The sequence below is a fragment of the Xyrauchen texanus genome, chromosome 10, assembly GCF_025860055.1.
Source record: "Xyrauchen texanus isolate HMW12.3.18 chromosome 10, RBS_HiC_50CHRs, whole genome shotgun sequence".
Lineage (NCBI taxonomy): Eukaryota > Metazoa > Chordata > Actinopteri > Cypriniformes > Catostomidae > Xyrauchen > Xyrauchen texanus.
Window position 1 is genome coordinate 44,018,855 of NC_068285.1, and position 72,089 is coordinate 44,090,943.

At 40.7% G+C, this 72,089-nt stretch overlaps 1 protein-coding gene across 1 annotated transcript; it reads left to right on the forward strand.

The window, feature by feature from the left end:
- The first annotated feature begins 25,985 nt into the window (after window positions 1–25,985).
- LOC127650145 (cbp/p300-interacting transactivator 3-like) lies at window positions 25,986–31,458 on the forward strand. Its single transcript, XM_052135360.1, has 2 exons — window positions 25,986–26,101; window positions 27,876–31,458. The coding sequence occupies exon 2, from the start codon at window positions 27,886–27,888 to the stop codon at window positions 28,594–28,596; it is 711 nt and encodes a 236-aa protein (XP_051991320.1). The 5' UTR covers window positions 25,986–26,101; window positions 27,876–27,885; the 3' UTR covers window positions 28,597–31,458.
- The last annotated feature ends 40,631 nt before the right edge of the window (window positions 31,459–72,089 follow it).

Below are 72,089 nucleotides of genomic sequence, written 5' to 3' on the forward strand. Positions count from 1 at the left end.
TGACAAAAGCCATGAGCATCTTCAAGCACAAAGTACTTTCCTAAATGATAATATATTGACCAAAAAAAAAAAATAAGTTGAAAAAATAAAAGATTTTCATGCTCACTCTAACCAACATGCTCCACTCTTCCCAACACACTCACACATGCGAACAGAAAGAGAAAGAGAGAGTGAGTGAGTGAGAGAGAGAGAGAGAGAGAGAGAGAGAGTTCTGATGGCAGTTGGCAGCAAAACATATCTGCTCAAACACTACTTAAATGATTGGAAACTAAACTAAGAACTACTGGTGCTAGTGAAACTTAGTATGGCACTTTCCGTACAAATGTCTCCTTAAGATTTTTCGCTTATGTTTTCCTCTTTGGATAAAAGCGTTTGCCAAATTAATAAATGTAAATGTAAGAGCAAAAGAGGCAGAATTTTTTTTAAGGGAAGACCTCTAAGAAACTTTAAGATAACATAAAAAATTACATAATAAATATATTAAGCTAACTGCTAACCAGGCTAACATTACATGGCAGTTAAAACTGTTCATCACAGCTTGGGCCTGCCTAAGGCAGTAGCATGTATATAAAATGAAGAGGAGCTGGAGATAATATATCCAGCAGAAGATAAATCAAACAATGATAAGAAGAAGATGAAAGAGATGATCCTGAGTGAGAACCCAAAGATACTGCTGTCTGACTACAGTGGACCAGAACCCAACAGATTCCAGTGTAAACTTCTCTTCTTCACTGATCAGTGTGGCAGCGGGGGCGTGGTCAAGCGCCCGTCGGGGAGAGGAAGCGGTAAGGGCGCTTGCACCTGAGCTAAATCATGTCTAACACCTGTCTCTAATTCCAGTGTGCATGGGGAGAGTGGCATATAAGCAGCCACAGAACCTCCAGAGCGGGGAAGAGAGTGACAAGGGAACCCTGTGTTCCCGAGAAAGACTTAGTTGAAAGTGCTGTACATAAAAGTGTTATAAATATTAAAAACCCTGTTACCTGTGGAGTTATCACAACCCTGTTTCCTGTGTTAGTGTGGAACGCTCTCGCTTCGAGAGAGGGAAAACACAGGAAACAGGGTTGTTAGAGAATTAGAGACAGGTGTTAGACATGATTTAGCTCAGGTGCAAGCGCCCTTACCGCTTCCTCTCCCCGACGGGCGCTTGACCACGCCCCCGCTGCCACAATCAGCCATCAGCCTAGCACAACTCTCTCATAACTGTCATGAACTGCAGCAGAAAAGGTGGCATCAGTTAAGGTAGACAAATCACTCTGGAAGTTGAAAAAGAGATAAAGCTGACTGTAAACTTGTATCACAAAGGTACAGTCATGGTCCAGGGGTCAGAACCCAGCCTTGATGAATTTTTATGAACTTTAAAATGGGGGTTCAGAAGTTAAAGAAAGATCATGAGGTGAAGAGAAGTGCAGAGACATGACTATTTTGCCATTGTATGGGGTTAAACCAGTAACAAAATCCATGACAATGTGAGACCAGGGTCTTGAATTTACATACAGCGGCTGAAGAATCCCAGCAGGGGGTTGACTGGAAATTTGCCACACACACACTGGACAGGTAGAACAAACCTACAAATTTCCTGCGCCAGCGAAAGCCACCAGAACTTGACTTAAATAACACCTGGGTACGAGCAGCTCCTGGGTGACAGGCCAGATTAGATCAATGACCCCTCTGGAGGACATGAGTTTGGACACTCGGGATGGTGACTTCCCATGAATCCGAGTGGACTTTAGCATCGATTCCCCAAGACACTGCACCCACCACCTTTCAGGGAGGAAGGACAGGATCTGGGGAGGTGAGGTGCTATTGATCTCAAAAGAGCGAGACAAAGCATCTGATTTACCATTTTAGACCAGGGACGATACGAATTAAATCAAATCTGCCAAAAAAAAAAGTGCCCGTTTAGCCTGTCTAAAATTAGATGTTTAGCAGAATAAATGTATTCAAGGTTCTTGTGGTTGGTCCAAACTGCAAAGGAAACCCCCGAACCCTCCAACCAATGGTGCCACTCACCCAATTCTAACTTGACATCCATTAACTCCCAATTACTGATGATGTAATTCTGTTCCACCGGGATGAGACGATGAAAAAAGGTGCAGGTGTGCAATCTCCCATCAGACAGAGACTGTTGGGACAAATCTGCCCCTACCCCAACCATCAACATGACAAGTAGGTTCAGGATTAATAAGGATGGGATTGGAAACAAAGCTGCTCTTGAGTTTTTCAAAAGCAGCTTGAGGTGCCCAACTAAAACGAATCTTGGTGGAGGTTTGAACTGTTAAGGGTGTGACAACCTGGCAAAATTTCAGAATGAACCGCCAGTAAAAATTGGCAAACCGCTGGACCGATTTGTCCCCCTCTCTAATCTGAACAAGATGGTAAGCATTGCGTAAGTCCAACTTGGTGAAGACAGTGGCCCCCTGTATGAGTTAGAAGGCTGGGGACATCAATGGCAAAGGATAACCCATTCTTTACTGTGATGTCATTCAGCCCCCAATAATCAATGCAGGGTGTTGAGGAGCCATGTTTCCTCTCCACAAAAAAGAACCCTGTCCCAGCCAGAGAGGAAGAAGGACGAATGATTCCTGCTTCCAGAGAATCATTGATATACCTATCCATGGCCTCCCTCTCAGGAACAGAGAGCAAATAGAGGCGACCACGTGGTAGAGAAGTACCAGGAAGCAGGTCAATAGCACAATCATATGATCAGGGCAGAGGACTAGAAGCAGCCCGGGCCTTGCTGAATACCGCCCTCAAATCATGGTTGACCTCTGGCACCCCCTTGAGATTCACCAGTTTTTCCTGTGGAACAGAACAAGACGATACAGGGGAAAGAGCAGAAACAATACATTGTGACAGACAAAACAAACTCCAACACAAGACAGTATTCTCACCCCTGTTAAGATGAGGGTTATGAGTTACCAGCCAAGGGTGTCCCAGAACCACTGGAACCAAAGGTGGTGGGAAATGGCATAGAGGTAGGTAATAGCACTAGGATCCAGTCCAATATAAATCCACAGAGGAAATAATTCCAGAGTGGAGGAAGGCACAGGAACGTCCAGACTGACGAAACTGGGAGAGAATAAAACAAGACATGACCGAGAGACAGGCAGGACTAGAATGCTAACTAAACGAACAATCTGACAATGAACATGAGAAACGAGAGGGATTAAATAGGCAGGGATAAAAAGATACACGTGACACACAGGAAGCACCAAATTATCTCACATGGATATAACAAGAACTGTGAAAGAACTGGATTATATTAGTTCATTTGGTAACACGTTTATTACATCTATAAAAAAACATATACATTTTTAATACATCAAAACAAACATCCTACTAAACCTTGCCTGAACTATGACAACACGATAAACAAAAATGGAAAGCAAATTCTGCAGCTCTGTAAAAGCCTGGGTCTCAATATAGTTAATCACAGAACAAAGGGTGATTCTCTGGGCTGATTTACTTACTGCTCTTCTCCAGGCAGCTGCAGAGTGGACTATGCCATCACAGACCTAGACCAAAACAAGATAAATCAGATCTTCAGATCGGAAGTCCAAACTGTATCCCCTAACAACCAGATTCTTCTGGAGAAAAGATAGTCAAGCCTTGTATGAAGCTATACTCTCTAGAAATCGTGCTGAGAACATGATAGATGCTTTTCTCTTCACCACATTTGGAGAAGATGAGAAGAGCATCAGTATGGCAACAGTTGATCAACTGTAGGAAGCAGTTGATAAAAAATTATTTGTGAAGTCCAACATTTTTTTTAAATCCCATCTGTGATCCAAACAAGTGGATAGAACATTTTGGAAACCTTTATACACAAAGTGAACTAAACCCCACCCAAAAATATGACCTGCCAACTACATCAACTAGAATACACAATAAAATGTCAATTAAATCATTTGAACACCCCCATATCACTAAAGGAACTCAAATCCATTGCTCAGATGGATTTTGCAATGCGATGTTGAAACATTGCAGCACCAAACCAAATGAGGCCATTCTCAAATTTTTCAATTTGCTCTTAAAATCAGGACACTTTCCTGAGAATTGGAAAGAAAATCAAATCACCCCAATCTTCAAACAAGTTGACACATTTAACCCAAAAAATTATAGGGGCATTTCTTTGAGCAGCAACCTTGGCAAATTATTCTGTTGTATAATGAATGACAGATTAGTCCAATATCTCCAAGGACAAAATACTTTAAAATTGAATTCATGCCAAAACAGAGAACAACTGATCATATCTACACACTGCACACAATTGTACACAAACATGTCCACCAAACAAAACAAAGAACAATATTTGGTTGCTTCATTGATTTTAAATAAGCCTTTGATTCAGTTTGGCATAACAGACTCTTCCTAATACTGATTCAGAGTGAAATAGGAGGAATGGTTTTGATCTCATTAAGGACATGTACACAAAATAAACAACAAAACAACTGAATATTTCAGCCAGAATGAGGGAGTAAGGCTGGTCTGGACTGGCTCAAGGCTGCACCCGAAGCCCAACTTGATTTAATATTTATAGAATGAATTAGCCACAATGCTTCAAAACCCTTCTAGCCCTGGACTCAGTCTAGAGGACAGAAAAATTTAATGTTTTCTATATGCAGATGAACCACTGTTGCACTCACCTACTGAAGAGGGATTACATGAAAGCCTCTCAATTCTAGAAAATTATTGTAGTCATAATTTTTCAAAAGAAAAATCATATTAAAAGACAAAAAAATATGTTTTTACATTTGGGGGAGAATTCTTAGCCATTTTACCAGTTACACTTATTTAGGTCTGAGACCAATCCTGGCTTCTGGACAATTTGACATGGCTGTAAAAGACCTAACAGACAAGACTCGTAGGGCTTATTCAAATTTAACCCCCCAATCAAACTGTGACTGAAGATGACTGTCATATTCCCTGTTGTCTTTTGTTTTTGTACTTTTATGTTGAAATTCTTGTTTAGTTCCTGTTAGTTTTGTAGTCCTTTGCCGTTCTATTCCTTGATTGGTTCTCCCTGATTAGTTCTCATTCCCTGATTGTTTCCCCTGGTGTTCCTCGTTCCCTTGTTTGTTCCCTTGTATATTTAAGCCCTTGTTTTCCCCAGATAGTTTGTCAGTTCTCGCATGTTTAGTTATGCTCTGTGCTAGGTTCCCTGTGGTTTTCCTTTATTCTGAGTTTTCTTGTTTATTTTAATAAAGCTGCACTTAGATCCTCATTCTTTGCCTGCCTTGTCTCAATTACAGTGTCATCAAACGCATTCATCTGTATGGCGTTGAAATCTGGGGACCCAAATATAAACAAAATTATGAATTCTGGGACAAAAGTTCAATTGAAACTTTCCACCTCGAATTTTGTAAAAACAACCTGGGAGTTCACAGAAGTGCTTCTAAACTGGGCAGATTCCCTCTCTTGACTGACATTCAAAAGAGAGCCAGCAAATTCCGGTTCCACCCAGTTCCCCAGAAAATCACCATCACTGTGTATTTAAAAATTAAAGAAATCAAAAAATTCTCCTTTTTCAAAAAACATTAAGACAGAATATAAATTTGCATCATATTTACTGCCACAGGAAGCTTCTGATGAAGTATATTGTGATTGAGCACTGTCTGGCTGTAGAGACGGGTCGACACAGAAAGAACTGGAGAACCAGAGAGGACAGACTGTGTTCACACTGCACTCAAGGAGTCATAGAGGATGAACTACACTTCCTCACTGAGCGCAGTAAATATGAGACCATTAGACACACACATTTTACACTCATTGAACAGATACTGCCTGAATTCAGCAGAATGCGTAATATAAAGACATTTTCGTATGTTCTAGAAGAGAATGCTGAATGTATAGATTTAGCAGTAGAGTATGTCTTCTTGTCCTGATCTAAGCGAGAGATGGTGACAACTCACTAAATATTAAACATGTGAGTTCTGTTTTCTGTTGCTCACTGTTCTCTGTAGTTACTTTTCTTTACAATTTGTGCACTTTCCAGTATGCTTATTATTAGAGGAGGTGAGACAGAGAGAGACAGAAGCTTCACCAACCGTTGAACATTGGACCTCTTCGTGATACGTTACATACACTTTATGTCAGCTGATTCATCATTAAATGTAAATCTGAGGTCACATATTCACTATGCACCTACGCCATAAGAAAGTTTTGTGCCCTGATATCATGTTACATGAGACACGATGAGAACCAACAAGGTTTGATGCTATAGACTTAAATTTGATTTGATCGCTTTACATGATATATTTGTTCAGATTTGAGACTGAATAACAACTTAACTTTTGATCTGCTCATCACACAAAGTGATTGCATCACTTCAAAGACTTGGAATATAGTACATGAGTGATATTGATTACTTTTACTGTGGTTTTATTGTGTTTTTGTCCTTGTTTGGGCTTGACAGACCACTGTTCACTTACATTATGGTAAATAAAGCGTGTCTAGACTTTCTACGTTTCACAGAAGAAAGGGTTTGGATCAACATTAAAGTGGCCATTATTAGTGCTGCTTGTTTTGACCAAATATAAAATTGTGCTAAGGACATGAAAGATACCTAAAATCATGTGGCTTGATAAGGAGAGGCGTGGTCTTAATTTTCTAAGCGAAAATACCTTTTTTTTCCTTCTTGCTGGATGATAAATCAAACAAACAAACACACAAACAAAAATTGCACAGACTTGCACTGAAGGAGGGGTTCGAGCCATACCTATGAGTAGAACATCATAGAGAGTAGACACATTTGACTTGGGCCAGTAACTAGCCAGAACACCCAAGTAAGTTCTGACTAAATTTATCACTGGGTGTGTTTTGGTCCAGGATTTTACATTACATTACATTTATGCATTTAGCAGACACTTTTAACCAAAGTGACTTGCGTATTGTTCAGTTCAAAATATGTATTTTATCAGGATGAACATTGAACATTACCATTCATATAGCTCTCAACCGAGTAACAACAATTCATCAAAATGTTCAAGAAACACTGTGTACTCCTGTCAACAAAGTTAATTAGTTGTTGCATAATAGATGGTAGAACAGACACGGCACAACCTTCGATATTTAAATGTTGCTTGAAAGATTGTTTAAATGATCCCTTAAAAAATAACTGTGTTGTTACCAGATGGTGATACCAGATTGCACTTTTCCACTGCACATTACGGTTCGACTGGACTTGTCTTTGCTCGCTTTTCTGAGCTTGCTTTTCAACTGCTGTTTAGTGCCGAGTCAACGTGGGTGGGATTATAGGCTGATCGTAATAGTTGCGCTGCCTCTACTGCCGTGACATCATCTTAAGCGTGACACAAACATTATTGACCATAAACAATAACACGACTGCTAGCTGTTAGCTACTAGCTCATTGTACTGCATAAAGCAGTTGTTGCATGGTGATAAATTGTGTAACAGATAAATTGGCCTGGTTGTTTTAGAAGCAAGCTTTCCAGTAGCTGGTCAACTAAATAAAGTGAAGTTTTCAGGCAGAATATAGAGTTAATGTAACAAAACATACCATCCTCCATCATGGACTCCATCAACGCCGTGACTGAATCCAGGGCACTCTCCCTCCCATTGCTTAACGGTCTAGATAGAATCCATTTGGTTGAACCACTTCCACTTTCTTCTGTTTGAAGCACTCCGGCAGTTGTGGTTCTTGATGATTCTGTAGTCACTTTTACGTTTTTTTTTTAACTTTTCCCTACTCTGTTGGTAGGTCTGGTGGTAGCTGTGTGTGGCCAACAGCTGAGACACTTCCTGAAAGACTTTGTCGTTTCGCGTCATTTCATTCGTCGCTAACGAGAGGAACGTCTGCACCTCGTTTATTGACCATGGCGTGGTTTTGCCTACAGCCATTTCTTTTCACAATTCAAAAGTCGCGTGAACAAATGATACTCCTATCACTGTTGCTAACTTTAAAACTAGCAAGTTGATGTCCCGTGTCGCAAATCCAGTGACGCTGGTAGTGACAATTGACCAATTAGAGATATGCAAGGTTTTAACGTCACATTTAGAATCGCTTGGAACCTCAACCGAGGTGGTACTAAAAAAAGAACTAGGTACCAGGTACTATCCTTATTGGAAAACCCCTAAAAAGCGAGCAGAGTTGAGTCAAGTCGAGCTGTAACGTGCAGTGGAAAAGCCCCATAAGATACTTTGATATATAACATGGTATTGAACAGAGTTGGAGTCACGACCTAGACAGCTTGAGGACCAGATCCAGACCAAGACTAGACAACTTGAGGCCCAGATCCAGACCAGACATCTTGAGACCCAGATGAATACCAAGACTTGACCCCTCGAGGACCAGATCGATACTAAATATGACATCTTAAGGGCCATATAAGGACTAGATCCCTCGTGCCCCAGATCCAGATCAAGATTAGATCCAGACCAAGACTAGACCTCTTGAGGCCCAGATCCAGATTTTACCCCTCAAAGACCAAATCCAGACCAATTCTTGACCCATCGATGACCAGATACAAAACAAAATTAGACCTCTTGAGGGGTCAGATCTAGATCAAGACAAGACCTCATTAGGGCCATGTCAAGACTTGATTTCTTGTGGCCCAAATCCAGACCAAGATCTCTTAAGGCGCATATTAAGAACAAGACTAGACCTCTTGAGGGCCAGATCTAGATCAAAACTAGACCTCTTGAGGCCCAGAAAAAGACTACAGCTCTTGCGGCCCAGATCCAGATCAAGTCTAGACCCATTGTGGTCTAGATCCACAACAAGATTAGACATCTTAGAGGCCAGATCAAGACTTGACCCCTTGTAGCCCAGATCCAGACCAAGACTAGACATCTTTAGGGCCAAATCAAGACTATACCCATTGTGGCCCAGATCCAGACCAAGACTATAACTCTTGAGACCCAAATCCAGACCAAGATTTTACCCCTCAAAGACCAAATCCAGACCAAGACTTGGCCCCTCGATGACCAGACCCAAATTAGACTTCTTGAGGGGTCAGATCCAGACCAAGACTAGACCCCTTGTAGCCGATGTCCAGACCAAGATCTCTTCAGGCCCAGATCCAGATCAAGACTACACCTCTTCAAAGCCAGATCCAGATCAAGACTTGACCCCTTGAGACCCATATCCAGACCAAGACCCGTCGATCAAAGAACCATGCTATGAATTTTAGTTAACTTACAATGAGAAAATTATTAATTAATTTATAACATTGCCATTCATAACCATGGCATTCTTGCAAATTATCTCATTTACACTGGATTGCGTATCTCTTTAATTCCATCTTGGCTCTTTTGAGCTCCTTTTTGCCTTCATGAGTACATGATAGAAGCTTCTTTATGCGTTCATACGAGAGCTTGCAATGTTCATGCAAAATCTTACACAGTTTTTGCAGTGTTTAATCACGAGCAATTATGAATGAACCTTTGTCGCTATATTTCTCTCTCTAAAAAACATATATAAAGTGAAAAGTAATGTTGCCTAATAGATGTAAAGAAAAGGAGTCTAAGTGTTTTTTATCATAGTCAGACAATAGTGTTAGTGTGAGATGTGAATTTTCTTGTTTAAAGGCACTTTGTAGATGTGTTTGTGCTGGATGTGAGACAGCAGTGGAGTCCTCTGTCAATGAGGTCTCTTTTAAGAAAGGACATATCAGGTTGCCTGGCATGTTGCACCATACGGTGTGAGGGAGGGGAGGTGTGTGTGTGTGTGTGTGTGTGTGTGTGTGTGTGTGTGTGTGTGTGTGTGTGTGTGTGTGTGTGTATCTCTGTGTTGGTGGGACGGAAGGACCTGATGCTGTGGTTGGTGTGGGGGTTGTGGAGTTAGGCTGGAGAGAGAAGCAGTGGTCTAACGACTTTATTCAGCTGGAGGAAACGGGGTAAATGCAAGCTGATGTGGGTGGAGCAAAGCCAAATTCAGCTGGTGTGCATGTGAGAATGAGTGTAATAAAAATACAGTGAGTACATGTGCGGTTTGTTTGTGGTATAACAGGAAATAAAGTCCCAAGCCACAACTTGTTTCTTGGCTGTACTGTCCTGTATGTGTCCTTGTCTGGCAGTGTTGTGAAGTAATAAAATAAAAGTGGCACAGCTACTAACTAAAAGAACTTTTCACCCAAAAATGAAACATTTGTCATCATTGACTCACCCTCATGTTGTTCCAAACATGTATGACTCTATTTCTTGCATGGAACACAAAATACATTTTGAAGAATGCATTAGCAATAACAAAGAATAGGGACTGGAGCTTTCAAGCTTCAAAGAGGATACAAAAGCACAATTCAAAGTTTAAAAAAGGTCTATATGAATCAAGCGTACGCCTTCCGAACAATACGATTGCTTCGTGTGAAAATAAAAATAAAAATATTTATTCTCTGTTAATCTTCCCCTCTAGTGACTGCTACTACTGGCTCATTAAGTCAATGAGATGAACTTGAGAAAAGTTTCATTCTGATTCGTGATCAATTATCATTTAGACTTGTTTTGTGTTTGGATCAACTGACTCATTGAAATTTTACAACTCTCTCTCTCTCTCAAAAAAAAAAAAAAAAAAAACCTTTTTCATTTTTGGTTATACTATTGTATAAACTTTATTTGTCACTAGCGTGAAATTGGCTGTTTTGTACAGTAAAAGTTTCCAGTAACAAACTACATATTTCTTTAACAAAAAAGAAAATGTTTCATTGGGGTATCCGAGCCTGGATATCCCATGTTACTGACGCAGCGAGATTTTGGTCATGCCACCAGGGAAGGTAAACGTACTGGACCCGATACAAAAATGTCTTGGCAGATGAGTTGGCACACTGCGGCCAATCCTAAGGAACCGGAACTCTCGGAACAACATGCCGACTTCATGTGTGTGATCATATTGGAACATGCTGAGGCAATTTCATATGTAGCTAAAAAGTCTATTTTTAGTTCATTAGGACAGTTATTTGGATAAAAGTAAAAAAATAAAAATAAAGTGTATATATATATATATATTTGTGCCAAAAATACTGCTCTAATTAAATTATACATTATATAGTAATATTATAATAATTTTTATTTATAACATAATTTATTAGATTTTAAAATATATTACCCCTTAAGTAACTTTAATGTTGTTAGCTACTTTTTATTATTAGCTTGTAGCATGTACTAGGTGTTTTTGTTCCAAAAAGAGTGGTAACGCTCTGTTAATGTTGCATTTGTGAGTTTATAAATGGTTCATTAATAACTATTAAATCATTAAAAATATTATTATAAATCATGGATATGCAGTTATAACAACATTAATAAAAAGGGTGAATTTCATGTAATGCTTGCAAATAGTGAGTTTTTTTTTTAATGTTTAATAAATAAAATTTCATGATCAATTTATATTTATAATAAAGCCTTAACAAAGGTTACAATAATGTACTGTAAAGTTTACCAAAAGTTTAGCTTGGCTGTTGTTTAACTTCTTTAAATTATGAGTAGCTTGTATATTTGTAAGCTATATTTTCAAAGTATCTTTAACTTGTGACTGGTTCACCCAGTGGCAGATTTAGGCATGGGCGTCATGGGCTAAGCCATTGCTAGGTGGTTGCTAGGTTGTTCCATCTGGTTTCTAGGAAGTGGATGTTTTCGCACTTAGCTAGGCATTGTTAGCATGTTTTAGCACATAGCTAAGTGTTGCTACCATTTGTTAGCATGATGCTAGCATGTTTCTAGCACATTTTAGCATGCTGCTAACATGTTTTAGCACTTTGCTAGGTGTTGTTGGCATGTTTTATCATGTTGCTAGCATGGTTTATTTCCATTGTGCAGTGGCTTTGTTGTTGTGTTGGGGCTATTTCCATGGGGTTGTGGCATTATTTCGTTGTGCTTTTCTACATTTTATTTATGTTTTTAGCTTTTATTTGCTTTGTTAATTTTGTTGTGTTGTGCACCCCTGGACCACTGTAAAAAAAAAAAAAAAAAACACAGTGAAGAATTTCACAGAATTTTGTGATACAAAAAAGAAGATTGACAGTGCTGTTCAAGGACTGAATTATGATTTGAATGTTGAAACATTATTTACATGAACCATCTGAATGAATTTATTCACTAAAATGAATCTAACTTCCTAACACAACATATCAGAGATACAGTTTAAGAGAGTGTTTCTGATTGGCTTGGCTTGCTGGGCTGCAAAAATGATGCATATATCACTATACCGCTATTCATTTTTGATGTGGTGGAAATGACGCCACAATTTTAGGACAGTCGTAATATTTAACAAAATATTAACTGAAATAATTTTCACACAATAAATATTGAAATGGTTTATGTTTATTTCACTCTATGCTTACATTATTATAATTTTAAACATGTAATACTTTGTATATTTATAATGGATTTTCATAGCTTAATATTGAAAGTCTGGATCTGGGACAAAGCTAAAACAGTCAAATATGTACAGTAAAGGCAATTGAAAAGTTCCAAAAAATCAACAATGAAGGCCTGGCAAAAAAGGTTCCAGTTCTGTTTTAATGAGACCTTTCAATAAATAAAAAGAAAAAAAAATATATATTTAAATATGTTTAATAAAAACAACCCCTGGGACATGCAATTACCTGAAGTTTAAGAAACACACAGTTATGTCTGTAAAATAATGTGTACTTATTATATAGCCCTTACTTAGACTATATACTGTTTAAACATTCTCTGCCATTTTACCTTGTATTTTCTGTACAAACATTTCAATGCTGGTCTACTGTATTGCTATAATACATCTCATATAATGCCACCCCTAAACAGCAAATATCAAAATATTATAATTGATATTGTCCTTCTCACAGTCAGACAGAAGGCTCTTGGCCAGAATAAGCTGCAATAGGTACCAGACCTTTTGCTGTAGTCAAAGGTCTGGAAATGCAATACTAGTTACTTCTCAACATTGCAGATAAAACTGTATGACAGTTTGTGTTGTGTAATGCTTCTTGACAATGTTTTGCAACCGAACTCGCTGTGAGCAGAGTCCACCATCCTCTGACCTACATGAGCACTGAATGCCAGATGTATCCAGGACAAGAGCCAGTCTTGCCCAGCACACACACACACACACACACACACACACACACACACGCACACACTCATGCACACACAAGCACAACATGAGGCAGGGTGGAGAGAGAGGAGAGCGAGAGTGAGCAAACAAATCATTGGGTGGGGAAACCACATTCCTTGAGTGCTATGAATATCTAATGGTATCCTGGGGGAAGAATTGAAGCTAGAACCTGCTCAGAGACTAGATGAGACGTTTAGCACACTTACAGCAGAAGAAATACATATTGGATGAGGCCAATATTCTGTTCACTAAAGTCTCATTTTTAAACACTCTTAAATATAAAGGCTTCAGTTTAAACTGACTTTCATATCAGCTTTGTCTCTGATGTTTCTCTTAAAACATTTCTTTGGAATTAAATAGTGAGACAGTTGTTTGCTGATGATAATTTATAGTAAGGAGCTTTAGAATTAATGTGGATAATGTAGCATAGTTCAGATAATTTGGTCTGGGGAGAAAATGATGAGAAATGTTTGAGTTTATATTGAAATCTCTTGTACTGAAAGACGTTTTATTTTGGGGTTTTACCGGCTGATGTCATTGGAGAATAGTGCCAACAGGTGCTTTTCAAAAGTGGGGAAGCACAGAATTTTTTATTTTTGGTATTTGCAATGTTGCCCCTAAAAGTGTCAGCATTTCAATTACTGAAATTTGTTCCAGCAATTTACAGTAAGAATTCGACAAATCATCATAAAGAGAAGCCGGTCTTCCAGGCAGGACAAAAATACATTCATTAAAAGTCCAATGTCCAATAGCCAATCACTTGTAGATCTAATGCAAAGAGTACTCATGAAGCTCCCATTGACTCCCAGAGAAGCGCTGCCTCCGGACGGACACAAAGTGACGTGTTTAGAGCTTCTCATCCAATCAACATGAATCTTTTGCCCCTTGATTTGAATGGTACAGGTATCTGCCATAGACTCCTATTGAAGTACGGCTTCAGTAGCACTCTATGGGTTGCGTGTCCACTGACTTCTATCAAAAAATACATGCAGAAAATATTGAAATGCACAGAGTGATTTGTCATTTATAGAGATTTTATTTGTATATATACAAACTTATTGCCACATTTCTTATGAAATAGATGGGGAAACCGTGATTTCCGTGTATTCTTAAAGCAATTGCCACTGTTGGAGAACCATAGAGCACTTTTTGAGAGAAAAACCCTTATATGAATATAATATAATAAAACAACAAGATTAATTGTTTTATGTCCAAAGAACCAATTGTGAGATCTGTCAGAAATAACTGGGACAGTCAAGCTGGAATAAGCACAAAAAAGTAACTTGGTCAATACGTTTGTTCTATATTCCAAGTCATTTGAAGCCATACAAAAGCTTTGTGTGATGATCAGACTCAAATTCAAGTCGTTCTTCACTGAAAAAGTTTCCATCCCATTCTCATAATCTCATTTGTGCTTTCAGATATTCGCACACTTGGTTAAAAGACTAGGGATGAGAATCGTATTGAAATTAATGATTCCGGTTCCAATTCCAATCAGCGTTCGAATTGAGCCAGAGCTCTTGGGGGTCGCCTTCTACCCACTTCAATCCCCCATATACCACATTCTTTGAACTGAATAATTACGTTAGATGCATGCACGATCCCACAATAATACCACTGTGAATCCCTACCAAAAATCCATAGAATAATCCGCTATATTGATTAAAATTTGTCATTTGAATATTTTAAGGAGTTGTACGACAAGAGTAAGACGTTAGGCTTAATAATTGAGAAGTTGCACTGTATGTTTGTAAGAAATCTTTCCTGTTCGATGTGTACTTTCATTATATGAAGAGAAACAGCTTCAATATTCTACCTAACTTCTGCATATAAAGAAAAAAGAAAGTCATGTGGGCTTGAAAATTTTCATTTTGAGAAGCTATACCTTTAAGGCACTGCACTGGCTTTATCAAGCACTGGATAGTCAGGAGTTTGGAGGCCATGGAGGGGGTCAACGACCACCAAATGGAGTCAGTGAAGCAAAACATGACTTTAACACAACACGACACATGCAAGGTCTCACCCCTCCCACTTGCTTTTATTCCCTTGTTTTCTTGCACTTTCCTCTGCTCCCTTTCTCCTAAACACAGTAATGTGGCAAGGCAACAGTGCAAGGATCCTGCACATGTTGACTAATACACACAACGGGCATAAACATCCACAAAAGCATGCACATAAACACATGGCACAAACATGTCCTGATCCTGGTTACCTGAGGCAACACGTGAAAGGCTCCGCCCTCCTGCGCGAAACTGCTGATAAACAGATGGGGTGTGGAGAGATCTTTGTACACAACACAGCATGTAGAGCAGCGCACATTGTGTGGAGATAATGCAGGCTGTTGTGTGTATACATGTGTTAACTAGCTGAATGCTAACAGAGAATGAACATATTGGATCATTTTGCTCTTAAACCCCAGTTGGTTCGAAACTGAGTTGAATATAGAAATCAAACATTATCTATGTTACCACAAAATATTTCAGCATCAGGGCATTTAAATATGTAAGAAAACACAGCAAATGTATTGATTTTCATGGGAGACGGTGCATTACAAGGACATGGAGGGAAAAAAAACAATGATTTGCAAAACTCATGCAACCAAAAATGTTAAAAGTGCTCTGCGACATTTTTCGATATTAAAATAATTTATTTCCCAGTTTAAAGTATGCCACTGGTTGGATGGCTTTTTAAAGAGTGTAAACACTGTGTCTCTGTTTTTAACATTTAGCATTTTAACTAAATTACTCATTGCTATAAGGAAAAGTTTACCCAAAATATATAATTCTCTCATCATTTACTCACCCTTATGACATCTCAAACTCATATGACGTTTTTACTTCTGTGAGAAAAAAAAAAGATTTTGAAGGATATGTGTATGTTTATCCAAACAATGTAAGTCAATGGGGTCCAAAAGGGGGCTCAAAACAGGACATAAAGGCAAGTCAAGTCAAGTCACTTTTATTTGTTTAGTGCTATTCACAATGCACATCTTTTCAAAGCAGCTTTACAGACAATTCTATTGTAACAAAGATTATGCTGTAACGTCTTAAAGTCCTCATTGTGCAGCTTAAGTGATTAAGATTAATGATTAAGTGTCTTTGAAGTCCACCCCAAATTGACTGCGGAAGTGCACGTCCAGTAGATGAAGTGTACATTTCATTTGGCTGATGAAGCCTTTAGTTGGAATTAATATATTGTCTATGTATTGCATTTTAAGAGAGTGTAGTCCATCTTATGACTAACGCCGGTTTCACACTGCACGCGTTAGCAGCGTGTAAGCAGCGCATATTTTATCCGGCGCCCATGTTAACAGATTAGAGCATTCAAGCTGCGTACACACTGCCAGCGACTTTATCGCTGCAGGTCGCCAGTGGCTGGCGGTGAAGTCGCTAGTGGGTGTTCCCACTACTGGTTGCCTAGTAACGTTTATAAATGACATTCACGGATGTCATTCCATTGCTGTTGACAGCGAATCTCTTTTCTTGCCACTAAAAACAAACATTTTGGAGGGAAAAGACTAAATATAAATGGAATCAGTACATAAAATGCTTTATATCAAAGATGAATGAGAAACAAGGCGTGCTGTTTGCCATAGCGGCTGTTTATCTGCGGCGAAAATGCAAATGCCGGTCTGTCTGGGTCCATAAAATCCCGCGATCTCAGATACACCTTTCCACACAGTATTTTTCTTAAAAATGTCCTTGAACGTGGGAAGAGACATATCATAGAGCACTGGAACATTTCTAACAGCAAGAATTAGCCTTTCATCCATCTTTCCGTTACTGCAGGAGCTGAGAGAGAGAAGGATCACGTGAGCTCTCCCGTCGTCTCTCCTATTGGCTGTCGCTTCCGTTAGTCGCTCCAAAGTTGAACTTTTCTCAACTTTGTCGCGTCGCTAGACACGCCCACATCTAGCGCCAACGGTCGCGACAGCTCGTGTCGCCAGAAGTCGCTGTGCTCGCATTGAAAATGAATGGTATTGAGTTGCTGTCGCGCGCGATGTCGCTGGCAGTGTGTACGCACCTTCACATCGCACGCAGAGGCGGCGCGGCAGCGCGTAGCAGGAGCAGAGCAGGAGCAGCAGTGCTGCGATCGTTTCGGCATCCTGTCTATTTTTGCTGCGCGGCTTAAGGTGCGTACACACTGCCAGCGACATCACGCGCGACAGCGACTCAATACCATTCATTTTCAATGCGAGCACAGCGACTTCCGGCGACACGAGCTGTCGCGACCGTTGGCGCTAGATGTGGGCGTGTCCAGCGACGCGAAAAAGTTGAGAAAAGTTCAACTTTGGAGCGACTAACGGAAGCGACAGCCAATAGGAGAGAAGACGGGAGAGCTCACGTGATCCTTCTCTCTCTCAGCTCCTGCAGTAACGGAAAGATGGATGAAAGGCTAATTCTTGCTGTTAGAAATTTTCCAGTGCTCTATGATATGTCTCTTCCCATGTACAAGGACATTTTTAAGAAAAATACTGCGTGGAAAGGTGTATCTGAGATTGCGGGGATTTTATGGACCCAGACAGACCGGCATTTGCATTTTCGCCGCAGATAAACAGCCGCTCTGGCAAACAGCACGCCTTGTTTCTCATTCATCTTTGATATAAAGCATGTTGTGTACTGATTCCATTTATATTTAGTCTTTTCCCTCCAAAATGTTTGTTTTTAGTGGCAAGAAAAGAGATTCGCTGTCAACAGCAATGGAATGACATCCGTGAATGTCATTTATAAACGTTACTAGGCAACCAGTAGTGGGAACACCCACTAGCGACTTCACCGCCAGCCACTGGCGACCTGCAGCGATAAAGTCGCTGGCAGTGTGTACGCACCTTTACGCTGAATTAAAGTGACAATGCATTGATCATGGCAAAAATACACAGCAGTTACCAAAAGCGCATTGATGATATCTATTGTGTTTTAAACAGTCAATCAAATGACCTTCATCAATTTAAAAAGAAAACAAATGTCCAAAAACAAACTTGTTGCCCAAACTACAAAAACAAGTTTAAATAATTTATACTGCCAGTTTAGTTTAAGATGGCCTTCCTTCTATCAACAACTCGCACTACACGGTCAACAAAAACAAAGATGAACCAAAAGTTATATAATATTATATTAATATTATTATAATAATATAATATAAATGTATTTGAAAATGAAATAAAGCAATGCCAACTTACCCATAGCCTACTTTGTCTGTAAACGCGCGCGTCAAACGCTGCCAGTATGAAAGCAAAACGCGCGTCAAACACTGCCAGTATGAAAGCAAAACGCGCGTGTCCTGCTTCCGCTCACCGTACGCACTGCTCCTGCGCTGCTTACGTGCTGCTAATGTGTGCAGTGTGAAACCGGCATTAGGGTACGTTTACTCGACAACGATGTGCTAAAAACTGAAATGTTTTTCCTTTGCGTTTTTGAAAAGTTTGCGTACAGACAACAATGTTGTCAAAAAGATCCCCGTTCACACGGATCCAGCGAAAACGACTTAAAACCCTGTATTATGCATGCCAGGCCAGTAGTTGGCAATGTCACTTGGTAAAAAACACTACGCTCCTGCACACATAAGCATTCTTCCACAGAGTGGTGAATACAAACAATGAAGATGGCGATAGCATCGAGCAATTTTGTCTGGACGGACGATGAGGTTGCTTTATTACTACAAGTGACCCTGGACTATAAAGCATGCCACATTTTTAAGGACTCCAACTGGTGATCTCATGTTGGTCTGTTCATCCTGGAGGTAAGGACGAAGTTCTCAAAGTTCATGCCTATAGACTGAACACGTAATACGTGTGCGCATGACGTCATCGTTTTCACAAATTTGTGTTTTTGTATGTTTACACGGAGACGATAACAGCATCGTTTTCAAAAACGTTGTCATGTAAACTGCCCCTAAGATGATATAGGCAGAGGTTAGCGAGGTGTGCCTTGCAGTCCTGCTGGAAGCTTGTGGCAGTTCTTTCCTGGTGAAGTCCATCCTATGTCCGAGGAGCAGGCAGTGGACATTGAAGTATCCCTTGTTGTACGTTTGGAGTTGACAGCAGTTCATCCTCTGTGAAGTACATTGTAATAGATATGTATTCTCAAGATGAGACAGGGACAGTAATAGAATAATATTAGGGTAGATTCTATTCACTTTAAAAAAGATTTATAGAATATGAGATATGTTTACGGTTCTGGCAGAACTGACTAATGCAGCATAACTATGAGTTGAGTGATAAATTAGGTGTATGCCTGGCTGAAAAAATGAGTCTTTAGTCTAGACTTAAACTGAGAGAGTGTGTCTGAGTCCCGAACATTGCTAGGAAGACTATTCCACAGTTTAGGAACCAAAAAGGAAAATAATCTGCCACCTTTTGCTTTTGTAGTGAAAGTGATGGATTATAGCATGATAGAATGTTGCTTAAGTACTGAGGAGCAAGACCATTCAAGCTTTGTAAATAATAAGCAGAATTTCAAAATGTATATGAAACTGAACAGGTAGCCAAAGTAGTGACAAAAAAATTAGGCTGATATAATTACAGTATTTTTCTTGGTTTTAGTCACACTCTAGCTGCTGAATTTTGAACCAACTGAAGGCTATTTACTGAACCTGTGGAACATCCTACCTGTAAAGCATTCAAATAATCTAGTCTTTAATTAGCTTATAGGCATCAGAAACAGAGAGCATGTGCATAACTTAGAAATATTTCTGAAGTGGAAGAATGCTGTTCTACAAACATTGTAAATGTGATTTTCAAAGGACAGATTGCTATCAAACATAACACCCAAGTTCTAAACTGTAGAAGATAATGTAACAGGTATTATTACATCCATAGGCGGAAATCGTGGGTGGGAGTGTCAGGACCCCCCAAATATCCTTAAATGTGTATTGTAAATAATATAATGATATATTCTTAAAATAATTCTTTAAGAAATAAAATAATACAAATGCAAATGGGGCAACAACAAAAAAAACCTTGGTGTCCCCTTCAAAAATAGATCTTGAGAATTGTTATGTTTATTGTCCCCCCCCCAACATTTTGATGAAATTTTCGCCCCTGATTACATCCCTGGCCTTTCTCTCTCTGTCCTACAGTGGCAGTGTGGGATGGTTTCTGGTTGGCTGGGTGAGTAACTGTTTAATGTAACTGACTGGGGGTTTGGTTTATAAAAGTAACCAATTTTCTTCAGTTTCTTGTCGCTCTGGGTATACTCACCTGCAGCCACCAGCTCCATATGATATTTGTTGTTCTGTTTAAAACCCTGTGATGAGGAGAAGGTTGTGGTGTGGCTGTGATGGTGCACAGCCGGTGCTGAATCAGTACATCCACCAAGAGACAAATTATATTATATAGATTTTTGGTCCAATAATTAGTAACAACTCTGTTTTGTCAGAATGGAGCAGAAAGAGATTTCTAGCCATCTAGTCAATAGTTCATTGATACACTCTGCTAACATTTCATCAGGTCTCGAAGAACTATAAAGCAGTAACATCGGCATAGCAGTGAAAACGAATTCAAAGGCTTCTGATAATGTCTCCCAGGGGAAGCATATACAGGGAAAAAGCATAGGACCTAATACTGAGCCCTGTGACACTCCATACTTTACTTCTTCTTGATCTGAAACCTCCTCGTTTGTACAAACAAAATGGTAGTGGTCGGATAAATAAGACCTAAACCATGCCTGTCCACAAATGCCAACATAATTCTCAAGAGATTTTCATGATCCATTGTGTTGAAGGCTACACTTAGATTTAATAGCACTAGAAGAAAGATGCAGCCCCGGTCATATAATAAAACCAAGTCATTTGTAACTCTGATAAGTGTAACTCTGGACTATGATGGGGCCAAACTCCTGACTGAAATTCTTCACAGATACCACTTCTCTGTAAAAATGAAAATAGTTGGGAGGACATTACCTTTTCTAATATTTTAGACATACATGGAAGATTTGGTATTGGTCTGTAATTAGCCAGCTCTCCCAGATCAAGATGCGGTTTCTTAACAAGGAGTTTTATAACTACCAACTAAAAGTAGAGCTAAAATATTAAGAGGTTCTGAGATGACAGGAAACACCTCTTTCAGTAGCTTAGTGGGTACATTATCTAGCATACATAAGCTCTTCCTGACATATGAGAGTGAAGGACTTGAGTTGCTTATAGGGAATACTGTGAGACACAGTCTTTTGATGTGCTGTTGCAGACAGTTGCATAATTCCAACAGTTTTTCTGTTTAAATTTGATTAGTTATGAAATAAATAAAGTATTTTCTACTGTGCTGTGATAGAATATCTGGTTCAGTTGAAGCGTTGTTCCTTGTCAATTTACCCTGGTACTAAATAAACACCTAGGATTGTTGTGGTTATTTTCCATGAGTTTGCTAAAATATGCAGAGCTCACCTCTCCTCGGGAAGCCAGATTCTATCTCCTTGTGTGTGCACTGATATCCTCGCAAGTCCAAAAATGGAATTGGGAGTTTCTGTTGCGAAATAGATGCATCGCTGTACCCTCACCCCAGAACCCCCCGCACAAATTAGATGCGTCGTCGGGATTGGAGCATGCATTGCAAACAACGAGCCAGGATGCCATGACGCTATTGCCCTTAAATGACGAGGTTCAAGGAAGCCGGTGAAGCTCGGGTGAAGCCACTGCACCACACACCTCGGATTGATGAGGGGAGTGCGTCGGACCCCTTCCATTACACCTGGACCTGACCCTCTCTGCACTCCTCAGTGCAGACTCAGTGCACCACAATGATGCCAGAGTCCCCCTTTTTTTTGGACACTCATTCACCATAGACACTTTTTCCCCTTTTTGGACATTTTAAGTTTATTATTATTTTCAAGAAACACCTCTCTGAGTCTTGACGCCACAACCAATGTGCCTGTGTCTTGCTCACTCAGCTACATGGGTCAAAAGTCTTAACAGAATGAAAGATATACAGTACATGGAAAGTTAAAAATCCATGGTTAAGTCAAATGATGTTGACTCTGCAAACCAGCAAGAAACTACTTCTTATCACAGATGGAGAGCTGTAGTTGCAACCAGACAACTTTGTGATGCTATTTGCAAATGTTCATTGGAACTATAGTTTCGGGAAACACCCAAACATCGAATTATGTTGGTAACAATGGAACTTTGACCAAATTTGGGTAAAAATGCTTTCAGGAAATTCACTCCTGTTTGTTTGAGTGGCATGTCAACTTCTGGCTCAACCACTGGTTGTGATAGGTTGAGTTTGTTCAAACCTGCTTGAAAACATCATTATTTTTGCTATTCTGTTTCAAGCCACTAGTTACATACTTACACACTTCATACACACTTCAGCTTTAACTTTAGCTGCAACACTCTATGATGTAGGCATCCGTTGACCAATGATAATTTCATATATGCATTTTGGAAAGTCCAAAAGCTTGATTGCAAACTCGTTCCACGCTATCCATCAAATGCTGAGACTTCATGAAAGTAAATTTAACATGTTACTGGAATGTTTCCCTTTTTCTTAATGTCCAACAACACCCCATGTTCAAAAATAGCTAAACCTCAGATCACCACATTCCAAGAAGAAAACTGATTCATCTTTGTTTCCATAACCACTCTGCTCTCCATGTCTATCTCAGTGGGTTTCAGTACCGACCTGTAAGTGTGCGTGCTAAACACCAATATAAACACCCAACCAAACAGCTGTTAAAATATTCACTTGATTCTTTTTATAAATTGTTGTAGGGGAAAAATATATGGAAAGGCTTTGCACACACCACCAGCAAATTGCTTTGGATAATTTGCAGTGTTGTCAACACACGTGTCAGAAGAGGCCGTCCATCGCCGTGACCTTTCCACCAGTGCTTTCATTCTCTCTCTCTGCCATGCAGAAGGTCAAACGGAGCACTCATCTTAAATTGGATCTGTTGGTTGTAATTACCTTCCCAATGACATATTCTTACTCCTGCCTGTAATTGTTTTGGAATAACTTTATTAATCATGTTGAGTTGATGCCTAATGGCTAGTTAAGGGGAAATACAATGCAATGGCATGAGTTTGAGAAAGACAGATATAGAATAAAATGAATTGATAATTCAATTAAAGAGCGATTCTACCCTGACTTAAAAATGAAGTGCATGCATTTTTTATCAGTAGTGTACTACAATGCTTACCCACTTTTTAAGCTGTCTTGGTTAATTTCCCCCCCAAAGGGATTTATTAAAATCCTTCATTAAAGAGTTCTAAGCCATGAACCAAACCAACCACCTTCAAGGTGAATCACAACATAACAAACTTTAATTTGAAGCAAAAAAGTATTAAAAATTTGAAAAAAAGAGTGTAAAATACTTTGTTCTTAATGTCTTTAATGAGGGAATGTACTACAATCACATGAAGCATTGGAAATGAGGTAATTGGATTAAACGATGAAAAAATATATAAAACTATATATTTAAGTTGTTGATTATAAGTATAAAAACAATATATTTTTAGTTTATTGTCAAATACGTATTAGTGGATTGGGAGTGTTGGGAGACTGACTCGAATTGCCTGATTCACAGTGTGTCATGGGAGTGGGTGGCTACAGCAGAGCTCTTTTGGCACACTTTGTTGGCCGCGATTCTCTGATTGGTGGATCTTCCTCTGCTGGATTCACTGGTAGAGTTGAGCCAATTTAAAACAGGAAGCTTCCTTTAAATGTCATCTTCCATTTAAAGATATATTGTATAATTTTCTTATACACATTTGTCTATTTCTTCTTTGTTACTTTGATGTTTTAAAGTGAAAAGATGGTGTGCTGTACTGTCAATGTGTATGCACACACAGTCAAATGAAGTATACTTTGACAGGCTTGCTTTCGACTGTACGCAGATGCTATGTGTACGTATCAAAACTGAAGTATACTTTAGACTTTAGCCTGAGGATGAGCAATAGTATTAGTGATGGTTGCCTTATCAAACACAACTTATTACAAATGGTATCCTTTAAAGTTGTCATGTGATCAGTTAAAGTCAGAGTAACACATACACTGCTGTACCAAAGGCTGGTTATGGCTTAAAGGAATAGTTCACCCAAAAATGAAAATTTGCTAATAATTTATTCACCCTCAGGCCATCCAAGATGTATATGAATTTCTTTCTTCATCAGAACAGGATTTAAGATATTTAGGAAAGTATCTCAGGTTTTTAATCTTCATCCAATTCAAGTGAAGGGGCACCCAGTTTTAAGAGTTCAATTCAAACAGCTACAGAGAGTTGGAGGAAGTGCCAATTAAAAGTTAAAAACATTTTCATTAGCTATTTTGTTTTTGTTATTAAATTCAGAAGACATTACTTAATTGACTGGAGTCGTGTGGATTACTTTGATGCTGCCTAAATATGCTTTTTGGACCATCAAAAATTGGTGTCCATTCACTTGCATTGGATAAAGCTAAAAACCTGGGGTACATTCCTAAAAATCTTAAACCCTGTTCTGATGAAGAAAGAAGGTCATATACATTTTGGGTGGCCTGAGGATGAGTAAATTATCAGCAAATAAAATTTTTGGGGTGAACTATTCCTTTAATTTACACTTTCTCAAAGGAGACAATGGAAGAACAGAGACAGCAATAGAGAAAGATTATACGTGTCTGGCCACCACATTCCTTTCCCAAAATTGAGTGTATAAACAGAGGCATTAGATTTTAGTCAATGTTTATGGTGTGTGTGTGTGTGTGTGTGACTGTGTATTTATCACTTTGTGGGAACCAAATGTCCCCATAAGGATAGTAAAACCCAAAATTTGTGACGTTGTGGGGACAATTTGTCGGTCCCCATGAGGAAAACAGTTTATAAATCATATTAATGATGTTTTTCAAAAATGTAAAAATGCAGAAAGTTTTCTGTGAGGGTTCGGTTTAGTGTTAGGGGATATAATATATAGTTTGTACAGTATAAAAAACATTATGTCTATGGAAAGTCAAAACATGGAAACCCAACGCGTGTGTGTGTGTGTTGATATGTATAGTGCTGTATGTTCTGTCTGCATTGAACACAGGTTGTTCTCAGATCATTAGCACATGCTTCACACTAGCAGGAGGTTTTCCTCAGAAGACATTCCTTACTGCTCGTTTTCTCTTTAAAATGGAAAAAAAACATTTGCATAAAGAGGCCAAAAGCTGCTGCCTGCATATTGTCCATTTTCTGTTGAGGAGAATTAGATAAGGATAACTAAAGGATATACAAAATAAATGACATAAACTAGAAAAAAAAGAAAAGAAAAAAAAAATAGAACTTTTACTAGTTGTAATGTAATTATTGAGTAAGAAATGTAAGAAGTGGATTGCATATGTAAAACAGGAATTTCAACTAGTATGAAATTAATTATTGATATCTGTTGCACTTTGAATAGGAGTGAATTTCAGATTGTTGTGAAATTCTGTTTGTGAAAATGCAATTACAGATATAAAGAATGTAAAAAATGTATTTTTTTACTAGTTGAAGTTTATTTGAATGTGTTTCTTTGAATAATAACATATTTATTTGTATTTATTTATTTACATTGAAATTATTGATACAATGTTTTATCATTTATAAGAATTGAAGTTTTAACTAGTGAAAATTGAATTGTTAGTATGCTATATATATCATTCATCTCCTGCACATGATTAAGACAAGAGGACAAGAGTACCTAAATGATATCAAACACTTATGGATAAAAAAGGAAAGTAAAAGCCTGTTTCCTTTTGGAGAGCCTAGAAACATTTTAATACACAACAACCCGCACTCTAGAGTTGAGTTCATGAGTTACTTCAGAGAAGTTTCTTTGTCAGCGCTGATAAAAAAAATGAAGGACGTGTGAATAATTGGCCAGTGACGTCGGCGAAATGAGAACGATCCAATCACAACAGGTGGCAGGCGGGGTTTACGGTAGCCCCGCCCTTCTCATTGGCTCTCTGTTTATGTATGTGTGTGTAATCTCTGCGCTGACACTAACAGCGCTCAGGAGCGGACGCGTGCACACCAGAGCGACACTGGAAATACGTGCGCCTGCTTTAAAGAGACACACGGGACAAAAGAGCATCTTTACTAAAACAAGATCTACTTCCCGGTATGTGTTTTATATAAAGAGATCACCGTGACAGCGAGATTTTGCTCTGTTTGCTGGACCTTTGCTCATTTTGTATCACATTTATAGCTGTAATCTATGAAACCAGCATGTAATATTAGACACCTGGTTGTTGAGTTTGAGTGTTCTTGTTTTTTGTAATTGTTCTTAAAACTCAAAATATTTAACTTAAGTTTTCTTGTATGAAATGTGTTTTTAGTGAAGCTATAAACCTTATGTATGACAATATATTATAATAAAAGGCAACTATAGTGTTGTACTTATTATAGCTACTGTGTTGTCAGCATTTAGCTTCTTAGAATATTTGGAAAATGAGGTATAGACCCCAGAAAACATTGTCCTGTTATCATTTACATCTGTCCCAGATTATGATTTAGATATCCAAAATTATGACTTGCTCCTTTCCACAAAACGTGTTTGTAATCTAACACTATGATCCGCTCCTGGAGATATTTATATAATAGGATATGAAACAGCAGCACAGGACAAGACATTTAATAATAAAGAATAGGATGCTAGTTTTGATAACAAAATAAAGAAAGAAAAGCATTGAAAGGGAAAGAAAATAGCTCTGTCTTTGCTATTTGACCTCAAAGTTATTTCCTTTCTCTAGTGATCTTACAGCTGCTGAATCTGTTGATTCAAGCTCCATTACAGTTACATTATAGTTTTCAATCTTGTAAATACACAAAATACACCCTTTCTAAAACTGTAAACACTGCCCTGTCATAATTATCGTATCTGTCTTTTGTCATTATCTCCTGCTCACATATATCAGGCAGTAGGTTGGCTTTGTTTGCAGAGTACTTTGTCCCCCTCTATGGCTGTTATTGTTTTGGATTTACTGGAGGCTTCTTGATGCACCAATCTGGAATATTTCTTCTGCAATACCTTTTGCTTTGTCTTAGCTTGCAGCCGAAAGGATTTTAGGCACTTTGTCAATGCACATGTTAAACATGGACTGGTTATGTCAATCACTATTGATTACACTGCACAAAATAGTTTTCTTAGTAAAAATGGAAAACACCCTTTTTCTTTTTTTTATTATTATTATTATTATTATTATTTTAAGCATAAACCTGGCTAAGATTCATTTGAAAACACGACTTGTAAGATGATAGCATTATGATTTTCAAATAAGTGTGGCTTGTTTTAAGGATGTTTAGATATATTTACTGAAAAACAACACAGAAATACTGAATAAGAAAGTGTTTTGTGCAGGGTTGCAAGTAGGGCAGGTTATTGATACAGATTTCTTGATTAGATCCGCAAACTCTCGTTTCTATTTAATTTGGATTATTTGGTCATATTTCAGTTAAAATGTTAATTTTGCTTACATTTGAAATGGATTTCTCACTCCGCAAATGCTGTTAATTATACAGGGGACCTTCTAACTTGGTACATTTACAAAAATATACATTTAATTTTCAATGCTGAACTTCTTCACCGCTAAACTATTCCATCATTAAAAGATCGATTTTGGGATTTTAAGATCTTTATCAGAATCATTCAAATGAATACCGTGATTCATCGGAAAACCTATATTTTTACCCAGCTCTCGTTGCAAGCAGGTGAGACTGGTTGCTTAGGCTGAAAGTTTTCAAAATAGTTGGTATCGCATGAGAAAAATGTTTTCTACTCTGATGGTTTTCCTTAAAATTGGCTTTCGAGAAACTGAAAGTGTCTGTCAGCTGATACTGGGAGCTTGCCTAAATGTTTTCTTCTCATTGCTAACATTCTTCTCATGTCTCTGCAGTTAAAAAGCCATGGCCGAGCACATGATGATGCCTTTGAACCACAGCTCTGCTGGTGGAGGCCTGCATGGGTATCGCATGGGAATGAATGGGCCCTCTCCACATGTACCCCAGCCTGGTCTACGGACGCTACCCAACGGGCAGCTCATGCACTACGGCAGGGGCCCCCAAAGCTCTATGGAAGCAGCTATGAGGCAGAGGAATGCGATGAATGGCATCATGAATGGTCAGGTCAATGGGCAGATGGGTGGTGGACACCCCCACCAAATGCAGCAGGCCAATATGATGTATGGAAGTCCAAATCAACCTCAAGCACAGCACCATCATATGCATCTGCAGAACCAGCACCCACAGCAGTATATGGGTGGTGGAGGCCTTACAGCATCTCAACAGCTTATGGCGAGCATGCATCTACAGAAACTCAATACTCACTACCACGGGCACCCACATGGCCCAGTCAATGGGCATCACATGGGAAATGGGGTCCAGCACAGAATGGGCCATGCCCAGTTGGCGGGGATGCAAATGGGCATGGGTGGTCCAGCATTGGGCCTCAACTTCATGGACATGGACTTGATCGACGAGGAGGTTCTGACGTCCCTGGTGCTAGAGCTTGGTTTGGACCGGGTTCAAGAGCTGCCTGAGCTCTTCCTAGGACAAAATGAGTTTGACATTATCACAGACTTTGTGTGCAAGCAGCACCCAAGTACTGTCAGCTGCTGAGAAGACAATCAGAAGTTCTACTTCTGGTCCTTCAGGCTTGGTCACCAATAAAACTTTGGGACAACATAAGAAAAGCTAAAATATTCCAGGTTATGCATTACTCTGTGTGTCTGTGAAGTTGTGCTATGCATATCGTAGTGCACACTTAATCTGTTTGCTTTCAATTAATGGTTGAGTTAAATTCTTGCCAAGAATTCTGGATGGTCTTTACTCTTTTAAAAACTGTCCACTGTGATTTGCCAGTTAAAGTATGGCTTTGGTAGGCAGGCCTTGTCTTTTCCCAATAGTCCTGCTGGGTTGATGTTGACCAACTGTCCCAGAGTTGAATGTAACTTCACATGGTGGAAAAAGAAGTGTGCTTGGATTAATGCAGGAACTGCTTTGCCTCCTTAGGGGCAACTAGAATCTATAGCATTTAGAAATGTATTTATGTATGACACCTACCAAAAAGCAGACATGATCTGTGGTGATGGAGAAACCTGCCTTTCTCAAACTAACCCCAAGACTTGTGATAAAAAAGATGTTGTCTGACTGAGTGTGTTATGTGGGTATTGAAGGCTGGTACTTCAAAACTGGTGGAGCTGCTTTTCCAGTAATTCTTAATGTTGTTTGAATTAGTGAGGTGGTAAGGATTTAGGTTGAAGCATTCTTTTTACAGTGTTACACTGTTCATTTTCTGTCTAGAACTTTTCAAAATCTATAGCAAAAATTATACAGTTGCATTCAACACACTTATCTCTGCTACTTTTAACAGAATAAGGGGTCGTTCACACAGGATACATTGTTTCATTCAAAGCAGCTGGAAGGAGCCAGCATGATCACATAGGAAGTCGACATATTGCTACTGAATGTTCCAGTATCCTGACCCCTTGAACCCAATCTGTCAAATTACTGACAAGCGACATTTCCCATCAAATATTTTTGCATCAGTTTGAATGTTTACATTTTCCTATGGCGCTATTGATAGCACATTGCGGCAGCAGCCTCAGAGACACAAGTTCTAGTCCCGCATTGAAACCAGGAAGTAATCACGTTCAGATCATCAATGACAATAGCGATTCTGAGGTTATATTTCCCTTCAAGATTACATTTTTACTCTACTGACTGTTAGGATTAGGGTTGGGGTTAGGGCACATGATTTGTAAAATATGCACTCCTGTTGACTGTTTAACATAATTTACAACTAAAAACAATTAACTTTTGTTGCCCCTTTGAGGAGATTTCTCCCGAAAATTCTACTGGAAGCTTACACATGCCCATACATTCAGCAACACTACCAGCTTCAGCCACTGGGGCAGTGGTTTGAATTTCAGTAAGAACGGTCTGATTTTAACTGAAATTTTGACTTACCATTGCTAAATTAGATCAGTTTGATGGAGGACAGTGAAATGTAACAAAACACAGTGGTCTCAATAGTGTGAGATGTTGAAAAATCAGCAAGACACAATACAACAGCCAATGTGTACTTGTGTGCGTGGACCAAATAGCACAGTCAGAACACAAGAACATGTTCTGTGTGAACACCCCCTAACTTAAATTGTGTCTTAAATTGAAAATGGCGGAATGTTTTGTAGCTGCCCTTGCTAATCACTGAGCCTGTATTCCCTGCTGATGAGTTGTAGATCTGCCATTGAGTTCTTTGACACACAACTTCGAATTATTCGCTGTAGACATTCGTACCTGATGCCATGGAATAGAAGCTACTTTTAGTATGATTTAAAGAGGGAAAATCTGGCTTCTTCCCATCTGATATGGAGTATTTCACCCTTCATCTCATAGGGTTAGCTCATGTAGGGCAAATTTAGACAGAAATGGGTAAGCTTAAAATAAGCTTATCTAGTTCTGTGTAAATTAAACAGAATGTCATTTGTTTAACTATTGTTTTGAAACAACCACCATTGTTCGATTTCTCAATATGTGTTTGAGCCAGCAAGAATTGACTTTTCCCTCTGTGCTGCCCTAACACTGCAGCTTTTAAATTTGATTAGATTAAAATTACACTTGCAACCATCTTCTTAATTGAGTTCAGCATAGTCAGTCATCTCAGATGGTTTGATAATTACAATTAATTTGCCTGCTATTGCACAGGGTGTATTGGAGAGTTCAGGAACGGCTGCCCTGCTTGAGTGTAGCGGATGTTGAGAACTTCCTGTGGCGTTATGTTGGTGGTTGTGTTCAGTTGAGTACTCTGTGGGGGTTGGGTTGATGTGGAAATAGCACAGTGTACAGTAGTAGGTTAATCTGTTCCACCGAGCTGGACTCAACTCTCTCGGCTCTACCCACCCCAGGGTAATTGCTGCACATACGGCATGTACAATACACTGACTGAAAAAAGCACAAACAGGGAAGGACAGAGAATCAGATAGGTCATATCCTGTGTTTTGCAGCTCAAAATGTGCTGATTGTTCTGTGCTTTGATACTTAATGAACAGAGGGAATCATTTCTGGTTAGTTGTATTTCATGTGTCTGTAGAGACTGCAATGTCTTCCCCAAGATCATTGTTCTGTAATTCACCACGCTTGACTAATTTTAAAGTAAACAGCATCTAGGAAAAATTTCATGATTTGTGGATTTTGAATTGATTGAATTCTCAGAGATCCAGTCCAATTGTCAGAGATCCTCCTTTTTTTTCTTTTTTTAAAGGGGGAATGTGTGAAACATAATGTCATTTGGGTTTTTGTATATCTGTGTATGGTAAATCACACAACCTCCCTACAGATCAGTTCCGAATGCCAACTGCAGGTTTGTATGGACACAAGTGAGATTGTATGTTCCCTTTCAAACTGTTTGCTGTTATTTGCTGTCGCCATGCTCCCACAAATGCTTTTTAAAATGTTGTTAAATCTATCTTAATGAAATGTATTTATTTTCTTTGAAAATAAAATATTTATTTAAAGAAGTGATTGCATTGAGTGTAATTGCACATCTAATTTTGCTGTTGACGTAGCTTACGAGAATATCTATTTTTAAATTTTTGTCCAAGACCAGGGATTTTCAAACTGTGATTCGGGGACTCTCAAGGGTTCTTGGGGTGCGCTAAAAATTTCAGGGAAAAAAAACATGGAACTTCTAATTTGGCTGTTCAGACTTAACACTCTTCAGCTATAAAATCTAGATGCAGCGCAACAAATTGAACTGAACACAGATGTCTTGAGATATGTTTTTAAAAGTTACCATTAGTTTTAACCTGATATGGCATCTAAAAAACACTGCGAGACACTGAATAATCAGTGGGATGTGGTACAAAGACGTCAAGCTATAGCATGTTTACATAGAAAAACAATGGAAGCAGCGCATACTTGTGGAAAATCACATTTGGTGTCAATGGCCCCTTGTTTTATTCTGCTTTCAAAGGAAAACAGATAAATCGCTACTGAATTAAAAAAAACTATATTTTCATATTATTTTTTACAATCCAACATTGCTCTAATATTGGGTAAAAATATAGGCTGTCAACTTCAAGCTAAAGTATGTAACTTTTTCTTTGTTAAAATACTTTCTTCCATCCAAGCTTAATATGCAAAGACAACTATAGATAAGCCATTAATATGTACATTTTCTCAAAAACTGTAAGCACTGTGTCGCTGTGGCACTATATAATTGTCTCTGTTTGTTTGAGCTACCCCCTAAATGCGGTCGCACACTGGATGAGAAGCACCATGCCTCGTCATGGCTAGCACAAGGCACAGGTATCAAACACCGGGCATGTCGATGCAGTTCAGGTGGCAGACAGTATACACAAAAGTTACCAAGGTTTTTCCCTTCAAGAATGAACATTTATAATTAGTAATTTAGCAGTCGCTTTTATCCAAAGTGACTTACAAATGAGACACCTAGCAAGTAATTTGTCATACAAAGTTGAACAACATCTGCAGTATAGGACAGCAAAGTTGTCACAGTGGCTGGAGTAGTAAAGATGCTAGCACAGAAGAAAGAGACAGACAAGTATTTGTATTTCTTTTTTCTGTACATTTAAGTGTAGTAGTAAGTGCAATTAGTGTGGGTTAAGTGCTCGTGGAACAGGTGTGTTTTCAGCTGGTTCTTGAATGTTGAGAAGGCAACAGCAGATCATGTGAAGGAGAATTAGAGAAAGTGAACAATCGTGAAATAGACTTTGAGCCTCTTTGTGATGGGACCATCAGGGGTCGCTCATTGTTAGACTGCAGAGAGCGAGTTGGAGCATAGACATCTAGCATAAATTGAATTGAAGAGGGTGCGGTTCTATTGGCTGTCCTGAAAGTCAGAGTCAAAGCCTAGAATTTGATGCAGGCAGCATCAGGTAGTGAAAATCAAGATTGGGGTGATATGAGCCCTTTTTGGCTGATTGAAGACCAGATGCGCTGCTGCATTTTGGACCATCTGCAGTGGCTTAACTGTGTTTGCTGGAAGGCCAACCAACAGAGCATTGCAGTAGCCCAGTCTTGAAATGACCAGACCTTGGACCAGGAGTTGTAGCATATTCAGACAGAAAAGGTCTGATTTTCCAACACATTCTCACCCCGACTCATCACATACGGACGCTTCGGGCAGTTTCGTCACATATTGACGCGCCGGGTATACCTTTGGCGTCATTTTTCGATGCGCAGGGTAGTCCGATAGACTTCTATGTATCTCCGAACCGGAGCGTGTAGCGTTGAAATGTCACGTCTCGGATAAGCTCACGCCGCGAATGGGTGGAGAGTCGAGACCGCGATAAATAACAATCAAAAGGAATAGGCTACAATGGCCCTCCAACTGTTTTTTGATGTTTCAAAACCGGACGCATCGTAAAATGACGCCAAAGGTACACCCGGCGCGTCAATAAGCGACGCCAAGGGGTCCTGCCCTAGCGTCCGTATGTGACGAGTTGGGGTGTGAGAATGTGTTGGATTTTCCTGATGTTGTAAAGCACGAATCTGCAAGACCGGGCAGTTGATGAGATTTGTGCAGTGGAATTAAGCTGGTCATCTATGACCACTCCCAGGTTCCGGGCTGTTCTAGCAGGTGTTAGTGTAATTGTACCAATATGAATATTGAGGATGTGGTCAACAGTTGAGTTGGCTGGGATCATGAAGAGTTCTGTCTTGACAAGGTTGAGCTGAAGGTGTCGGTTCTTCATTCAGGCAGAAATGTCCAAGAGGCAGGCAAAGATACAAGCTGAGACAGTAGGATCATCAGGCTGGAACGGCAGGTAGAGCTATGTATCATCTGTGTAGCAGTGATAGGAAAAGCCATGTGCCTCAATAACTGGTCCAAGTGATGTTGTGTACATCAAAAAGAGGAGGGGTCCAAGCACTGATACTTGAGTAACCCCAGTGGTCAGCTGGTGTGTCTTGAACACCTCTCCTCTCCAGGAGACCTTGAATGATCTGTCAGTGAGATATAACTCAATCCATCCAAGTGCAGTTCCTGTGATGCCCAGGTCAGAGAGGGTGGACAGGAGAATCTTGTGTTTCACTGTGTCGAAGGCAGCAGACAAGTCAAGGAGGATGAGGAAGGATTGGAGTTAGCTCTCGCCAGTCGCAGGGTTTCAGCTAATGACAAGTAGGCAATCAAAGATTATCCTTTTTTGAAGCCAGACTGATAACTGTCGAGAAGGTTGATCTGTGAGAAAAAGTAGACAACTGGTTGAATGCGACCCTCTTAAGAGTTTTAGACAGGAAGGGTAGGAGAGTGACCGGTCTGTAGTTGTTGACTACTATGGGGTTATGTGTTGGTTTTTTAAGCAGTGGCGTTACTTGAGCCTGCTTGAAAGTATTGGGAAATTTTCCAGTTGTGAGAGATGCATTGATAATGCGTGTGAGTGCGGGTAAGGTCGATGGAGAGGAAGCTTGCATAAGATGGGAGGGGTTAGGGTAAAGTGGACAGGTGGAAAACAGAGGATGGGATGTTGGAAGAGATTAGCTGTGGGTGTTAGGTGTGGCTGTTGATGCTCACTACCTTGTCAGTGAAAAGCATGATCTTGTTCTGGTAATAATCCATTTTAGCAGAAGAAACTCCAGTGGAAAAAGAGGAGAGAAGTGATTGATACTTACACGGGTCAGCAAGGTCTTTTGACTTGTGCCACTTTCTCTCTGCAGCACTTAGCTCGGTTCGGTGATCACAAAGTGTCTCCGACAGCCATGGGCAGTAGGGTGTGGCACATGCTAGCCTGGAGGTTTCAGGACAGACACTATCAGGGCAAGAAGTTAATGTTGAGCAAAGACCATTTGTAGCTTCATTTAAATCAAGTGAAGAGAAATGGTTAGTGTAAGGAAGGGATACAGAGACTATGGGAGATAAGCGAGTGGGTAAGAGAGAACAAAGAATACCATAAGTGGAGAAAGAGGCAAAGAAGGGAGAGTAACAGAAAGCTGGATGAAGAAATGGTATTATTGGAGAAACAATTATGTGTAAGGGTGAGATCTAGCTCTTTTCCCTGCTCTATGAGTTGCACGGGTGTGCATTCTTGTAAGGTCAAATAAGATCAGAAGAGCTAGAAATTAAGCCACTTGAGTTTTTTCCTGGTGGATGTTAAAGTCCCCAAGGACCACTAGTGGAGTGACATCCTCAGGAAATGAGGACAGCAATACATCTAGCTCTTCATCAAAGTTACCTAGTAAAAACTCGATTTTAGCTGGATTAATGGCAGTAATGGAATGATATTCAAATGTTGTGTTATTGAAGAGAGAAGAGAGCGGACTAAATTTCCATGAGTCACATGAGGGGTATGGGTGAAAGTTATGTCAGTAGAGAGAGACGAGGGAGTTGCAGTGTTGTTTCTGCAGATACATGTCTCAGTCAGTGCCAGTCAGTCAATGTTTTAGCTAAGGCTGAAATTAAGTCTGGCAGTTCCACAGGCCAACAGAGATGATATTGTTGGGGCGCTATAGTAAATAACCTATGTCCTTTAATAATGATTTGAGTCAAATTTAATGGAAATTTGCGAGTTGCGCTCTGTGGCATGACAGAAATTTGAGCAGGCTCCAGAGTTGTAGCTGTGCGCCGCTAGTGGCGGAAGAGGTATGCATACCTTCATTAGAATGCACAATGTCTTCCGCCAGACGTGTATAGTGTGCAACGTCCTGTAGAACCGCCACAACAATATTACTCAACCATTGGCATGTGTTGCTCTTATAAAATAAAATAAAAAATACTTTCACACTTGACAAAGAATGATTTAACCAAGTTAATTTTGTTTTAATGTTTCACAATGTCCATACTTTTCCCTAGGTTAGTAATTCACACGTTTTACCTCCAGCACCACAATTCTGGGCAGTGGTTAATAACCCAGGGTTAAAAGGTCTTAATCCTTTGTTTAAAAAGACTTTAACCCAGGGTCAAGTGTTGTGTGAAGACAACAGTACAATAGGTTTAGCCTGTACTGAAATGCCATGAGTGGCCAAATGTCATGAGACACACGAGTTAATTGGAACACAAACTGAGCGAAAGGTTGTTGTCATACAATCATTCATTGAGAAGTATACTTATTTAATCTTCTGATAAAGATGTTCTCTTATTACTTCACACTAAATGTGTGTTTGATGAACTCAAATTATGAATTCACAAACAAGACCAAAGAAGTTACAACATTTGCCATTGCCTCTGTTTTGTTGATACTGCCTTGCTGGAAGATAAGAACATCAATTGACAATTATTAAGGCATGTTGATAAAATATCTCTTCACATAAATCACACTGGTTTAGCTGTAGTTAATGGATCATTTGAAATAATTTCTAAATTTCATTATTTAAAAAATGCCATATTAATAACTTTTATATTTAAGTTAACATGCAAAAAATATAAATATTTTCACATGAACAGTTAAGAAGTTGCTAATGACTTACAGTATGGTTATGAATGATTAATAAGCTTAAATTCCACTGGGTCAAAACTGACCTATGAATGCAAAAGGTAAAAAATTGAAAAAGGTTGGTGTCAAAATGCTACACATATACTGTATTTTAAATAAATTCAACTTATGGACATTTTATGTCAGTACAATTAGGAAATCTTTGTTATATATACTCACAAAACATTATCTGTTCATTCAAATTTGTTTTACTTAAAAATGTATGTCATGAGAATAAGATTTATTAACTAATAGCAAGTTTCAAATGAACATTTGTATTATTGTTTCTACTTAATTTATTTGGCTCTAAAGAAAATAAGGTACGGCATTAAACTTGACTCCTCCAAGAAGTGCACATTAAGCTTCATGGCAGCTATGCATAATGACATGCTCAAGGAAAAATGATATGGATTGAACAGAATCCAAGTTGACGACTTATTGAACACTTAAAATAAAACGGGTATTTACAGTAAAACAACATAAGTAAAATCTGTCAAATCTCTATAAATCCTTAATAACAATTCATTTAATGCCCCATTTAGTTCCTTTTGACCTAAAAAACATGCTCAAATTATTTTATATTACTAATTAAAATATTTAAGCACAAGGGCATATGTGTATTCCCCACAACTTCAAGCCATTACTTGATTGTTTGAGTTGATAGTACTTAAAATCCAAATTTTCTGGATTTGTAAGCTTAAGAAGTTCAAGAACTCACGATTTTTCATTTACTTATGTAACTATCTAAGATCACATTTTGCATTGTGCACTTAAATGAAAATGTAGGTAAGCTAAAATATGTACATTTTAGCTTATTAATGTTTATATGTTATTGTTGTAGAGCCAAGAATCATGTTTTTCTCTATTGTAGACAAAGGTGACACTTTTATTTTTTAATCCTTATTTGTAACTCAACATGCATGCCACACTTTTCAATCCAAGACTTAGAAATAACACACTGAATCAGTCAATTTCAATCTAATTAGTGCTATTTAATAGGTATTTAATTGTAAGTTAAATTGAGAGAAATGTACTTGGACATTGCATGATAGATGAAAATTCTCTCAGTGTTTTGATTTATTGTACATATTCCAGTGTAAAACAGTTGAAGGATGGGCAAGGAGGAGGCGAGAACCGGCTTGTCAACATAAATAATAATTTAATAAGAAACTTAAAACACAACGTAAACAAACACACACGCGGACATGCCCGTAATTCTCTCTCTCTCGAACAATCGTCACCGGCCGCCTTTATCCCTCGCGCGCCTCATCAGGCTGATTGGGGACCGGGCACGCGATATTCCGACCCGGCCCCGCCCCCCTCCGCTCCACATCCAGGTGTCTGTTTTACAGGCATTTCTTCAAGATTTCTGATATCCAGGAGTGGATGTTCCCGAAGCTGAGGATTTAATCCTTTTTATTCAGTGGATCAGGTCTGACTGACTGTCTACTGTATGTTGCTTTGTTCTGTGTCATAAACACCACACTCCATTTACATAACTAGTGAACAGGGATAGGTTGAAACCTGTTTCCAGATGGCCTACACATTGGTGTTCACAAAGCAAATACATCCATTGTGTTAATAATGATATACTTATATTTATTATACAGAGCCTTTCTTGAACTTATGGTTTCTTTAGAGATCCAAAAAAATATGAACACAAATAAAATATAGAATAACAATTTTTTTAAATTAATTGAACAACAAGTAAAAGCAGTGAAACAACAAATAAGATAAACATAACCATTGGGAATTACCTACATTGCCCTGCATTTATGTTCAAACATTTTAAACACTAAATTAATAAATAAATAATAATTAAAACTTCATAGTGCTCATGTGTCTGACTGAAGGTTTGGCCACACTGCATGTTAACGGGATCACGATCTCCAGTTCACAGCTATGAAATGTGGTCTGTCACCTCCCTCAACCCAACAGCAAATCTATGTCTCATCTACAACAGTGTAAGTTTATAAGCCTGAGCACTTCCAGTAATTTCACAAATATCTCCTTTATCATTCTCAGCTAGAGCTCAAATTGTGCTCTGAATTGACAAGATACCAAAATCAGAAGTCAGAATTGCAGTGTGCACACAAATTCATCATTTCATTAGATTCAAGTTCAAATGATCTGAGTCATGCTATCCAAAAAAATCTAATTTGTGTCTATTTAATTTTTCAAATAATTTAGGTGAACCATCGGAGTCAAAATGTATTAATTAAATATAACTGAGATCTCAATTAAGTCTCCAGAGCCACGAAAGAGCAACTTCTGACCAATGTGATTTTCCTTTGGGTTAACAGACACATTTCTTTAAGGTGACATACAGTTCAATAATTACTGGTTTGGTACACCTGGAGTCACCTGATGTTAAGAATCTTGATCAAGGGCACAATGGTAATGAAATAATCCATCAACCCTCGCAGTGAATCAAGCCGTGACGTTTGGGTGATGTGACTGGAACCGACATTCCAGACAGATGTGGAGCTGTGGATATTATTTGTCTTGTACAAATACAAGGACCATATAAAACCCCTAGCAATAAAATAACAGAAAGTTTATGCAATTTGCAGACAAAATGTAAATGTGCTTATATAAAAAGTTCACTCCATAATTAAAATGCTGTCCCTTTTTTACCCCATGACTTCCTTTCTTCCGTGGTACATTCTGAACAATTCTCTTGGTCAGCAGTCTCCCTTATCCATGCAATTAATTATTGGGGACTGAGGCTTTCAAGCTTCATGGACAATAAAGCAACATGATTAAAGCATTATATTCCAAGTCTTCTGAAGCCATAAAATAGTTTCATGTGAGAAACAGACACAATTCAAGTAATTCACTGATAATCTTCCTTTTCATTGGGAGGTGAACTGTAGCATCTGGATTATTAAGTTAAACTCAAGAAACAGATCAGTCCCATTCATGAATAAATAATTCAGTTCGATTTTGTAAACTGGATCAACTGATTTATTGAAAAGAACTTACTCAAAAGAACAATTCATAGGGGGCCTGGGTAACTCAGTCATGAGTTAAAATACAGGGTGTGCTGAGTGACTCCAGCCAGGCCTCTTAAGCAACCAAATTGGCCCGGTTGCTAGGGTGGGTAGTGTCAAGTTGGGTTAACCTCCTTGCTGTACTATAATGTGGTTCTCGCTCTCAGTGGGGCACATGGTATGTTATGCGTGGATGTCACGGAGAATAGCGTGAGAATAGCTTGAGCCTCCACACATGCTATGTCTCCATGATAATACGCTCAACAAGCCATGTGATAAGATGTGTGGTCTCAGACCCGGAGGCAACTGAGGTTCGTCTTCTACCACCCGGACTGAGGCGAGTCACTATGCCACCATGGGGAATTGGGCATTCCAAATTGGGGAGAAACGGAAAAAAATTATTCATTAATAAATAGTAAATCCTTAGTTTTCTCCTGGTTTTCCTGACTGCTGGACTGTTTTCTGTTTCCAGTCTCCATAAGAAGCTATGTTAAAATTACTGTGATTGGTTGTTAAATAAATTCAGGCCAGCGTTTACCACCCCCACACGGATGGCTTGGTTAAATGAAGATGCTCGAAATTGGGACTAGTGGCTCAAGCCCCAATTATTTGCAGTATGAGAGGTCCCGCAAGCCTCCAAGGGGTTCTCCCTATTTTAATTATTGTACAGGCAACCTACATCCTATGGGAAAATTGTGGTGAGGGACCTTCAAAATGCAAAAACTAATTTCAATGCATTTTTGACCTGAGAGCAAAACGCCACACACTGGGGCAATCAACACAGAAGAATTTGCTCCAGGCTCAAGAATGTCCAAGGCAGCTGTATAATAGGGGTACTCGGCTGTGGGAATTTGCACCGGGAGATGAAGTCCTTACTAAGTGGCAAGGGCCCTTTGAGGTCACACGTTGGGTTGGGGAAATCGATTATGAGTTTAAACGAACAGATAGAGGCAGAGCACTTCACATTTACCACCTCAATCTCCTAAAACTGCATGGAGAGGTGGTCCTTGTGACTTTGGTGACGGTGGTCCCGGAGAGGGAGGAACTTTGACCGGAGGTAAATTTTAAAGCCATTGTTCCAATCACCCCGGTCACATTCAGAGACAACCTCTCACCGTCACAGTTCACAGAGGTTTCCAGGTTGCAAGGAGAATTCTCGGACATGTTCTCACATCTTCCCAGTCATACGAATCTCATAGAGCACAATATCAAAATGACGCCACAAAAAAAGTGGTTCGGGAAGAATTAAAGGTCATGCTAGATATGGAGGTAATTGAAGAATCACACAGTGACTGGGCCAGCCCAGTGGTGATGGTTCCGAAGAGTGATGGCTCGGTCCGGTTTTGTGTGGATTATAGAAAACGCAATGCGGTATCTAAAATCGATGCATACCCAAAGCTTTGGATTGATGAACTGCTCAATCAGTTAGGTGTGGCTCACTTTTATTCAACACTGGATTTGACTAAGGGGTATTGGCAGATCACCTTAACTCTCGTGTCCCATGAAAAAATTGCATTTTCCACACCGTTTGACTTACATCAATTTGTCACCTTTCCTTTTAGTTTGTTCATGGCCCCGGGGCTATGTTTCAGCAGCTCATGGACTGAATCCTCAGGCTGCATGTAGCTTATGCCGCTGCCTATCTGGACAATATAATTATTTACAGTAATGACTGGCAGGGTGGAGTAAGTGACAGGCTGGATTGCTCCCTGGCCTAAATCGGGCGATGGGGGTATGTGGTGATAAGGGCATGGACGAGCAACGTTTGCAGAGAGCGAGTCCAGGAGAGACAGAATGGTAAGGATTGACACCTGTGGGAACTCACCTCTAACTGCTGTTTTGTGTTAGCATTAAGAGTGGAGAGGGGTAAATGGACAATCTAGACACCCGGAGAGGAAAGAGAGCAACAAACTAACCTGACTGTGTGTATGATTGGTTGTTCAGAAAAGCCATCTGTGTGTGTATATATACTGAAAAGTGTGTGAATAAAAGACTGACTGTAAATTGTTTGACCAGCTCCCACTTCCTCATTCACAATTAAGAATGAGATCTTTCACACCTCCTTTCAGGGAACCAGAGTCAGAGTCATAACAGAGAGGTCACCTTTCCAGTCAGTCACTTCAACGCTGCATTAGTAGCTGACACTATGGGAATCACATATCATAATGCCCTGGTCCTGATTTACATGCACCAGGGCAATGCTCGCTAGACAAATGGTTAATAAAATCAAAATAACATACCCTTCAAGGCCAAAGACCTGCTGCACATCTTAGTAGTGACATTGGCCAATAGGTTAGTAAACAATAGCACGTCAACCCTGCTTTTACAGCCAACATCTGGGAAGAGAGGGAGGAATCATCTAAGTTATAAAACCTGGCAAAGGTGTTTGGGGAAAACCCATCCTTCTGCCAGTCAGACAGTCTTCCAGAGACACTCCCTTTCACCCAAACCCAGAAGGAAGCCATGCTACTGGTGGAATGAGCTTTAATACCCAAGAGGCAATGCGCGCCTTGCGATTTGTAAGCACAATGGCATCAGTCCCCCTTGGTGATGATGTATGGCACAACCACAGAGCTGTCCATACAGACCAGAACGTGACATACTTACACGTATGCCGAGAAATTCTTAGATCCAATTTATGAACCATTATTATGACATATAATATAATTATGACTGTTGCAAAGGGACTGTTGTTTACACTGTGCATCTGACCTCTTGGCATGGTACAATGACCTTCTGATAAAATGAAAGCATCCTCCAAATAGCTAGTGTGGCTACACAGCAGCATTACTAGGAGATGTAAGCGACTGTGTCACCACATGTGACATGGCACTCTCAAGCTGACCATACACTGAAGATGCCTCATTTGTAACAAACCAAGAGGGGTGACGGCGGCTGTGTCTACCAACGTTCGCTGGAGCTGTCACATTGGTAAGGCTGCTCCCCTGTTAGAACCTTCCCATGAACTGGAGAATATACTGAATCTGAACATCAGTCAAATGTGCTGACATGGTCACAGTCGATTTAAATTCCTAAGAAGGAAACCTGCCGACTGTGCCCCAACATTCTTCATCCAATTGATTATTTTGTGATTGAGGTTCAAATGCTTCAAGTGCATAAGCAACAGGTCCCTGCGCTTGCATGCCAGTTCTTAAGATTGTGCATAGATCAGCCAACTGTAGAGGTAGTTCAACACACAGATGCCCCTCAGCCTTAGCAGTGTGAGCAACTAATCAACACATTTGAGTGGTCTCTAATCCATATTGAACAAACACTTTCTGATTGTACATTTCAAGTGTCTCAAGTCCAGTATGGTCCGCAGCACACTGTCCTTCTCGGGGACAAGAAAATAAGGACTATAGAAGCGTATCTGTGCACAGGACACTCTCTATTGCGTCTTCACCAAGGAGAGACTTTCAGCGCATCCTACACAGTGAAGGTGGAGGACAGAACGCTGTTGAAGCATGGTGGCTGCCTCGTAAAATGGAACATTTTAGAAAATGTAAAATGGAACATTTTAGAAGAGAGCTGTCCTGGGAATGTGAAAGAAAACGCTCTGCAGGGCTTAACAAGAATGTATGACTTGCACATACGCAACAAGGTCCTTTATTTGTGCTGTCACATATCAGCCTTCTGGTACGTCACCAACAATGGTAAAAACAGGCATTGAATTTATCTGTGTTACAAAGCACAGATTTTTATTTGAATGGGACCAGTCTTTTGGTCAGTCTGCAACAACAGTAAAAACAGGCACTGAAGTAAGAGTGTTTTGAGTTTCATGTGCTTGCAAATAACACCTGCAAGTGCCTGACAGAGGGATAAATTGCTAAAGAAAAAACTTGCAAAATGTCATCTTGAAAAATACTTTTAACAAGTGGCTCCTTTAGTTTCTTTAGCTAGAAATGACATGCAATACAACAAATATGGATATGCTTATCATCGGAAGCACAACAGAGAGAAGAATATAAACCACTTGCTGTGCAGATGTGCAGTTCAGAATGACGAAGTGATGAGTCTGGCTTGCAGAGCACGAAAGATGACCCTAAAGAGATACATTCTAAAAAAATGGCACTGTGCTCCAGTTTATAGGATGCCGATGATGCACGCATGAGAGGCAAAGCAACAAGTTACATTTGCCAACAAGATTGCCATGATTCCTTATAGGCCTCAGATTGTGAGAGACAAGAAAAATGGTGGATAGGTTGGATCTCAAGACTTGAAATATAGTACATGATTCAAATGGACCACTTTTATTATACTTCTAGGAAGATTTTTTTGCAGTTTTGTAGCTTGACATTCCTAGTCCTCATTTATTTTCAATATGTAGAAAATGGTGACCAGGATATTCTTCACAAATTCACCTTTTTGGGTTCCACCAGAATCAAGGCTAATGATTATTACAGTAACTGTATAAGAGAAAAACATAATTTAATAGCAATTACACATCTATAGGTGGAGGTCTCGACCTCAAAACATTGAGATAGTGAGTCGGGCTTGATGTTTTTGGAGCCCGGGCAAAAAGAGAGCACGAAGTTGAAATACATAAAAACTATTGCCTGGCAAGTCTATCTAGAGTTGAGGCATTTGGTGCTTTGAATATACTCTAGGTTCTTATGGTCTGTCCAGACCATAAGTACCCCCGAACCCTCTAACCATTTATGCCAGTTGCCCAAGGCCAACCAGACAGCCAATAATTCTCAGATGCTGACGTCATAATTCAGATGCTTCCACCTCCACCACGAACTGACTTGCAGGATCGGGAGTAACGAGGATGGGTGTGGTAGAAAACCACTCCTTTAATTTAGAAAATATGACCTTAGCTCACAAGGACCAGACAAAAGTCAGTGCATATGGAGGTTAGGACCATTAGAGGTGCAGCGAGCCTTGAGAGAATCTGGTGTTGACCAATCGAAGATGGTTTGACCTTAGTCAGGTCCATGCGCACTCCCTCGAATGAAACAATGAACCCCAGGAACAGAACCATCTGTGCGATAAACGTGCACTTCTCCACACTGACAAACAGCCGATTCTCTAACAGTCACTGAAGCACCTGCTTGACATGCTGCACATGGTCCTGGATATTCTGGGAGAAGATCAGAATATCATCAAGATAGACAAGCACAAAATGATCAACCATGTCTATAAACATGCCATTCACGAGCCCCTGGAAAGGGATCCAAAAGGCCTAACCAAATATTCAAAGTGCCCCTATGGGTGTTAAAAGCTGTCTTCCACTCATCCCCCTTCCTAATCTGGACAAGGTTATAAGCATTGCATATATGAGTGAACTTAACTCCCGACATGCAGGCAGAGACGAGGTATACTCCGTGGAGGACCAGCTGACACAGAACAATACTGGAAGGCAACCACACACCCAAAATGCGGGAAACAAACAGATACACAAAACAGGACCAACTAGACAGAGAGAGTGAGGTTAGTACTCAACATCAAACAACATTCTAGCAAAGATACTGAGAGCATGACAGGCTTAAGAAGGTAGTGAATTAGGGGAGAACAGGTGTTGCTCGGCACACTAATCAGAGGCATGATCAGCATTTCCCCGGGAACAATCGTGTTCCCACAGAAATGCTGATCATGTATGCCGGCTGTGCCTGCGAGACATGAGGGAGAGAAAATGACAAAAACATACAAAACAAACCAACAAACTCACCAGAGCTGTGACAACTTGAAATGTATCCACTTGGTTACACATAGATGAAAGAAAGTCTAACTATTCCTTTATTATAGCCTTCAAACTTTTCCAAATCCTAAATCATCCTGCTTATATATTTCCAGGTTTAAAAGAAAGCAATTTTCAATGTGGTCTCAGACTTTTGAACCTCACTGTACCTGATTGTGTTAGTGTTTGATTAGTTCTTTAAACATTGGTTCAAACAGACTGGTGTAAGTGACATTGCCTCTGATGGTGTAAGTTGCAGCACATTGTCTGGTAGATGTGTTCAGACATCTGTAATCTCTCAATTTTACAGTGTGTTTGCCCACAACACAAAAACAATATTTTTACCTCAGAATACTGAGTCTGCCTTCCAGTATTTGTCCTATTAAGGAATCACTGCTCTCCTCGCCTCTAAAACATGTCTCCACCCTGTGTCTCAGACAGTATCCTACTTCTCACTGTCTTTTTCTGCTGACTCATTAAGCTTGTGACATTCTCTTATTTGTCTGTGCAGACAGGCAACTCTAGTCCCACAATACACCAGAAACACCTTACATTTACGCATTTGGCAGACGCTTTTATCCAAAGCACAGGGACAATTATTACAGGGACAATCGCCCCGGAGCAACCTGGAGTTAAGTGCCTTGCTCAAGGACACAGTGGTGGTGGCTGTGGGGCTTGAACCAGCATCCTTCTGATTATCAGATTACCAGTTATGTGCTTAGACCACTACACCACCACCACTTAGTTCCTTCACACCTTAAAGGAATATTCCAGGTTCAAGATAAGATAAGCACAATCAACAGCATTTGCAACATAATGCTGATTACCACAAAATGACACCTAGGTGTTGGATAACTTTTTTGCTTCAATAAAAACAATATATATATTTGAAAACTGTATTTTGTGTTTACTCAGGTTGCCTTTGTTTTATGTTATATCTTGTTTGAAGATCTAAAACAATTTTGTATGAATAATACACAAAAATAGAAGAAATCAGGATAGGGCAAATAATTTTAACAGCACTTTACAATGTCAATGGGACAAATATATAACATCTTCCTGTTTTGTGCTGTAGTGTTTTGTGTATGTGTGTCTAAATTCAGTGTATCATCAGTTTCTCAAGAGAGGAGGTGTTCCAGTCCTCCAGTGTGTGAGTCCATGCTTGACTGGGCAGTACGGCTGGAGCCAGTCTCTTCTTCACTGCGCTCATGATTTGCATGGCTGTCTGGACGTCACACAAAACACACAACCCACAATATGCTGTAGTGGATGAGTGCGTCAGCACTCATCCACTCTTTTCCATCTAACACACACACACACACACACACACACACACACACACACACACACACACACACACACACGCACGCACACACACACACACACACACACACACACACACACACACACACACACACACACACACAAACACACACGCACACACACACACACACACACACACAAAATATCCCTCCCCCACCGAATTCAGGCTCCAGCAATCTGCCTCCTAAAGGACACACTCTCTCTCTCTCTCTCTCTCTCTCTCTCTCTCTCTCTCACTCTCTGACGAAGGCAGCCCTTCCCCCATCTGTTCAGGTCTCTTCTGTTCCCACGAGAATGGACTGAATCCTTGTGAGCATGGTTAAAGTGTATACTATTAAACACAACAACTGACTTGTGTTCAGGGTCTGAGTTAACACAAGCCTTTCAGAATTCAGTGAATTTAAGAATTACACGGTTCAATTCTGTTTCTCATTACCACCATGTTGTTCCCAACCATATGACTTTCTTTCTTCCACAGAACACAAAAGCAGATGTTTAGCAGAATGTCAAAGAAAGTGCATTTTTAATGCAGTGAAAGTGAATGGGGAAATCAGTTACAAAAATATTAGTTATCTTTAAATCGAACATATTTTAAGTTGTAAGATAAAAATTAAAAAAGTCCTGAATTTTGAATGCTGCTCAAAAGAGGAATTGCTTGAAAATGTATTAATATCTATAACTATTTTAAAGCAGAGCATAAGAAAGCAGAACAAAATTATATACATTCTTAAAATGCCCTTGTCTTTTGATTGTGCAGATTTGATTAATTTCCATGACTTTTTAGGGCCTTTAAATTATAACTTTACAATGTAAAAAAAATATAATAATAATTTAAACTGCAGCATTTAAGCTGAAATGTGCCATTTCTGCGCAACTATATCCATACCAATTCTTTCGAAGGGGGCCTCCGTTAACGTTAATGGCCGCAATGGTGCACTTGGTGTGGCTGGTGGATTCACCAGCTAACATTCACTTCATACCGCACACCATCTGTGTATCCCCATGAATCGGCCAATAAAAGCAGGCTATTAAATGGTGTAGTGTTCTTTCTTACCCTAAATGACCCGCCATAGGATTGTGGTGAGCCGCCTGGAAAAGGGTTTCCCAACGGCTCCTTGTTGGGACTAATAGCTGGGTTGTATTTTCATTGGTTTTAGTGCCGGGCATTCATAGTATATATATATATATGATCACATTCCAAAGGTTTCCAATGGGGTTCAGGTCTGGAGATTAGGCTGGCCATGACATGGCCTTGATCTGTTGCTAGATGGCTGGATGGCATGGAGCAAAAAAAAAATATCCTCAGAGTTGGGGAATATTGTCAGAGCAGAAGGAAGCAAGTTGTCTTCCAGGATAACCTTGTACATGGCTTGATTCATGCGTCCTTCACAAAGATGAATCTGCCTGATTCCAGCCTTGCTGAAGCACCAGATCATCACTGATCCTCCACCAAATTTCACAGTGGGTGTGAGACAGGTCTCCAGGTCTCTGTCAAACCATTAGATGACCAAGTTTTGGGCAAAGATGAAAATTGGACTCATCAGAGAAGATGACCTTACTCCAGCCCTCTACAGTCCAATCCTGATGGGCTTTTGAAAACCTCAGTCTGGCTCTTCTTTGCTTCTCATTGATGAAGGGCTTTTTTCTTGCTTTGCACAACTTCAGCCCTGCCCCTAGGAGCCTGTTTCAAACCATCCTCGCCATGCACCTCACCCCAGCTGCCATTTGCCATTCTGTTTGTAGGTCACTTGATGTCATGCTATGGTTGTTGAATGTTATTTGAATGAGTTTGTATTCATCCTGGTCAGTGGAGAGCCATATTTGCCCTATGCCAGACTGTAGCTTTGTTGTCCCCAGTGTCTGCTGCTTGACCTTGTTCTTATGAACTGCTGTCTTTGAAATTTTAAAGATGGAAGCAACCTGACACTTTCTGTATCTCTCTGCCAGTGAAGCTAGAATTGAACCATTCTTTTCCTGACTGAAACTTTTCTTTTCAACTCTTTTGGCATGGCCAATAGTTTTTTCATTCCAATTATTTTAAGGTACTACTAGCATGGTTTTTGCCATCCAGATGGTCCTATTGCAAGAGGACAGTGATGATCACAGCAGTGTTTTTAATACTTTTCCTCATTAAATAAGATTTGGTTTAGGTGATCACCAAATAATTTCTCATTTTAAGTAGAATGAGGTGTGCTTGTTTTGAAACAAAACCGACACTGGAATGGAATGGATGCCATACAGGTTAAATTTTGGAGTGGTTTCTTTTTTCCAGAGCTGTATACTAATATATATATATATATATTAGGGTTGTCAATCGATTAAAATTTGTAATTGAAATAATTACATGGTGTCCCGATTAATTAATCGCATATACAATATTTGCTAAGAAAGCCCCTCATATAAATATAATTCAATATATAATGATGAAATAATTATACATAGTTATCTTTAAATATAATATATATATATATATATATATATATATATATATATATATATATATATATATATATATATATTAGGGCTGTCAATCGATTACAATTTTTAATCAAATTAATTACGTGGTATCCCGATTAATTAATCGCGATTAATCGCAAATAAAAATATTTGCTGAGAAAGCCCCTCATATAAAAATTACTCAATATATAATGATGAAATAATTATACACAGTTATCTTTAAATATTTAAAAATTATATATATATATATTCAGATAATTAAAATGCATTACATTGTGGCAGAAGAGTTCATCATTGATAAGACAATACAAAAAGCGGCTTTAGAATACAATGTATTGTTTACTACCATATTATTGATCATAAGTCAATCATTGACACACAGTTCACAGAAATCCATTTCACAAGTGAATTTGTCAATCAGTTAGAGATTTATTATGAGGGATTGTTTAGGGACCCGCCAATTTTCACCTGCGTCAGATATTTTTTTTTTAGAAACAAGCCAGGTGTATACATAGTACACAATACTACAGATATATTTTACAATAATGCCAAGATATTATATTCATTAAATAGTGCAATGGTTTTCAATGCTTTGGAGTTCTTGGAGGTACAAAGAGTATTTAAATAATATTTCAAGTCTTTACAAAAAAGTGCAAATAGGGGCTTTATAGACATACATTTACACTTATGTATTAATCAGAAAATATTAACTGAAGTTATCAAATCTGTGAAAACCAAATAAAACATCTTTATAAAGCAAAGAAAAACTAGTTAAAATAGAGGTACGTACAAACAAACAAACTTTTAATCTACAGCATTACAGAAGGAGCAAAGTGCATCTATTTCAGGGAGCATGTTTCTTAAATAAAGATTGACTGGGTAAAAACAGTGTAACAGTTTAAAGGACACCTTCTTAACCTTGTTGGTAATTAAATATTTGTGAGGTAAAGACCAAACGACCTGCGTCAGACATGCTTGTGTCGCATCTCGGGTGTGTTGCGTCATATACATAAAATGTTTAGGTCACTGTGTCAAGTTAAATATAGTTTAATACTCAATCTTTAAACACATCTTGAGATCCCTTAGTTCAGATTTGTGCTCCATCAAGTGTTTTGAATGCAATAAATAGTTTTCTTCACTGTATAAACTGTGTTGCTCACACAGCTGAAATTTCAATTACTGCCCTCTGGAGTAAACAGGTGGTACTACAAGCTTGAATTTCTCAGTTAAGCATTGCGATTACTGTGCGTAAATTTTTGTCAACAGCCCTAATATATATATATATATATTTAACTTGGGTCAAACATTTTGGGTAGCCTTCCATAAGCTTCTCACAATACGTAGCTGGAATCTTTGCCTATTTCTCCAGACAGAGCTGGTGTAATGGAGTCAGGTTTGTAGGCCTCCTTTTTCGCACACTCTTTTTCAGTTCTGCCCGCACATTTTCTATTGGATTGAGGCCTGGGCTTAGTGATGGCCACTCCAATACCTTGACTTTGTTGTCCTTAAGCCATTTTGCCACCACTTTTGAGGTATGCTTTGTGTCAATATCCAGATTAAAGACCCATTTGTGACCAAGCTTTAACTTCCTTGCTGATGTCTTGAGATTTTGCTTCAATATATCCACATCATTTTCCTTCCACATGATGCCATATGTTTTGTGAAGTGTACCAGTCTCTCCTGCAACAAAGCACCCCACAACACGATACTGCCAACCCCATGCTTCACGGTTGAAATGGTGTTCTACGGCTTTCAAGCTTCTGCAAATTTCCAAGCTGCTTAAAGGCACAGTTAACTTAGTGTATGTAAACTTCTGTCCCACTGGAATTGAAATATAGACAATCACGAGACGAGAGGTGTAAAGTCAATACATGCATGCCTGTGTGTCTTCGGCTGAATATTTCTCAAGGCTACTTGACAAAAGAATGTTACAGTTTCCAGCTAAAGATGATACAAGACTCACTGACTCACAGAGTTTTCTTTTCTTGCGCACAGAGTATTATTTGAACCTAAACCAAAAACATTCCTGGAGATTAAAATACCTTGTTTGTCAGATGCTGATGTGGTAAAGAGGTGAGGCGCGTATGTGTCATTGGCTGATAAGGGTGGCTTCTTGAAATTAAATCATTCATGCATGAAATTATTGACATGGAATGATATCAAACAATGAATGCATTTAAAATTGGAATCTTATAGTCATCAACAATTTACAATAAACAAAAAAGGGACACTTCCTAACAGGTCCTGTATGCATATTCAAATACTCCTATTTATGCCCTATTTAAGAGACCAAAAAGTACCATGCTATTAGCATTTGTTTTGTACCTGGTAGTTTGGTAATCTGTAGAATGAAATTATGGAGACACATACTGCATGATGTGAGAAGAGAGAGAGAGGAGAGAGAGAGAGAGAGAGAGAGAGAGAGAGAGAGAGAGAGCAGTGGAGATTATGAATGAAGCAGCAGTCAAAAGAGGGATGAATAAAAAGTGGCAAAATGGACTGAACAAAATAGGGACGAGGGATAGAGAACAAACTGCTGACTAAAAATAGTCTACTCTGTCTTCCCTCTCCAAGGTCAGTTGATGATGTGATTGGAGCATTGAAGTCCCACCTTCCGCTCTCATTACGTCAAACAGAGACAAAACAAATAGGAGAGGTGTCATACTGACTCTACTGATAGCTACATAATGCTTTCAATGTGTTCCTTCATATCTTTAAACATGTCAATTGTACGCACAGATAAAACTTTGCTCAAGGCTCAGAAACCATTTGAATGGAGTGAAGATTGTGCCCAGTGACGATTTCTGTCATGTCCACCCTGAGAGCTGAATATTAAGCAGCAGTTTATTCCTTCAAATATTAGGTCAGTCAGCCCATTGATCCTCAGAAAACAAACCTGAGTATAATTTAACTTGTTTCACTTCATGTGCAAATGTTTAAAGTGATTTATTGGGGTCATATCAGGAGAAATAGTAATTTGCTTGATCATTGGAGCTAAATGGATTTCTCAAATGAAGCTATTGTTCTGCTAAATATTTCCTTTTGGGTTCTACATAAAAAAGACATTCAGTTTGGAACAACATGTGGAAATTAACTGCACAAATGAAGACAGGATTACATTTTTGGTGATAACAATTTTTAAAAAGTGTGTAGACTGCTATGATGCTATTGATTGATAAAACACAAAGAATTGTGTAATTGTGTAAATAAATACAACATCTTCTACTAATTATCACTAATAAACCATTTAGTTGATTCATTTTATACAAAGGGACTTCTGATATGAGATCACAGTGCACACCTAGCTGCTGCTTGAAATCCAGAATATCGGTTTTGTTACTGTTTTCTTTTGATTTCTTAAAAACACTAATTTCTGCTGATTCTACATAATTTAGAAGTGTAAGTAGTATGAGTATTGGAAGCCTAAGCGATAATTCTCGCAGAAGACTCGTAGCAGCATTACGTCATTCATACATTCAGTTCCTGCAACTTATCCAGTCATGATCTAGCATTTGCCATATAAGGTCCCACAGCTGTCTCTCTTTGCTCGTTCCGGTGTGTTTTCACCCAATACCACCAGTTTAGGCCCCATCCACCTATGAGAGGTAAGTTCCTCTCCTCTGCAGTCATTACCTTCTGGTATGATCTGGTTTTTCTAGCTAGAATCCTGACGCTGAACCGTAGGATTTGGCTTTATTCATCTAGGGAAACTAATCTATTACTAACGTCTCGGGTTATGACTATAACCCTTGTTCCCTGAGAAGGGAACGAGACACTGCGTCGTTGAAAACGACTCTTTGGGGAACGCTCCTTAGCGTGCGCCTCTGAATTATGAATGAAACTATTCCAATCTTGATTGGTGTTGCGTCATGACGTAACATGTGACGGCATAACCGGATGCATAAAAGTGACGCCGGTACACATACACATTAGCCTAGCGATGAAGCAAGCCGCTCTCAGGCCTTGAGGGGCGTGGCAGGACGATGCAGTGTCTCGTTCCCTTCTCAGGGAACAAGGGTTATAGTCATAACCCGAGACGTTCCCTTCCGAGGGAACTCGCACTGCGTCGTTGAAAACGACTCTTTGGGGAACGAATGCCCACTAGGCCACGCACCGAAAAAAAGGCCTGCCCTAGGGTGAAACTGAACTCAGGCACTCAGCTAGGACGAGAGCACATGTGCGCCAGGCGTACTAGGGAGGTGCAGACTGTAAAACCTGATGAAAGTGTGCGAGGTAGCCCAACCGGCTGCCTCACAGATTTCCTGGAGGGGTACTCCCGATAAGAGAGCCCTAGAGGACGCCATGCCTCTAGTTGAATGAGCCCTCACGGCCAAAGGTGAAGGCAAATTGCGCACCTTGTAGGCCGAGATAATAGCCTGAACAATCCAATTACTAATGGTTTGTTTCGAGGCAGGGAGCCCCTTCTTAGGTGACCCAAAACACACCAACAGTTGGTCCGACCTCCTCCAAGAAGAGGACCTCTCGAGGTAAACACTCAAAGCTCTGACAGGGCAGAGCAAATGGAGCCTCTCTTCTTCTGCCGACACATGAGGTGGAGGATAAAAAGCCTGCAGGACCGTAGACCGTGCCGTGTTAGACGGCACCTTAGGCACATAGCCAGGTCTCGGGTGTAAAATGGCTTTAACTCCGCCAGGGGCAAACTCCAAGCAAGCTGGCGTCACTGCCAGGGCTTGAAGATCACCCACCCTCTTTAGAGAGGTAATAGCTAAGAGAAAAGCCATCTTGAACGTCAGGTCCTTGGGCGAAGCCGACTGAAGGGGTTCGAAGGGGGCCAGGGATAACCCTTCGAGAACCACCGCCAGGTCCCAGGCAGGAACCCTGGACCTGGTTGTCAGTCTCATCTTCCATGTACCACGGAGAAAACGAATGACCAGCTGGTGCCTCCCCAGAGGCCCATCACTCAGTGGTGCATGGAACGCCGAAATGGCAGCCACGTACACCTTAAGTGTGGAAGGGAGAGACCCGCAGAGAAACGATCTTGAAGAAACTCCAGAACTGAAGCCACCGGGCAGTTAACTGGATCTAATTCATGTTCTCTACACCAAGTGGAGAACACATTCCACTTGAGGCCATATAATCTCCTAGTAGACGGAGCCCTAGAGCTAAGTATGGTTTCAACCACCCCCGCTGATAGACCAGCATTTAGGTACTGAACCCCTCAGGGGCCAGACCCACAGTTTCCACAGCTCTGGACGAGGGTGGAAGACTGTGCCCCCCGCCTGAGACAACAGATCCCTCCTCAGAGGAATCTGCCATGGCGGAGCTATCAGGAGTGAAATTATGTCTGAGAACCATACTCGGGCCGGCCACATGGGGGCAACCAGAAGTAGACTGATGCCCTCTTGGCGGACCCTTTCCAGGACTCCCGGGAGCAGAGCGATCGGGGAAATGCGTACAGGCGAAGCCTCGGCCAAGCCTGTACCATGGCGTCCAACCCCAGTGGGGCTGGATGTGAGAGGGAGAACCAAAGTGGACAGTGGGACGTCTCTCGAGACGCGAATAGATCCACTTCTGATGGTCCAAATTTGTCCCATATCAACTTCACCACCTCTGGATGAAGTCTCCATTCCCCGGGCCTCAGCCCCTGCCTCGACAGGATGTCTGCTCCCTGATTCTGAACCCCGGAATATACATGCTCTGATAGACAGTATTTTCCCTTGGGACCAAAGAATTATCTGATGCGCCAGTCTGCACAGAGGGCGCGATCTGAGTCCTCCTTGTCGGTTCAGATAAGCTACCACTGATGTATTGTCCGAACGTACTAGGACATGGTAACCTTTGATGTCTGGAAGGAAGCTCCTCAGAGCCCTGAACACAGCCAACATCTCTAGACAGTTTATGTGCCAAGAATGATGATGGTCCTGCCACAGACCCCTGGCAAAGCGGCCGTCCATGACCGCGCCCCAGCCAGTGAGGGAGGCGTCTGTCGAAACGGTTTTCCGGTGACATGACGCTCCCAACACTGGCCCTAGGGACAGGAACCAAGGTTTCTTCCATATTAGCAGAGAACGAAGGCATCTGCGCGTTACTCTGATTATACGAAATGGATTCCCCTTGGGGGAAAACACCTTGGCTTTCAGCCACCACTGGAGGGGCCTCGTGTGTAGAAGGCCCAAAGGTATCAAGTTGGATGCCGCTGCCATGAGGCCCAGCAGTCTTTGAAACTGCTTTACGGTGATGGCCTGGCCTAGTTTTAACCCGGACACCATCGCCAGAACGGACTCGATACGTGCAGGAGACATGCGTGCCTGCATCGTAACCGAGTCCCACACAACACCCAGAAACGTTGTGCACTGGGATGGTTGTAACACACTCTTTTGTGTTGAGTCTCAACCCCAAACTTCGAATATGGCCAAGGACGACATCTCGATGCCGAACCGCCATTTCTCGAGACTGGGCCAGAATGAGCCAGTCATCGATAAAATTCAGTATGCGGATGCCCTGAAGTCTCAGAGGAGCAGGAGCTGCATCCATACATTTGGTGAATGTGCGGGAGAGAGTGCTAGGCGGAACGGAAGAACCCGATATTGGTAAGCTTCGCCCCGAAGCGAACCTCAGGAACCTCCTGTGACATGGAAGGATGGGTACATGAAAATAGGTGTCTTTTAGATCTATCGTGACAAACCAGTCCTCGGATCTGATCTGACTCACGATGACAGGAATGGTAAGCATTTTGAACCTGAACCTCCTCAAAGGCCGGTTCAAAACTCTGAGATCTAAAATCGGCCTCAACCCCCATCCTTTTTTTTTTTTTTTGGAACTATAAAGTACCGGCTGTAAAGACCGGACTCCCTGTCTGAATGAGGAACACATTCTATGGCCTCCTTCAGCAGCAGAGATTGCACTTCTTGTTCCATCACCTGAGCCTGCTCCGGAACCACTGTAGTCTGCACCACCCCAGAGAATTTGGGGGCGGTGCCCGAACTGCAGTTTGTACCCTGATTTTATTATATGCAGGACCCATGCAGATATGTTGGGAAGATGATTCCATGCCTCTACAAAATCTACTACGGGAACCAGCCTCTCGAGGCTGGTCTCGGTGTTTTCGAGCACTGTTCTCGACTTCCTGAAGCGAGATACCGGCAGGATTTAGTCGATACAGTCCTTGTGACCACAATTGATGTGTGTTTTTTATTTTTTGACGCGAATGGCACGGTGTGCGTTCGCTGGAAATTGATGTGGCCCGAAGCGTCAGAGACGGCGGGAACCGACACCGATTTCCTGAGGACTCCGCTGCGAGAGCAACCTCGGTTGCTCTGCAGCGGAGGGGGACAGCCCTCCGAGGTTCTACCACCTCGGTAGGACCTCTTTCCCGAAGCTTCCACTAAGGGAACCAGCCTCTCGAGGCTGGTCTCGGGTGTTTTTCAAGCACTGTTCTCGACTTCCTGAAGCGAAAGACCGGCAGGATTTAGTCGATACGGTTTCTGTGACCACCACTGATGCTTGTTTTTTTATTTTTTGACATGAACGGCACGGTGTGTGTTCGCTGGAAATTGATGTGGCCCGAAGCGTCAGAGACGGCGGGAACCGACACCGATTTCCTGAGGACTCCGCTGCGAGAGCAACCTCGGTTGCTCTGCAGCGGGGGGGGGACAGCCCTCCGAGGTTCTACCACATCGGTAGGACCTCTTTCCTGAAGCTTCAACTAAGGGAACCAGCCTCTCGAGGCTGGTCTCGGGTGTTTTTCGAGCACTGTTCCCGACTTCCTGAAGCGGGAAACCGGCAGGATTTAGTCGATACGGTTCTTGTGACCACAATTGATGCTTGTTGTTTTTTATTTATTTATTTTTTATTTATTTATTTTATTTTATTTATTTTTTTTGACACGAACGTTCGCTGTGCGTTCGCTGGAAATTGATGTGGCCCGAAGCGTCAGAGACGGCGGGAAACCAACACCGATTGTGTGCGGCCATGTAAGCCCTACTTATTAAAGCAGATGTATCTCTGCAGGGCTTACTAGGCAGCGCCGGGGTTTTAGCCCATATACCGTGCCCCCAAAACATCATCTGTAATCAAACACTGGGGCTGGAGATACGGGACGAATGCGGTTTACCCCACGATCTCGTTTTAGATATCTTTGTGGAGATCGGGGAAAAACGGCAAACCCCGGTGCTGAGTTTGTGATCTGTGCCGCAGGAAACGCACGTCTAATTGCTTTCAACTTGCGTTCCCTGCTCATTTTGTGGCCAGCTGATATTCAGTCTGGCCACGGCACGCGTCACAACCTCAATCAGCTCCTCATAAGCTTGGCCAAAAACTGGCGTGCTTGGGTCACGGTCGTCCGCATCGATGCTGAGCATATCCACTTCCTCGGAAGCAGTGAGCTCAAGCAAGGGGACCTGATCATGGGCAGAAGAAGCCGCGACGCGGGCTTCTGCACCACTCACAGTAGGCTCGGGATCCTCAAACGAAGAATGAGAACGTGCCGCAGCAGTCTCATTCTCATCTGCAAAATCCCGCTGCGAACCCCGCGATTTCAATCGCCGCGCTGCCTCAACAGACGCGGGACCAAAACCGTGGGGAACGCGAGCCTGACCGTGCTCATCGAAGCACGCCAACCGGGAGCGCAGCACTCTCATGGGTAGTGCAGTTTCAACATAGAGCGCTTGCTGAAGAGCGAAAGCTAATGTGTATGTGTACCGGCGTCACTTTTATGCATCCGGTTATGCCGTCACATGTTACGTCATGACGCAACACCAATCAAGATTGGAATAGTTTCATTCATAATTCAGAGGCGCACGCTAAGGAGCGTTCCCCAAAGAGTCGTTTTCAACGACGCAGTGCGAGTTCCCTCGGAAGGGAACTCATGTATTTCCATACTGTCAAGTCCTCAGAGGACTTTTACACTGAAAGTTTACACTGAAACTGCAACAAAATGTGTACTACATGATGATGCACTTTTCCAGCAGCCAAAACAGAGTGTGGCTCTCTGTGTGGATTAATCTTCCTCTTTTCTTCTACAGTGATTATTTTCCGGTTGAGAAGCATCACTGTTGTCTTACTACCACCACTACTACACAGGAATTATTTTCCAAACTGAACATTACTAACCGAAACCAGGGCTGGACCGGGGAATAGGACTGCCATGCACGCACACGCCATCGGGCCAGAGTGAATCTAATGCAGGCGAGTGGCCTCTCTCTGGGCATCTCCTAGGTGACACACACACACACACACACACACACACACACACACACACACACACACACGCACACATACACCCTGGCTAGGCCTGACTTCCATGTTATTTTGCACCACATAAGGACAGATATAAATTGTGTACGGGCTGAAGCCCTAACTAGAATGTTCCCCTAGACAAATAAGGTTACTAATAGGGTCGTAGGACATAACACCCACTATATTTTGTTTTAAAACACAATGGCATTCTGCTTCTCATTTAATTATTAGATTTTTTCTTGTTTTAAAGAGGTTTAGACCTATCTAGCTGAAAATAAGGCAATAATACTAAGTAAGAAAGTTATTTTCTGCAGTGTAGGGATCTACTGGACTTACTATACTTTTGGCATTGGATCACACGTCTTAGTTCTGCAGTCTTTCTGCTTACCAGAGAATGCTGCGCCCACCTGTCATTGGAGACAGGAGAGCACTATTGCTCAATTTCATTGGTATGTTGCAAGCACTCTGTCTGCCTTTTAAAGTCCCCACTCTTTTCATCACCTGTGTCGACAGTTCCGAAAGCTCTCTAAAGCTCTATCAGCTACATCAACAAGTTTATTCACCCATTGGCTCAGGATATATTAGGCTGTGATGAACTCTGTTGCTCTTTTTTTTCCACTACTTGCTAAATAAAATTAATTCCATTTACCAATCAAACTCCAGATTTCTACCTGAAAACCTATCCATTCTATCTCTCACCTGCTTTACTCCCACTTGTCCATCTTTCATCATTGATTTATTTTTCCAATCTAACTCAACTTTCTTTCAGCTTGACCCTGGCCCAACTCTTAAACAATCTATCTGTCATCTCTTCCATCATTCCAGCTGATCTCAAAACTGCTGCATCACAACAATCCTTAAAGACCCCAACTTTGATCCATCTGCACTCCTCAACTATCATCCAATTACCAAACAGTCTTTTATATCTAACTCATGGAATAAGTTGTAGCTTCCCAGATACAGTCACATCAAATAGCCAATAATCTCTATGACCCTTTTAAATCTGTTTTTTCCTTTATATCACAGTACTGATACAGCTCTCCTTTGGGTTGTTAATGATCTCCCACTCTCTTCTGATTCTCCTTGATTTGAGCTCTGCTTTTGACACTATCTGCCACAACACACTCCTTTCTCAGCTCAGATATTGGTCTAACTGCCACTGCTCTGCCCTGGTTTTCCTCCTACCTCACTAACAGACAATATTTTATCTCATTTAAGACAAAATTCCTCTACGCCCTCTCACTCAGGGTGTCCCCCAGGGTTCTGTTCTAGGTCCTCTATTTTCATAATTGATATGCTCCCCCTCAGTCAAATCATCCATCATCATGGTCTCAGTTATCATCACTGCTATGCTGACGACACAAAGAGTAATACCTTTGCAAGTTTTGATGGAGTACTTTCAACCAGCTTGATAACAGTCTGTATCAAGGACTTAAAAATGTTGGAAACCTCACCAAGCCACCCAAAACCAATGAGAATCTACGCATCATATTTGTTCCATCTCTCACTTTTGACACCCATATTAGAAACACCACCAAAAACGGCATTCTTACATCTACTCCTCATTACACGACCAATCCATAGTCCAAAGGTAGCTGAATCACTAGTTAACACTTTCAAAACATCACATCTTAACTCCCTTTTCATCGACCTACCTGCTAAAACCATTGCTGGATTACAATGCATAAAATTTCTGCAATTAGGGTTCCTACAAACACTAATCGATCTATGCATATCACTCATATCTTGTTCAAACTTCACTGGTTGCCTGTATCATGTCATATTCAGATCAAAATACTTCTCTTAATCTTCAAAGCTCTTCATGATCTTGCACCTCTCTAACTGGGTGACCTGCTGCATCCAGACACCTCCATGCTCTCTTTGTTCTTCTGACTCCAGACTGCTCTCTATCCACAGATTCTGTCTCTACACTTTTGGTGTCAGATCATTCAGTGTAATTGCACCTAAACTATGGAGCTCACTCCCTCTCAGTCTCTGCAACATCTCCTCTATCTTCAAGTCTCAACTAAAAACTCACCTTTCCTCACAATACTATCTATGCTATTCTGGTTGCTAACACTTTTCTTTCTTTCTTTCTTTCTTTCTTTCTTTCTTTCTTTCTTTCTTTCTTTTTGGCATTGTAATTTCTTTGTTTGAAGGTATATTGATTATAAAGCGACCTTGGGTAGATAAATTATTATCATAATTCAAAATTTAAATGTTAAAATAATTACATGTAAAGTCGACATGAAACAGCAGAATGTGAAATGAGAAAAAAATCGTGCGAGCTGATTTTATATGTCATGAATAGACAGGATGGTGAAAAGTGCGTTTTGGTGATGCAGGCAATGGACCAAGAAGGATGTTTTTGTGGCAAATGTAAAATGTTGCGTTATGAGAGTGTGTAAGTAAAGTTCTCCCCTCTGAGCATTTCCACATATCCAAGTGGTAACGGATCTTTTTCAAATCTATTGTTATTTGCTTTTATTGCATTAACGTATTTATTTATTTATTTTAAGTATTGCATTCAACAGTAGACTAAAACACTGAATTATGTGCACAATAAGAGCAGGAACATGTATTAAGTATAAGGAGGTAAATACTGTACATTTTAATATTCAAAGATTTTAAAATGAATTGATAAACTGAATTGTAACAAATTCAGTTTGAATTGGACTGAACTGAATTTGAAATGATACAGCATTATAAGAGAAGGTATTTAAATCCCAGAGAACATGGCAATCACATATATTGTACCTTCATGTCATTTCAATTCTACATCATGATGTAATGCAGTGTTAGAAATCAGTTTCTCCATACACAAGCCCAGTTAACACAGCTGATCCATGGGAGAGTTTTGAGTTGAACGCAATGGACAGCTGTGGGGGAGCCCTGAGGTGCCAGTGTGACTCATTTGCTCATTTCTGAGATAGAGCTCTCTCCTTCCCAAAGATCAGCACCCACACAATGTCTGGAAGTGTGTAACAGCCCAGAGGCTAATCAAAATTGTATGCACACACACACATACACACATATGTGAAGTATCGCCACCCACTACAGCCCACGTAGTCAAGCTATGAGTCATGATGCCTGCCAATGACAGCGTGGGGAATCTGTGATGCAAGCAAGTGTGCTGACTCAGGCATGCATATGTGCTCTTTACTTAGAGGTGCTGCAATTATACAGCTGCGTTAATCAAGAGACACATGTACACACACAAACACACCGACTTTTGTAGATTATATTATTTATGACATCTAACAGACACATAGATAATGACCCCAGAATACCCAAAACATGAACTTAACCATCACACAATCCTACTGACGTGTTTAGATTTAAATGAATGAAATTATGAAAAACAATTTAATAATTTCTTCCCTGTCATCTGTTCCCAGACTACACTTCCCATAATTCCCTGCTCTTATCTCTGCCAGCTGTCCTTCATTGTGCTCACCTGTGTTTCATTTAGTCATTATCCTTTGTTTATTTAAGCCCTGTTGTTCTATCATTCGTTGCATGTTGTTTGTGTTTTGACCGTCTGTTCCCTATCCGTTCCTGTTCCTGTGTTTTTTCCCATCGTGGATGTTTCTTTTGTCCATTTTATTAAATACTTTAAGCTGCATTTAGATCCTGCTCCTGTGACCTTCTTCGATGTAACAGAAAACACAGGAACACCAAAAACAGGAACGGATAGGGAACAGGAGGTCAAAACACAAACAGGTACAACAGGGCTTAAATACACAAAGGATAATGACTAAATGAAACACAGGTGAGGACAATGAAAGACAGCTGGCAGAGATGAGAGCAGGGAATTATGGGACGTGTAGTCCAGGAACAGATAACAGGGGAGAAACATAGGCCAGACAACAGTGAATCGTGACAGGATCACTTCAAATGTCCTCGTAAGTTGATTTTGAGCATGTTCACTATATTTATATAGAGTAAAAAAAATTATATATATATATATATATATATATATATATATATATATATATATATATATATATATATATATATATATATATATATATATATATATACAGTATCTCACAAAAGTGAGTACACTCCTCACATTTTTGTAAATATTTGATTATATATTTTCCTGTGACAACACTGAAGAAATGACACTTTGCTACAATGTAAAGTAGTCAGTGTACAACTTGTATAACAGTGTAAATTTGCTGTCCCCTCAAAATAACTCAACACACAGCCATTAATGTCTAAACCGCTAGCAACAAAGGTGAGTACACCTATAAGTGAAAATGTCCAAATTGGGCCCAAAGAGACAATATTTTGTGTGGCCACCATTATTTCCAGCACTGCTTTAACCCTCTTGGCCATGGAGTTCACCAGAGCTTCACAGGTTGCCACGCGAGTCCTCTTCCACTCCTCCATGACGACATCACGGAGCTGGTGGATGTCAGAGACCTTGTGCTCCTCCACCTTCCATTTGAGGATGCCCCACAGATGCTCAATAGGGTTTAGGTCTGGAGACATGCTTGGCCAGTCCATCACCTTCACCCTCAGCTTCTTTAGCAAGGCAGTGGTAGTCTTGGAGGTGTGTTTAGGGTCGTTATCATGCCGGAATACTGCCCTGTGGCCCAGTCTCCGAAGGGAGGGGATCATGCTCTGCTTCAGTATGTCACAGTACATGTTGGCATTCATGGTTCCCTCAATGAACTGTAGCTCCCCAGTGCCAGCAGCACTCATGCAGCCCCAGACCATGACACTTCCATCACCATGCTTGACTGTAGGCAAGACACACTTGTCTTTGTACTCCTCACATGGTTTCCGCCACACACGCTTGACACCTTCTGAACCAATTAAGTTTATCCTGGTCAAATCAGACCACAGGACATGGTTCCAGTAATCCATGTCCTTAGTCTGCTTGTCTTCAGCAAACATGTTTGCGGGCTTTCTTTGCATCATCTTTAAAAGAGGCTTCCTTCTGTTAGGACAGCCATGCAGACCAATTTGATGCAGTGTGCGGCATATGGTCTGAGCACTAACAGGCTGACCCCCCACCCCTTCAACCTCTGCAGCAATGCTGGCAGCACTCATACGTCTATTTCCCAAAGACAACCTGTGGATATGACACTGAGCCCGTGCACTCAACTTCTTTGGTCGACCATGGTGAGGCCTGTTCTCCGTGGAACCTGTCCTGTTAAACTGCTGTATGGTCTTGGCCACCGTGCTGCAGCTCAGCGTCAGGGTCTTGGCAATCTTCTTATAGCCTAGGCCATTGCAGATCCTCAGAGAATTCTTTGCCACGAGGTGCCATGTTGAACTTCCAGTGACCAGTTTGAAGCAGTGTGAGAGTGATGACACCAAATTTAACACACCTGCTCCCCATTCACACCTGAGACATTGTAACACTAACGAGTCACATGACAACGGGGAGGGAAAATGGCTAATTGGGCCCAATTTGGACATTTTCACTTAGGGGTGTACTCCCTTTTGTTGCCAGCGGTTTAGACATTAATGGCTGTGTGTTGAGTTATTTTGAGGGGATAGCAAATGTACACTGTTATACAAGCTGTACACTCACTACATTACATTGTAGCAACGTGTCATTTCTTCAGTGTTGTCACATGAAAAGATACAATCAAATATTTACAAAAATGTGAGGGGTGTACTTTTGTGAGATAATGTGTGTGTATACGTGTATATATATATATATATATATACACTCACCTAAAGGATTATTAGGAACACCATACTAATACTGTGTTTGACCCCCTTTCGCCTTCAGAACTGCCTTAATTCTACGTGGCATTGATTCAACAAGGTGCTGAAAGCATTCTTTAGAAATGTTGGCCCATATTGATAGGATAGCATCTTGCAGTTGATGGAGATTTGTGGGATGCACATCCAGGGCACGAAGCTCCCGTTCCACCACATCCCAAAGATGCTCTATTGGGTTGAGATCTGGTGACTATGGGGGCCATTTTAGTACAGTGAACTAACTCATTGTCATGTTCAAGAAACCAATTTGAAATGATTCGAGCTTTGTGACATGGTGCATTATCCTGCTGGAAGTAGCCATCAGAGGATGGGAACATGGTGGCCATAAAGGGATGGACATGGTCAGAAACAATGCTCAGGTAGGTCGTGGCATTTAAACGATGCCCAATTGGCACTAAGGGGCCTAAAGTGTGCCAAGAAAACATCCCCCACACAATTACACCACCACCACCAGCCTGTACAGTGGTAACAAGGCATGATGGATCCATGTTCTCATTCTGTTTATGCCAAATTCTGACTCTACCATCTGAATGTCTCAACAGAAATCGAGACTCATCAGACCAGGCAACATTTTTCCAGTCTTCAACTGTCCAATTTTGGTGAGCTCTTGCAAATTGTAGCCTCTTTTTCCTATTTGTAGTGGAGATGAGTGGTACCCGGTGGGGTTTTCTGCTGTTGTAGCCCATCCGCCTCAAGGTTGTGCGTGTTGTGGCTTCACAAATGCTTTGCTGCATACCTCGGTTGTAACGAGTGGTTATTTCAGGCAAAGTTGCTCTTCTATCAGCTTGAATCAGTCGGCCCATTCTCCTCTGACCTCTAGCATCAACAAGGCATTTTCGCCCACAGGACTGCCGCGATACTGGATGTTTTTCCCTTTTCACACCATTCTTTGTAAACCCTAGAAATGGTTGTGCGTGAAAATCCCAGTAACTGAGCAGATTGTGAAATACTCAGACCGGCCTGTCTGCCACCAACAACCATGCCACGCTCAAAATTGCTTAAATCACCTTTCTTTCCCATTCTGACATTCAGTTTGGAGTTCAGGAGATTGTCTTGACCAGGACCACACCCCTAAATGCATTGAAGCAACTGCCATGTGATTGGTTGATTAGATAATTGCATTAATGAGAAATTGAACAGGTGTTCCTAATAATCCTTTAGGTGAGTGTGTGTATATATATATATATATATATATATATATATATATATATATATATATATATATATATATATATATATATATATATATATATATATATATATATATATATATATATTATTATATATTATTATTATATATTATTATTATTATTATTATTATTATTATTATTATTATAAAATTTTATTTTTTTATTTTTTATTTGACGCTCCAAGTAGCCAAACCTGTTGACTCACAAACACACACAACAATTCTGAGAAAAGTCAGCCCTGTAACCTAACTTCCTGTGTTTGTAATTTATCAGTGAAGAATAACAGCAAACTGTGGTAAGCAGAGTTTGTGTGTATACACATGAAAAGATGTTAACAATTCCCCAAACCTAATACAAAAAAGCACTGTGGTGGAAGGGTGGAACAGTGGTTCCTATAGCTCAGCTGTAGAGCATTGCGCTAGCAACGCCAAGATCATTTGTTTGATTCCCAAGGAACTGATAGAATGTATACCTTGAACACACTTTGGATAAAAGCATCTGTCAAATGCATAAATGTAAATGTAAACAATGCAAGCAGATGGTACTTGGGATGCACCGATACCACTTTTTCTCTTCTGATCTGCAATCTCAGTATCGGCTGATACCCAGTTTTATAGTTTTTTTGCATAATCAGTTTAGAATATCTTTACCTCATTGTATGGAACTAATTGGGGGCACCCTTTTATATGTAAAGAAACACAAACCTACAGTTTATTTCAATATAAATGTTTTTATTTTATTTTTTCAATATAAGGGCTTTTATTTTACATTTACATTTATGCATTTGGCAGACGCTTTTATCCAAAGCAACTTACAGTGCATTTATTACAGGGACAATCCCCCCGGAGCAACCTGGAGTTATGTGCCTTGCTCAAGGACACAATGGTGGTGGCTGTGGGGATCAAACCAGCGACCTTCTGATTAACAGTTATGTGATTTAGCCCACTACACCACCACCACTCCATTTTGATGAGCAGAACACTCCAGGAAGTCCAGCAAATTTTGGTAAAATGCTACTTCAGTGCCTGTTACGTCCAGTGATGTATTGTTGTTTATATTGTACATGTTGCAGTGTTGTCCTTTTTGTTTCTCTCCCTGTTTTGTTATCTTTCTCCTGCCTCCACTTTCTTCAGGATTGGACCAGCCTGGATTGATCTCCACCTGTGATTGGTGTTGCCCAAAAGACAGGAGTATATAAGAGACCACCACACCTACAGGGGAAGTGCTCTTGAATTTGTGTTTTTCTTTTGATACTATTGCTGTTGAAAACCCATTGTGCTATGAGTGTTTGTAGTGTGCTGTTGTTTGCTTGCCTGTTGGTGTGACTGTAAATAGTAACACTGTGATTTTTGCGTTGATAGCTGATCAACCTCATTTCTTTTTGTACATATTTGTGTAGCTAATGTAAATGGCTAATTCACCAGTTTGAAGCTGTAGGGGGTGGGTGCCATTTTCTTTTGTGTATATCCTTTTTCTCTTGTTTAGTGTTAGTCAGTGAGTAAGGATGTTCCTATCTGTCACTCACTCAAAGTTGTGTCAATGTAGTGACACTAGGGTTCACTCTTGGGAGCCTGAGACACCTCTGATCTTTGATAAAAGGTCAATGGGGATTAGCGAGCGGTATTTACATGCCCCTCGCCTGGACATACAGGTATAAAGGGGGGGGTGTGTGCATACCACTAATTCAGATTTTCACTTGGAGCCGAGCGAGCTGTGTGATGGCAAGCTGAATTCCCACGGATTCCATTCACCTCTGCTGGATACTTACGCCGCATTACAGCGGCTTTCTCCCTTCTCTGCATGGGTGCATTGCAGAGATCGCCCCTGGGCGCTTCAGCAGAACACTTTGAGTATATTCTAAAAGAGCGGCACACATCGGAATGTTATCTTAAAGACGCGTCTTTTTAAAGATGCCCTTCTGGTTGTGTGTTATTCCTGGATGTGGTTGATATCTCTCGCCTTCAGACGGCCACGATCGCTGTCTTTCATGCCTGGGTGCTGCCCATGGCGAGATATCTTTCGTGGATGTGTCATGTCCTCATTGCGAGGACATGACAATGGTAACGTTGCGGTCACGGCTCGTCTTTGTAAGAAAGCAAGCCACCCAGCGGCTCCCTGCCTCGGCCCTTCTATCCATGGGTATGAGGACAGCACAGCGAGGACCATAATGGGACCACCTCTGCCGGTTAAATCCCCGCAGACCTCCCATTCCCTGGCACGCTCGTTTGCTCTGGTTAGGCTTCCGGATGAGTGCGCTGACTCGTCTCAGGGCGAGTTCGACCTCTTGTTCGATACCCGCGAAGGTGATGCGGGCTCGTCCAGTTGGATGCGGCTTTCCCCTTCAGGTGAGGTCGCCCAGTCACACACTGACGCGGAAATGACGGACATGCTTTCCCGGGCAGCAGCAAGCATCGGGCTAGAGTGTAACTCTCTGCTCTCCCCTGAACCCTCGCGGCTCGACGATTAGTATCTGAGCTCATGGCGGCGCTCACAGCCACGCCCTGCCCCCCTTCCCAGAAGTGCATGAGGAGCTGATAAGTTTGTGAGAGGCGCCTTTCACTGCCCGGTCCCGTTCCCTCGGCTCCCCCGCTCTCACTACCCTCTCTCGGGTGGGCGATGTCCACCTTGTGGTCCAGGAGCACCAACTTTGAGTGGAATTAGTGAGATGGTGAGGCGGCCAAGGGCTACTTGGCGATGCCCCATGTGGATAAGGCGCCCGAAGCTACCGTCTAGCACCTGTAGGATTACGTCGTCCCTGGTGGACAAAGCCTATGGTGCCGCTGGACAAGCCACCTCCACCCTGCACGCCATGGCTCTCCTGCAAGTCCACCAAGCCAAGGCGCTGAAAGAGCAGCATGAGGGTAGTCCCGCCCCGGGATTGATGCAGGGACTTTTGAACAAACAAACAAAACCAGCCAGATCTAATGATAATAATGTAATTATCGCAAAAATTACATTACATGGTTCATCACACATACTGTATATCGGTGGTTCTGAGGTAAACAGATGAAGTTTTTAAAGTTAATGCTCTATTGAGTTTTAAATCAACAAAACCAACCTTCCTAAGCCCAAACCTAACTGATAGTGTCATTTAAGTAATTGTGAGATGAAAAACACAATTGATGAAGCAAGTATGTCATTTTGCAATGTTTCTATGACACTTTGGGCTCACGTGTTAACTTGCGTGCTGTTCAGAACTAGTGGTCCTTTGCATCGCAAGTGCAACACACCATCGGTTGAGCAACCACGCAATTTGGCCACATTTGAACAAGCTTGCAATTTGTCATTCAAAAATGTCAACTTATAAGTTACATTTAGATGTCATAAGATTGCATTGTGTGAGGAATAGGGTGAAAAGTAAGTGTTAATGAACTGATTATCTGCCAATTTACTTGCAATTTGTAAATTCATAAAGTAATAAAAGTAATTGTTGTTGCTGTGCAACTAGTGTTCATTTCAACAGTCGCGATATGTATGAATATACCACTTAAAAAATTTTTTTGCACAAATGTTCTGATGAGACCAGGTTGAACAAAGCAATCTAAGGTTATCAATAAAAGAGACAGTTCAGTTGAGCACTTAAGGGGCAGCAGAGTCAGTATCAGGCTCTTGGCAGTGTGTAAGGACACCTGGGGGTGATGTATACCGCACCCATACCCACACACAGTATATTAGTGAGGACATCTCATAGACTTCCATTGATTTCATAGCAGGCTAAAGATATATTCTATCCCCCACCCCTAAACCAAACCCTCACAGAAACCAGAAAACTATGCATATATGTAGATTTAAAAGCTAAACATGATTTGGCTGATTTGTCTTTTTTACTTGTGAAAGTAAATATACTCATGAAAAATATCCTCACAAGTGGGGTTTCAAAATGTTTCTCTATATTAGTGAGGACATTTTTAAAAATGTGGCACTCGCAATTATAGTGAAACCTACACACACACACACACATGTTGTGTTTCCATGTTTTATGGGGACTTTCCATAGACATAATGGTTTTTATACTGTACAAACTTTATATTCTATCCCCTAAACCTAACCCTACCCCTAAACCTAACCCTCACAGAAAACTTTCTGCATTTTTACCTTTTCAAAAAACATAATTTAGTATGATTTATAAGCTGTTTTCCTCATGGGGACCGACAAAATGTCCCCACAAGGTCAAAAAATTCTGGTTTTACTATCCTTATGGGGACATTTGGTCCCCACAAAGTGATAAATACACGCTCACACACACACACACACACACACACACACACACACACACACCTCCATTCTAGTGATTCATTGGCCTGCTGTTAATGATGTTTTCTCCTCATCCACCTACAGACTTCCACACTTGCACAGGATTTCTGGGAATTGGAGCTTGGCTGCCCCCTGGTGGTGTGAGTGACAGAGCTGAAAGTGTCTGTAAATAGGCCCCTGTTATTCATATTCAATAAAAGGGGGTACATAAAAAAATTCTTAAAAAATGCTGGCCAAGCCAGAATATGTTTTCAACGAAAAGGAACTATATACATTTTATACAGCACCTATAAATAAAACATCTGTTCTTTCCTTTTTTGGTCACGTTAAATATTTCCATCTAGCAAGAAATTCTGAAAACATAGTTCATTTGAGGCATTCAAAATCAACTGAAAAGTTATATCAAAATTGGTCTGTACTAGAGAGAGAGAGTGAGAGAGAAAGCAAACGAGCTTGTGTGATTAACTGCGTCTGTCGTGACTCCCAAACAGTAGTGTAGTCTTAGTCAGCATGCTGAAGATAATTGGAGAGAGTAAATCAGACTGATGACATCTGATATCTCTTCACATATGTTTTCTCTATAGTGTTGGACCTCATGTATTCAGATATAAGACAGATATCTGTTTGCCTGCAGAAGTGAAGAAGATTTCTCTTCCCTATTCAACCATGTTGACATGGCTGATTTCTCCACCAGCCCGCTGAGAATCAGCAACCATACCGCCCGCCGTCATCACCCGAGCCTCGAGAAACCAAGTCAGATTCAAACGACGAATTAACTCACATTCTATATGCATTCTTACGCGATCCAATGAAGAGGTTTACGTCTGGGCAGAGATAGAATATTATAGTATATTCTTGTGTATCAGGGTTATTGCTTGTTAAGTTTATGGAGTCCGCTCATTGATGCTAATAATACTCAAGGTATTAATGTAACGAACTGTTACCATGAATGAGATTTTGCTGTGTTGTAATCCAACCACATTGGACTGTTGTGTATTTTTGCCATCGTGGATGAGACTGGTACACTGAGTTTATCCATTAAAGAACCAAAGACCACTGGACGGTTTATAAAAAGGGAGTGATAAACTTACAGCTCCTTTCTCTCCCACGATCACGAAACCGGCTTCGGTGCTGCCACTCTATTCTCATTCTCGCTCTCGTACTAACCGCACGCACGCACGCACGCACGCACGCACGCGAGCGACCCCTAACAAACATTTATTTATTTCAAGATTTATTCTTGGTACAACAGGTAACAGGCAAGCTAACGAACAATTCTCTCTCAAAATATTTCATGCACTTCTCTCTCACAGACACCCGTGCACCATGCGGCCTTGTCGTTGCTGTGTCCAGTAAGCACTTTGTGTGTATACTTGGACCGCATGGAGAGCTTTAGACACTCTGAGCAGCTCTTTGTCTGTTTTGGGGGACAGCAGAAGGGGAAGGCTGTCTCCAAACAGAGGATTGCCCACTGGATCGTGGATACCATTGCTTTGGCATACCAGTCCCAGGGCATGCCGTCCTCCCTGGGAGTACGAGAACACTCCACTAGGAGGGTACATCCTCCTGGGCCTTGGTGCCTCTCTAACAGACATCTGTGGAGCAGCGGGCTGGGCGACACCCAATACCTTTGCAAGATTTTGCAATCTCTGGGTTGAGCCAGTTTCATCCCGTGTGTTAGCAGGTATGAACAGGTAAGTATGCAGGCAGCTGGCCGGGTGTAACACTTGCACACAGCGCCTTTCCCCTCCCCTGCCATAACACTGAACTACCTGCTGAAGTGGCCGGGGCTCTGTCTCGGCTCCTCAGCACAAACCTGAATGAGTGGTTTCAATCCAGCTCCTTGTATACCCGTATGTCTTGGTTAGTGGCATGCAAATTCCACTTGCCAATTCTCATTGGCCTTTTCCCAAATATCAGAGGTGTTTGGGGTTCCCAAGTACGACTCCTAGTGTCACTCCATCGACACAACTTCAAGTGAGTGACAGATAGGTAACTTAAGGTGTTTTATGCAACTGTGCTCCCATCTATTTGAATGAGAAAGACCGAAATCGTGATCGGTATATTCATGATCAAGATTACGATCAAAGAACATATTTATATTTAAAAATAGTATCATTAATTGTGCTTCTTTACCTCAAATTATGCTAAAAATGCTATTTGTGAGGCTGGTCCGGTCAATGCTCATTCACGTTCTCAAGTTGATTGACAGACGATGTCTGTATCTACATTGCATCCGGAAAGTATTCACAGCGCTTCACTTTTTCCACATTTTGTTATGTTAAAGCCCAAATTGTTATATTTATTCCAAAATGGATTAAATTCATTATTTTCCTCAAAAAAACAATACTCCATAATGACAATGTGAAAGAAGTTTGTTTGAAATCTTTGCAAATTTATTAAAAATAAAAATGAAAAAATAAGGTCCCACAGTTAACAGTGCATGTCAGAGCACAAACCAAAACATGAAGTCCATGGAATTGTATGTAGACCTCCGAGACAGGATTGTATCGAGGCACAGGTCTGGGAAAGGGTACAGAAAGATTTCTGCAGCATTGAAGGTCCCAATGAGCACAGTTGCCTCAATCATCCATAAATGGAAGAAGTTTGGAACCACCAGGACTCCTCCTAGAGCTGGCCGCCCGGCCAAACTGAGCGATCGGGGGAGAAGGGCCTTAGTCTGGGAGGTGACCAAGAACCCGATGGTCACTCTGACAGAGCTTCAGCGTTTCTCTGTGGAGAGAGGAGAACCTTTCAGGAGAACAACCATCTCTGCAGCACTCCACCAATCAGGCCTGTATGGTAGAGCGGACAGAAGGAAGACACTCCTCAGTAAAAG

What these genes read in the sequence shown, in the direction of transcription:
- LOC127650145 (XM_052135360.1), top strand. Translation starts at nt 27,886, where the DNA reads ATGGCCGAGCACATGATGATGCCTTTGAACCACAGCTCTGCTGGTGGA.